This window comes from Lactuca virosa, chromosome 4 (genome assembly GCF_052849685.1).
Source record: "Lactuca virosa cultivar CGN04683 chromosome 4, Lactuca_virosa_CGN04683_v6, whole genome shotgun sequence".
In the NCBI taxonomy this organism is placed as follows: Eukaryota; Viridiplantae; Streptophyta; class Magnoliopsida; order Asterales; family Asteraceae; genus Lactuca; species Lactuca virosa.
The window spans coordinates 417,581,585-417,653,673 of record NC_136429.1 but is presented as its reverse complement, the minus strand read 5'-3'; the positions used below and the strand labels follow the sequence as shown (position 1 = coordinate 417,653,673).

The window sequence follows — 72,089 nt, the reverse complement described above, 5'->3', positions numbered from 1 at the left end:
CCCCCGTCGCCAAAGCTCCATACCGCCTAGCACCAGCAGAAATGCAAGAGCTGTCCAGCCAGTTGAATGAACTGTTGAGCAAAGGGTTCATTAGACCGAGCTTCTCACCTTGGGAAGCACCAGTCCTTTTTGTAAAGAAGAAGGACGGATCCTTTCGCATGTGCATCGACTATCGGGAGTTAAACAAACTTACCATCAAGAATCGATATCCCCTACCCCGAATCGACGACCTCTTCGACCAACTTCAGGGAGCAAGCTACTTTTCAAAAATCGACCTGAGGTCGGGTTATCATCAGCTGCGAGTTCAAGAAGAAGATATCCCCAAGACGGCATTCAGGACTCGCTATGGACACTACGAGTTTGTAGTGATGCCATTCGGATTAACAAACGCGCCTGCGGTGTTCATGGATCTGATGAACCGAGTGTGTCGACCCTTCCTAGACAAATTTGTGATCGTATTCATCGACGATATCCTGGTCTATTCACGAAGCAAATAAGAACACAGCCAACATTTGTGACTAGTATTGGAGACTCTAAGAACGGAGAAGCTTTATGCTAAATTTTCGAAGTGTGAATTTTGGCTCCGAGAAGTGGGATTTCTTGGCCACGTGGTTAGCAAGAAAGGAATACACGTGGATCCCTCAAAAATCAAAGCAATCGAAAACTGGTCAGCACCTACAACGCCGACAGAAATCCGACAATTTTTAGGGCTCGTCGGCTACTACCGAAGATTCATACAGAATTTCTCCAAGATTGCCAAACCACTCACCACCTTGACTCAAAAAGGTGTGATGTTTAAGTGGGGAGATAAACAGGAAGCCGCCTTCCAAACGTTAAAACAAGCCCTGTGCAGCGCACCAGTCTTGTCTCTTCCAGAAGGAACTGATGACTTGGTGGTATATTGCGATGCTTCAAGTCAAGGCCTCGGATGCGTGCTCATGCAGAGAGGGAAGGTCATCGCTTACGCGTCAAGGCAACTTAAGACACACGAAGTTAATTATACTACCCACGACCTTGAGCTGAGAGAAGTAGTGTTCGCCTTAAAGATCTGGAGGCACTACCTCTACGGCACAAAGTGCACCATCTTCACCGATCACAAAAGTCTTCAGCATATCCTCAATCAAAAAGAGCTCAACATGCGACAAAGAAGATGGGTAGAGCTGCTGAGCGACTATGAGTGCGAAATCCGCTACCAACCGGGCAAGGCCAATGTAGTGGCCGATGCCCTAAGCAGAAAAGAATATTCGGGCCGCCGAGTAAAATCCTTAACCATGACAATCCATTCACACCTGACCGCACAGATCAAGGGAGCACAACTAGAAGCCTTGAAACCAGAAAATGTGGCAGGTGAGGCATTAAGGGGAATGGATAAGAACTTAGAAGTCAAGGATGATGGAGCTCGTTATCTCATGAACCGAATCTGGACACCGAAGTTTGGTGGATTCCGCAACATTGTCATGAATGAAGCACACAAGACTCGATACTCCATCCATCCCGGATCAGATAAGATATATCTAGACCTCAAAAAGCTATATTGGTGGCCAAACATGAAGACCGAGATTGCTACTTATGTGAGCAAGTGCCTGACTTGCGCCAAGGTCAAAGTAGAATACCAGAAGCCATCAGGACTACTACAACAGCCGGATATACCCGAGTGGAAGTGGAAACGGATAACCATGGACTTCATAACCAAGCTGCCTAAGACATCGGGTGGGCTTGACACCATATGGGTAATCGTAGACAGATTGACCAAGTCTGCGCACTTCCTGCCGATAAAGGAAACCGACAAGATGGAGAAGTTAACCAGGGCGTACATCAAGGAGATTGTGCGACTGCATGGTGTACCAATATCCATTATCTCCGACCGAGATAGTAGATTCACCTCGCGATTTTGGCAGTCCCTACAGAAATCTCTAGGAACTAGGCTTGACATGAGTACGGCCTACCATCCACAAACCGACGGGCAGAGCGAGCGAACCATACAGACATTGGAAGACATGTTGAGAGCCTGTGTGATAGACTTTGGTAAGGCATGGGATACCCATTTACCGCTTATAGAGTTCTCCTACAATAACAGCTATCACACTAGTATTAAAGTCGCCCGATTCGAAGCTCTCTACGGCCGCAAGTGCAGATCCCCACTGTGTTGGGCTGAAGTGGGGGATACACAGCTAGCTAGAGGGAAAGTCTCTAATAGCACCCTCACTGGTCCTGAAATCATAAGGGAGACCACATAAAAGATTGTTCAAATTCGGGAAAGAATGAAAGCATCCCGAGATCGGCAAAAGAGTTACGCGGAATAGGAAGAGTGCTGGCAATAGGGCATAACGAAGCAATAGCTGATCCCACGGTGGTTACTGGTACGTTTCTCCTCAATCACGCTTATGCATGCATGCTCTTTGATTGTGGTGCGGAGAGGAGTTTCGTGAGTCATAAATTCAAACCCATACTAAAACAGAATCCTAAATCACTCAATAAGATATTTACAGTAGAAATGGCAAACGGTAGAACAGAAAGCACAAACGATATGTACATAGGCTGCACACTAACTCTAAACGAACATTCATTTCCAATCGATCTAATGCCGATCACTATAAAGAGCTTTGATGTCATCATTGGTATGGATTGGTTAAGCCTAAACCATGTCAATATACTTTGTCACGAAAGGGCCGTTCGCCTAAATCTGCCAAACGGCGAAACTCTTGTCATTTATGGTGACAAACCCGGTACCAATTTACAAATCATCTCTTGCGTCAAAGCCCAAAAATACCTGCGTAAGGAGTACCATGCCTTCTTAGCCCACGTAGTAGATAAATAAAAAGAAGCGAAAGACCTCAAGGATATTCCAGAAGTCTGCGATTTTCCCGATATCTTCCCTGAAGATCTTCCAGGAGTCCCACCAGAACGACAAGTCGAGTTCAGAATCGATTTAATCCCCGAAGCTACCCCAGTAGCTAAGTCGTCGTATCGTCTAGCGCCAGCTGAGATGCAAGAATTATCCAGCCAATTAAACGAACTATTCAGCAAAGGGTTCATCAGACCGAGCTTCTCACCTTGGGGAGCGCCAGTCCTGTTCGTAAAGAAGAAGGATGGATCTTTCCGCATGTACATCGATTACCCGGAACTCAACAAGCTCACTATCAAGAACCGATATCCCCTACCACGCATTGACGACTTGTTCGACCAACTCCAAGGAGCGAGTTATTTCTCGAAGATCGATTTGAGATCTGGGTACCATCAGCTACGAGTCTTGGAAGGATATGTTCCCAAAACAGCCTTTCGAACTCGTTATGGTCACTACGAGTTTGTAGTGATGCCCTTTGGATTAACAAATGCACCGGCAGTGTTCATGGACTTAATGAACCGAGTGTGTCGTTCATTCCTGGACAAATTTGTGATCGTGTCCATAGACGATATACTCATTTATTCAAAGAGTAAAGAGGAACATGGTCAACACCTCCGACAAATCTTGGAAACCCTAAGAAAAGAAAAACTATACGCAAAATTCTCAAATTGCGAATTTTGGATTCGGAAAGTAGATTTCCTAGGTCACGTGGTCAGCAAAGACGGGTGTGACAATCGTCAATTTCCGGTCAAGTTAAAGTCAAACAAAGTCAACAAGTCAAACCGGTCAACTCAGTTAACCCTTGTATGTTAGGGTTTACTCTATGTAATTACTAAACAACTCGCTATTTTAATGAGAAAACATCATTTGGAAAATTCGTGTGTTTAATTTTCCTTAGCCTTGATAATGCTAAACAATGAACCAAAGAGATAAAACACTATTGCACACTCATCGGGAGTGTGTAGGACATTAAAACATGACTTAACGGGGTTTACGGACCTTGCATTGCGAAGCCGGACACCCAAAAAGGTCACAAACGAAACCTCCCTCAATCGTTTTCACTCTATCTCTTTCTATTTGAAATCTCTCCCAAATCTCTCTCAAAAGTTCCCGTAACTTTTTGAAACCATTCGGGTCATCCCGACCCTTAACCGGGTCAAAAATCGCTTAAAACGGGGTTAGAACGGGAAAAATACCCTAAAAGACCCGAAACCACTTTTAAGGCCGAAGTCCCCCTATACGGGCCAAACCCTCCTTGGACCGGAGTCTCCTTGAGCAGCCACAGCCAGCGAGCCGCAGCCACCGACCGCAGCCAGCAGCCGCAGTCACCGAGCCGAAGCCCGGAGCCGCAGCCGTCAAGCCCGCAGCCACCTCGCCTTCGGTCTTCCTTTGGACAAAGCCGTCTGCGGTAGCAGCTCGGATCCGCAGCCTCTCTTCTCCTCGGACCGCAGTCATGCGACCAATGCCACTCCAGATTTAGGTTGCTGATGACCCAACCCTCGCCAGACTTCGGATTCTCCTCTTTTCTACCCGGTTTTCGACCCCGACTCAGTTTTAAGCCCGTCTTTAATTATTTTAACGGGGGATTTCCACCCAAAACTTTATTTTAACATATTAAGACCCATATGTCTTAATTAATCACGTTTTTAATGCAAATCTTATCCAAGATTTAGTGGTTGGAGTAATTAACGTGGAGTGTTGACCTTGCTTTACTTTATGACACAAGCAACCCCCCCCCCTCACCCAATCTATGGCCAGCCACTCCTCCCACCCTACCTTGGTCATGTCAAGGTACTTTCTCATCATTTTTCAGCCATTATCTCGTCCAAAGAGCTGAAAGACTCCCACTCTCTCTCTCTTCATTTCACCCACTTCACTCATTTCCACCAAAGATCAAACACAACTTTTCTCTCCAACTTTCTCTCTCAATTTCGGGATTTCAAGGCTGATCATCAAGTTTTCTTCCACTCTTGGTAAGTATAACTCATCCTCCTTGTGATTATTACACTTCATTCTACTCAAATCATGGTTTGCTCACACAAATTCCATCCCTTTGGTGTTAGATTCTCGAATTCTTCAAGGCTTCTTCAAGTGTTCTTGAGTTGAACACTTCCCTTCTCCAACACTCATCCATTGAAATCACACAAGGTGAGTTCATACCCCTACATTTTCATGTTTTCTTAAGTTTTAAGGGGGGGGGGGAATACAAGTTAAAACACAAAGAACACAATTAAAACGCTTCTAACAGCTTTCATCAGAAACGTTGGGATCCATTCACGGACTGTTTTGGTCAACATAAACATTTTAGTTTTCAAAACTGTTTTAGGTGAAAGTAGTTCCAGTTCTTAGCTTTAAAATGGTTACTTGCACACCTCCATACGATGTTTCTACAATTTATGGTGATTTTTACAAAATTGTCTATCATTTCAAGAACCAATCCGGGCCAGTCTGTGATTATGGACGTTTTCACACATGTTGGAGACCACTAAAAATCATGAGAAAATTTATGAGCAAACTAGACACGTTTTCCAAACTCCCAGAATTTACGGATTCTGATTTGGACCTGTTATGAATTTTCTATAAATTTTCTAAGAACAGTAATAGAAAATGTTAACAACAGAAAAATGCTATCAATTTCATTTCACCTTGTAACATGTCGAGCAAGGTGTATATCTTTATGTGAATATATGTTATTGCAAATAAATGACATTTTGTCTTAGTATGTAGACATGCATCAGTTAATAAATGGATTTTGATATATATATAGAATATAAAAGATAACAAATTGTTATAATCAAAGTACATCCATTACATACAAACATTTGAATAAACTATGTTAAGTATAGTTTGCGTACATTACCACTACTACCCTTGTTTTGATAAACCATAATAGGTATAGTTTATGATACTTTACATAACACACTCATACAAAAAGGGTACATTTATACAAAAGGGATTTTCATTACGTTACACGTAAATGCGCTAATGACTTTGTGAGATATTCGCTTCACATTTACCAATAAGTCTTGTATTGTAACCAGAGTCTCCTGGAGGGAGAGCGTGATAGTTGTATATAGATCTATATTGGGTTTGACAAACCCACACCTGAGCTACATGCAACAGCTAGACCGGCAGGTCTGAGGTGACAAATGTCATAACATTTCCGACGCCGGAAGAACGTCGTTTCAGGCCAACTAGGTCATACCATGGTTATAATAACTCACAGAAAGTATTAACGAACATAGAATTTACGGGGATTTCATTGAAATCAAACGAGTTTATGTCGATTTAAACTTGCATTGTTTTACTATAAATATGACAAATTAATTGTACATTCTGGTCTTTGGGTTTTAAGACTACATTTACACATTAAGGAAAATATTGGATTTTCTGGAACGGACACTACTTTTACAAGAAAAAGGTTTTCATAGTTGCATACAAAAACTTATGAACTCACCAACCTTTGTGTTGACACTTTTTCAAACCAACTTGTATTCTCAGGAAATCACTAAACAGGTAACCAAGTGCTTTTGAGGATGGGACGTTAAGGCGTCAAACATTTCACGTTTTGTCAACATATTGTAATTGGTTTGGAAACATGTAATTCATACAATGATGTAACTCTTTCAATTATATATATGTTGGTTGTGTTTACTTTGATCACTATTACAAAATGTTGTTATGATACTATACATGAAGTCCTTCACCCCCGGACGTTTCCGCCATCCTTGGTTTGGGGGTGTGACAACGGGATACACGTAGACCCTTCCAAAATCAAGGCAATAGAGAACTGGTCAGCGCCAAGAACCCCAACGGAGATCCGACAATTCTTGGGCCTGGCTGGCTATTACCGAAGATTTATACAGAACTTCTCGAAGATTGCTAAACCACTTACCACCTTGACCCAGAAGGGGGTAACTTTCAATTGGGAAGAGAGACAAGACGCTGCATTCCAAACACTGAAGCAAGCACTATGCAGCGCACCTATTTTGTCCTTGCCAGAAGGAACAGAAGACTTCGTGGTCTACTGTGATGCATCTAATCAAGGTCTTGGCTGTGTTCTAATGCAACGAGGAAAGGTCATCGCCTACGCCTCGAGACAACTCAAGACGCACGAGGTCAACTACACTACACACGACCTCGAACTGGGAGCAGTCGTTTTCGCCTTAAAGATTTGGAGGCACTATCTCTACGGCACGAAATGCACAATCTTTACCGATCACAAGAGCCTTCAACACATCCTCAATCAAAAGGAACTCAACATGAGGCAAAGACGATGGGTTGAACTATTGAATGACTACAAATGTGAAATTCGTTATCATCCAGGAAAAGCGAATGTGGTAGCTGATGCTCTTAGTCGAAAGGAATACTCGGGGCGCCGAGTGAAATCCTTAACCATGACGGTCCATTCACACCTGTCCATACAAATCAAGGAAGCTCAGAGGGAAGCCTTGAAAATAGAGAATGTGACGAGTGAAGCCTTAAGGGGAATGGATAAGAATCTTGAACTCAAGGGCGACGGAGTTCGCTACTTCATGGATCGGATCTGGACACCGAGGTTTGGTGGATTCAGAGACGTGGTCATGAATGAGGCTCATAAGACTCGATACTCCGTGCATCCAGGTTCGGACAAGATGTATCAGGACCTCAAGACACTGTATTGGTGGCCGAACATGAAAGCATAGATCGCTACCTATGTGGGCGAGTGTCTAACTTGCGCCAAAGTCAAGGTAGAATACCAAAAGCCATCAGGATTATTACAACAACCCGAAATACCCGAGTGGAAGTAGGAACGGATAACCATGGATTTCATAACCAAATTACCCAAGACAGCAGGTGGACTAGACACCATCTGGGTAATCGTCGATAGATTAACAAAATCCGCACACTTCCTACCCATAAAGGAAACCGACAAGATAGATAAGCTAGCTCGAACATACATCCGAGAGATTGTACGACTGCATGGTGTACCAATATCCATTATCTCTGACAGAGATAGTAGGTTCACCTCGCGATTCTGGCAGTCGCTGCAAAAGTCTCTAGGAACTAGGCTAGACATGAGTACCACTTACCATCTACAAACCGACGGTCAAAGTGAGAGGACCATACAAACCTTGGAAGATATGCTAAGAGCTTGTGTAATCGATTTTGGTAAAGCATGGGATACCCATTTACCACTAGTCGAATTCTCATACAACAATAGCTATCACTCCAGCATCAAAGTTGCTCCATTTGAAGCCCTCTATGGCCGGAAGTGCAGATCACCACTGTGTTGGGCTGAAGTGGGTGACACGCAACTAGCCAAGGGACAAGTACCCGACAGTGCTCTCACAGGCCCGGAAATCATAAGAGAAACAACTGATAAGATTGTTCAGATTCGGGAACGACTAAAGGCTTCAAGAGACAGACAAAAGAGTTATGCGGACAAAAGACGGAAGCCCTTGGAATTTCAGGTCGGGGACCAAGTGCTATTAAAGGTCTCGCCCTGGAAAGGGTTAATATGTTTCGAAAAACGTGGGAAACTAAACCCAAGGTATATTGGACCATTCGAGATCCTTGCAAGGATCGGTCCGGTAGCATACAAACTTCGACTACCGCAGGAACTCAATAACGTACATCCTACCTTTCATGTATCAAACTTGAAGAAATGTTTGTCCGATGAGACCCTCGTCGTCCCTCTAGACGAAATCGAAATCAACGAAAGTCTCCGCTTTATAGAGGAACCAATTGAGGTCATGGATAGGGAAATTAAACGAACAAAACAAAGTCGCATACCCATTGTGAAGGTCCGCTGGAATGCAAAACGGAGACCTGAATACACTTGGGAGCGCGAAGATCAAATAAAACAAAAGTATCCGCATCTCTTTCCCTAATCCACAAATACTTAGCTTACATTAAATTTCGGGACGAAATTCCCTCTAACAGGGGGATGATGTGACAACCCGATATTTCGAATCAATGTAACGACCTGAAAAGTCAAGAATTGTAATCTCTTTTGATATAATGAAATTAGCGTCAAAAATAAAATGTTCAAAAGTCTCTATTGGGTTGCCTAAAATGATAGTTATCATGTCAAGGTTTTCAGAAATATAAAGAACACTAGAATCCGAGTTATAACGAAGAAGTTATGACCAACCTAAGATTCACAACAAAACCGTCAATACGATTAAACGTTAAACGCAAAGTTTTAATAAAATACTTTTTAACCTTAAGTATCTAAACGAAAGTCGTAGATATCGTTAAACCGTGAACATACATAAAAAGAACGCCCAAATCTGACTTCGTATGAGGAAGTTATGATTTTTCGAAGTTTCGGATATAGCGGTAGACAGCTAAAAAACTCGAAATAGAGATCGAGGGATTTTTGACCGAAACAATCTAAATGAGAATCGAAGATCTCATCAATAGTAGAGCAACGATAAAAAGTCTGACGAAAACGGGCATCGGATGAAGGAGTTATGGATTTATGACGGAGTTTTCATGTCCCGGCCTGTTAAAAATTAATTAATTAAAAATAAAGTCAAAATTAGCAGACGAAATCTAAACGAGAGTTGTAGATCATGTTCTCACCTATGTGCGCATATATAGAACGTCGAAAACGGAGCTCGTACGCAGAAGTTACATATTTTACAAGTTCGAGACACAAAACCCGAGGCTGTCAGGCTAGCCACGACGTGGCATAGAAGGCCACGACGTGGGGACCTGATTGATGGGGTTTCAGGCTTGGCAGCAAACGTCTCATCCACGGAAGAGGATAGGATCGAGGCCACGACGTGGCAACCTTATGGCTACGACGTGGGGCCCAAAAACTGGGACTATAAATAGAGCTCAAGGGTTCCGGGTTTCTTTGCTCAATTCTCTTCTCTCTCGTGCCGAAGCTCTGCATTTTAACCCCCGAATCCATCCCAAAGCCCCGGTCTTCGCATCCAAGTTCCGAAGGAAGGTCTTACACTCTCGAGAATTCCCGAGAATCCCGAGAAAACCCGCTTTCTCCTGTCGAAGTTCTGCTCAGTTTTCATCTCATCATCTTCACTCTATCAAGTGAGTTCATACCCCTATAACTACATTTTCAAATGCTTTGTAAATACTTTTATACACTTTTAAGGGGGGGGGATACAAGTAAACACACGATTACCCTCGTGTGAATAACATAAATCTTTTGTTATACTTTTGTTATAATCAATCATATGTGATTTATAACTATCGTACGAAAACGTTCTCATACAACATATCACGAGAACACTTTGTCCTTGTTGGAATGAAACATGTTGTTATGTAAACATGAAAACACTTTATTTATATTTTGAGTATAAATATTCAATAATGTTATTTCGAATGTTATACTTTACATACAAAGTCGACACTACACTAGGGTTTATCATACAAACGAATCACACTTTTGGAAAAACTATAATAGGTATAGTTTACTAGATATTAATGAGATTTTACATACTATAAATACTATATCAAGGAAATACTTTCATATACAAGAACAAATGGACTCTTCATACGTAAATCTATTTGATACTAAGTTTTGTGTGACATTCAACTTCACGTACTTTCAAGTATGTAGTTAAAGTCCTGTATTATATACCATAATCTCTTGTAGGGAGAGCGTGATTCTTGTGTATAGATCTATACGGGATTGACAATCCCGCACCTAAACTGTTAGCTACAGTTAGACCGGCAAGTCTGGGGTGACAATCGTCATAACATTCCAACGCCTGAAGAACGTTGTTACGGGCAGTCTGGGTCAATAGCATGGTTATAAAACTCACATGGAGTATTAAAAACACGTTGATTTACGGGGTTATCAAATGCCTTAGTGATTTTATACATACATAAATCTACTATTCTAGGCATGAAAAACACTTTTGCATTTCAGTTTTGGAACTTTTAAACTACCACATATTTATGGAAAAACATTAGATTTCTAAAAACAAACATTCAATTCAGTCGGGTCTTGGTAGAAGACTACTTTTATACTAGTAGGAAATATGGGATTTTCTAGGAGTTTTTCAAACATCTACAAACAATTTCATTCAGATTTATACAAACATTAACATTAAATACTTATGAACTCACCAGCTTAAATGCTGATCTACTCTTTCAAATCTACTTGTATTTCTCAGGGATTCAGTAATACATGTAACTTCAGCTTTTGGAGAAGTGGCGCTAAGGCGTCAGTTTTAAACTCATTTTGACATCATATTGTAATTTGTTTTGAAACAAGTATCGTTTAACGATGTAACTTTTTAATTATATATATGATGGTTGGTTTACTTTCTTTACTATGTATTCAACTGTTACGATACTACATGAAGTCATTCGCCCTCGAACGATTCCGCCGTTCTAGTTTGGGGGTGTGACACCCAACATGTCCTATTCAGGCCATAACACTATTGACCAATCAGCTCTAACATATAATCCAATAAGCACATATAGCAGGCACATAAGGCATCTTCCTAGATCCTTTAGCCTTAATCTAGCATGCAGTTCTCACACATATACAGTAGGCATATTAGGCATCCTTCCTAGATCCTTAGCCCTAATCTAGCATGCAGTTCTCATAATCATATCGAATCATAACATAACATGTATGAGTATCTTAGGGAAACTTACTCAAGCTCGGCCGGTCGCGTACATCAAACATCTTGTTCTTTTTCACAGTTCCTTTTTCTCTTTTCAAACTTCTTTTCATTTTTAATTAAGTAACATGTAAAATCATTTATCAAGCATTTCTAACATTATATTAATTCATAAAATCGTTACGTCGTGTCTCAAAAACATATAATCGGATAATAATAATAATCAGAGTACAATCCCAGAAAACTCAATGCGGAAATCATACGTGAGTGTGTTGTGCCGTTACCGCGCCGGCTCCTTCCCCTTCGCTGAAGAGGTACCTGAAACAAAACTTAAAACTAAAGCACGAAGCTTAGTGAGTTCCCCCATCATACCACATACCATACAAACACATAACATACATACTGCAAGGAATATCTGGGTGCCCGACCTACCCATTCGGTCCTCTCGACCGATGACCTTGCCTAGCATATTTGGGTGCTGGCCTACCCTTCGGTCCTCTCAACCGGTGACCTTGCCTAGCATATCTGGGTGCTGGCTTACCCCTTCGGTCCTCTCGACTGGTCTATCACATACTATCACGTAATCATAATCTAGTATAGCTGGATACTAAACTACCCCGTCGGCCCTATCGGCCGGTAACTTGGGGACTATCTCCCCCTACTACTACCACCATCACGTAACATCATATCATGCTAGCACATAAAACCTAACAGGTAGCAGCAAACCTAGATGAATATCACAAAGACAATCATTTAACATACAACTCCTACTAGTGGGCCGGCATTGTGGCAGTAGACCCACCACTACGGGAAGGTAACTCACCTCGATGTCGTGTAGTATCTGCACGGTCCTCAACACGGGAATCGACTCGTCTCTACTTCCCAATCCCTACACAACAACCCTTTTCCGATTACTATTTCATACTCATAACCCTTACAAGGGTCAATCCAAATCCAAGTCAAAGTCAAGGTCAAACCCTGGTCAAAGTCAACATCCAGTTGACTTGACTTGCCGAGTTGGTCCACCAACTCGTCGAGTCCCTATCCTTTCCAAGTGATACCACCCCCGACTCTACTCGTCGAGTCTAGCAAGAACTCGACGAGTTCGTCTTCATCCATAGCATCGAGACCATCTTCAACCAACTCGCCGAGTTCCATTTGAACCCGTCGAGTTCATCTCCCTCATACGAACGTATTCAGTCTAGGACTCGCCGAGTTGTATGAACAACTCGTCGAGTCCGTCTTCAAGGGTTGGGAGATTGCCTTGGACTCGCTGAGTCTGCTCATACACTCGTCGAGTCCCATGAGTTCCAGGTCCAAAGCAAACCCCTATCCGGCTGAGTGTTCCTTCCACTCAACCAAAACCATTTCCAGGAGACACTTTGGGGGAAAAAGCGTCCCGACTCGCCGAGTCCCTCTTTTTCCAAAACTATAGTCGATTTCAGCGGGTCTTAATGCATCCCAATCATAGATCTGACCTCCTGGGGTCCCTTTTATACATAAAGCTACGACCTTGATGTCCATGCATGGGGTTTTTGGCTCAAAAGGCCATAAAATGGGGTTTGTATGGTGCATGGGCTTCCCATGGCCATAAAGTTGGCACCTTTATGCCATGGGAACCCTCAATGGTTCCAGATCTGAAGCACAAACCCACATATACAATCAAATATGAGCATAGCCTCTCAAAAGCTTAGAAAAGGTAGAAAAATAGCCCCAAAACAAGATCTAGGAGATAAATGGTCAAGGTTTAAGCTTTTTACCTTGAGTGAACTGAGAATGAGAAAAACCTCTGGATCTATGAGCTTCCCCTTCAGTCCCTAAGCTTTCTTCTTCTCTTCCAACTTCAAATGCACAAAAAGTCACCCACAAACTTCAAGAACACACAATAATGGTTTAGGGTTTCAATCTAGGGTTTCTCTGTATTAGGAGGGTGATGGAGGCTGGTTTGGGACGAGATAAAGTGTTTAAATAGGGTGCAAACCCTAAATATTAGGTTTTTGTCCAGACAGCTCCTACTCGTCGAGTCGGTCTTCCGACTCGTCGAGTAGGTCACTTAAACTCCCGATCCAACAGTCGAGTCTACTCGACGAGTTGGGCCTCCAACTCGCCGAGTCCCAGAGTAAATTGTAACATTTCAAGGAAATTAAATACATACCAGGAATCGGGTGCTACACTAAAAACCTGCATATAAGTTGTCTCTGGTAGATCGTGTTTGTAACTTTGCTTTTAGACTTAGAGGATAATGGTTTATGTTTAATTCTTTGACTTGCCATCAATACAGCCAAAGTGTATCTCAATTAACAAGAAGATTATAGTTTATAAAATTAAAGATACTCACATATGCGTGTATGAAAATGGTTATATATATGGTATAAATAACATATTATAATTGCATCAAAACAAAGTATTTTCTCCATTAGTATGTGTGAATATCATGCAAGATCTCAGGTTTTCAAAAAGAGAAAAAGGGTTTCCATTGTTTCTTGATCACTACTTTTGGGTGTTGCTACGAAAAAGGATATCTGGTTTGGGATCTTGATTCATCCAAGGAGAAAGCAATGGAATTAACTACAAAGAGAAGTAATTGATTCATTTCTAGCTAGTTTAATTTATGATTGCGAGAAATCATTAAATCTGTGATCCTGATGGATTTGGTGTTACGAATGCTTTCATTGCATGTTTGATATGAAAAATACACCATAATACATATGTAGCGTCCCAAGATTTGTGGATATGACATGAATATTTTGGTGTTGTCGGTGGCAATAATGATCCAAATGTCCTCTAGCAATCATCACTATTCAACGATGAACTGCTTGGAAAAGCACCAAAATCTTCATTTGTTTTGAAAGGAGAAGAACACAAGCATGAGTATTTTCTTGTGGATGGGATATACTAAAGTTGGATAGCTTTTGCAAAAACACTTCCGCATGCGATTACTAACAAGAAGAAACGGTTTTCTACAAAACTAGAAGTAGTTATCAAGGATGTGGAATGAGATTTTGGCGTATTAAAATGTCGTTGGGGGGCATAATAAGACTCCCTACATGGTCTAAAGATGTTCAAGGTGTAATGATATAATGTATGCTTGTCTTATATTACACAATGTGATACTAAAAGACGGCAACGTTGCTTTATATTTGGTACATGATACCCATCTCGTAGATATAGAAGAAATAAACCTGAATATGATTCAAGAATTTCGCGACTTCGGAACCTGCCACCGATTTCAATAAGATCTTCTAAATCACATTGAGCATGCCTATGTACCTATTCTAGACGACTAGCTAGTTGTTTTTTATTATCTTTTTTTAGGATTTTAATTCTAGTATTTAAAATTTTAATTATTGTGTTTAGGATTTTAATATCCATTTGTATTTGTGTGTTTTTTAATGAAATGTTTTTTGTTTTATTTATTTATTTTATAATTTACTAAAATATTTTTTAAATATTTTTTTAATACAAATTTAGAGGGTTTGGATGGTTAGAAAGATGGGCTACTTGTGTAATGAGTTGAACATGATATAAAAGAAGGGATGTAACACCTGGTTTGGAAATGCTTCATTATTCGGGGCTGTGGCCCGATCATCAGTTATCATAAGGTTTAGGGCCTTGGGGAAGAAAGGATTTGGCCCTTTTTGGGTGTGGGCACTATAGTTTAAGTGATCTGAGTGTACGATGGCGTTTCGGAGCCCAAGGGTATAATCATAATTTGTTAGTTCAGGTCTCTATGAATTTTGGGTTCTTGTGCGGGAATTTTTAAGGCAATGGTGAGTTGTTAGAAGCGTAGGGCTACTCGTCACCTTTCCGTGGATATAAAGTTCGTTGGAAACAGACTTGGGACAAAGGAGTTAGAGTTGAATGAAGTTTTGGAGTTTGGAGGGCCATCTAGTACGCGGGGCATACTAGATGTGTACGCGGGGCCTACCGAGCTAAATGGTCGCGGGTGAGCCTTGAGTACGCCGGGCGTACTAAGGGGTACTCGGGCGTACTCCCTTCAGCCATAAAACCCTAATTTTTGGTCATTGGCCCTATTTAAACCTCATTTCTTTCATGAGCCTCATCTTTTATCAACCTCTAAGCCTTCTAAACCCTAGAATCTGACCATTAGCCTTTATCTTGGATCTTTGAAGCCATTGTGAAGAATCTTGAAGTATTTTGTGCCCTTTGAAGAGCTTAGAGCTTGTTGAAGAATCACCACCTGGAAAGGAGCTTGTAGATCCAGAGGTTTTCCATCTGTTGCAATCTATTGAAGGTAAAAAAATTTGATCTTGTCATCTCCTTGGTTAGATCTTCTTTTGGGTTTGATTATGGTCATTTTAGCCCCTTTGGTTGGTCCTTGTGAGCTAAGGTTGTTTCAGAGGCTTGATCTTGTAGATTTGGACGTTTTAGGTGTCCCAAAGGCATAAAAATGTGATCTTTATGGTTTATTTGGAATCATGCATGTGCTAAGACCCTTCATTAAGCTCTTTTGAGCTCTAGAGTCCCATTAAGCCATGCATGCAAGTAAAGTTGCCAACTTTACGTGATAAGTCATCCATGGGAAGCAGGTCTGAGAATTTGAAGCAAGGACTTAAATGGCTAAGTGCTTAATGGAGAAGATTGGGGTTCAAGGGAGTACGATGGGCGTACCCATTTGGCACGTTGTGCGTACTGGCCCCAAAGGGTGTACGCAGGGTGTACCAGCTGAGTACATGGGGCGTACTCGGCCTGTTGGGTTTTTCTTGTTTTGTTAACTTGTTGTCCATGGAGTGTTGACCAGAAGTTTAACCAGGGTTGACAATTAATTATTTTGAGCCTTTTTAAGATATTGGGCCTTCTCGGGTTAGGCCCATGATGGGTTTCGGCCCAATTGGAATATCTGGGCCTTTTGGTGTCATTTTGGATTTGGGCCATCTTTTGGGCTTGGTTGCTTGGGGCACTGCTAGGCCAGCTGAGAACAAGTATGCTGGACTAGGAAGAGTTATAGGGCTTTAGGGTAAGACCCATGTAAGGGTTTGGGCCTAATTTAGAAAATTAGGCCATACGTGGGCTTGAATGATTATTTGGTTTGTGGGCCTTTTGATTGGGAGTTTGGGCCTTAGTCTTGGACCAAAGAAGGTGAGGGGTAAAGTGGTCTTTTACCCCATGAATGGATTATTGGATTTGATTTGGAACCCAAATGATAATTGAATGTTTTTCATGTATGTTAGCGCGGGGTATCTAGCGGATCTACAGTCAGAGATTTATTTGTGGGTTCAGCTGTCGAGGTGAGTTTTCCTTACTGTACTTGCAGGTCGAAGGCACCAATGCAGACCCTTGGATCGATATCATGTTATGCATATTTTGTGTTGTTATGATCTATTAGATTGGTATCCTGGTAGATAGGATGTTGCTATGTTGTTATGATCTGTTAGATCGCTATCTTGGTAGATGGGATGTTGCTATGCTTAGTGATCTATAGATTTGTGTGACTGGTTGTAGGCTGGTATATGATTATCTGTTATATGTGCACATGTTTGGTCGGTGGTTGAAGCTTCACTACTTTGTGCGTAAGCCAACATGCCGGGGCATCCCAACCCGATGGTTAAATGGGCCCGGGGGTATTCCATTCCGAGGATGACTGGACCCGTTGTATATTGGCATTCCAACCTGATGGTTGATTGGGCATGGGGTATTCCAACCCGATGGTTGATTGACCCGATATGATTGAATGATATGTGGTGAGATTGGACTACTTTGTGCATCAGTCAATAGGTCTGGGGTATTCCATCCTGAGGATGATTGGACCCATAGTATATTGGCATTCCATCCTGATGGTTGAGGGCCCGGGGTATTCCAACCCGATGGTTGATTGGACCCATAGTGTATTGGAATTCCAACTCGATGGTTGATTGGACCCATAGTATTCTGTTATTTGTATATGTTAGCTGTGTTTGTGTTGGTATTTTGGGGGAACTCACTAAGCTTTGTGCTTACAGTTTTGGTTTATGGTTTCAGGCACTTCAGAGAATCGTGGCATGGCGAAGGCGTGACCGTACACATCCTGATATTATGTCATTGATCTTAGGAGATGCTGATTTTTAAATAACGTATTAGAAACAATGTTTTTGTGTGTACATTTTTATTAGTAAATGGATGGTTTTGAAAAGTTTAAAATCGGTTGAAATTTTTGGGATGTTACAAGGGAGAGAAAAAATTGATATAATGTCTATATGGCAAAGGGTTCGGAGAGTTGGGTAATATCAGGAATCTAGAAGGTCAATTATGGAAATAAATTCCCTTTTTAGGGGCCAACTCGTCGAGTTTATTGCATAAACTCGACGTGTTTGATGCTTTTGGTGCGCATGTTTTTAAGGACCAACTCGTCGAGTTGGTGTAGGGAAACTCGACGAGTTGGACGCTGTTTGAGAAAAACCTAATTTTAGGGTTTTGCACCCTATTTAAAGATCTTAACTCCCTTTGATGGCCTCCTTACCAGGCTCCTTGTCCAAAAAAACCTAATCTCATGTATTATCCTTCAAGTTTGAGTGTGTGAGCTTGTGGTTTGGAGAGTTGGTTTTTGGTGTTATTTGGAAGGAGCTTGAAGAATGAAGGTGCTTAGTTTGGAAGGAAGGATTTGGATCCAGAAACTCTCCATTTATTGCGGTCCTTTTGAGGTATAAAGTCGAAACCCTGTGTTGTTATCTTCTAGATCTCTTTGTGGGATGTTTTAGCTTGATTTTTGAGTGTTTTGTTGGGTTGTCCACAGGTTAAGGGTTTCAGGGATTGTTATGTTAGATCTGACCCTTTTATGACCTCTCTTGGGATAAAGTTGCACGCTTTGCTAAGTCCTAAGTCCCATCCATGCACTAAGTCCTTTATAAAGCCATTTTGGGCTCTAAGGTTCCTTTCTTGCATGCATGGACGTAAAGTTGGAAAGTTTACGTGATAATCCAGCCTTAGGATGCTAGATATGTGTTTTGGGACTATGTTTTGAGAGTTTAAGGGCTTAATGGGTTAAGCCTCACTCTATTAAGTCAAGGATTCGGGTTTGGGTTCATTGTAGTGGTTTTTAAGGGTAAAGTTGGAAACTTTACCCTTCTAGTCATCATTTAGGAAGAGATATGAGATTGGAAGCTTCTAGATTTGATGGAAACGGCTTAATGCATTAACCTGTTTGATTCCTGGCCAACTCGGCGAGTTGATGCGAGTTTTCTCGATCTGTACATTTAAAGGAGAAACTTGACGTGTTGAAGGACAACTCGGCGAGTTAGGTCAACTCAGATCGTTGACTTTGACTTTTGACATATAATTAAGGGAATTATGGGCTTAGTATAAGACCTGTATGGGGTTGGGCCAAATTTGGAAAATTTTGCAATTAGTGGGCTTTGATGGATCTAGTAGTTTCTGGTATTTTGGGCTTGAGTTTTTAATGAACCATCGGGATACAAAGTGTTTAGACTAGAAAGAATGGTTGGGCTTTAAGGCAGGGCCATGTAAGGAGTTTGGGCCTAATTTGGAAAATTGGGCCATTGGTTGATTAGTGGGCCCTTGGGCCTTTCAGGTTGTAGTTTGGGTCATGGGCTTCGATAAGGCTAGGTTGGGGGTAAAATGGTCCTTTTACCCCAGGTATGGAGTTGTGGTATGGATTGGAGCCTAATTGTTAATTGGGTGTATTATTGTTATTGCTAGTTCAGGAAGTCGTCAGGGCAACAGCTAAGGATTCTTTCAGTGAGCTTCTGTAGTGCGAGGTGAGTCTCCTCACTATATCCATGGGTCGAAAGCACCAATGTCGGCCCATTATGTGTTATGTGGTATGATAGTTGTGTTGTGATATGTGGTATGCTAGTTGTCTCTGTGATATTTGCATGGAAGACCTCGGGGTGGGGGTGCCCGAGGTAGTTAGATATCAGACCATGGGAGTACCCATGACATTCCAGGAAAAGACCATGAGGGGAGGCCATGGCATTCCAGATAAAGACCATGCGGGGAGCCCATGGCAATTACATGTATGTTGCATGATATTTTGTGGTTGCATGTTATATGGTATATGAATGATATGTATGGCTCGCGATTATGTATGATATGTATGGATCATTGGATATGTATAGTATGTGGTATTTGGGGAACTGACTAAGCTTTGTGCTTACGGTTTTCAGTTTATGTTTCAGGTACTCCAGTTTTCAAATGAAAGAGATCGGGACGATCGCAGCGCATACACCCGTGTTTCCGCAATATGTGATCTTTTAGATTGGACTCTCATAGTTGTGTTAATTGAAATGCTTTTTAATGTTTAGAACAAAGTTACAATGGTGTTTTGATTATAATAAAAATGAAATTTTTACCTTGGATTTTTGGGCTGTTACAAGTTGGGAGAGAATGATACCCTCCACTCTTAAATAGATAATGCATGATTCAAATCATTATTAACTTTTTAAATCACCAGAAAAAGGGAAAATGAGTAATCTAACCAATATAAACGTCAATTTTGTAAAAAATAACAATTATTATTTCGTTTTTGTAAAATGACCACGTTTTCCGGAATAAAGCATTCCAGAGTCGAGTCCGAAATTATGGACTAGCCATGTCAGACTGAAATTCTGGAGTGTATTTTTTATGTAAATTTAATTTAATAGTTGGTCATTTGTAGTAAGTTCAATTAAGTGCTTAATTATGGTTAACCGGTTTCTAACATTTTCATGATTTTTGGAAAAAAAATAGTATTGCAAAAGAAAATAATCCTGGAATTGCATGAAGCAAATTAAATCTACAAAAACTAATAATTACAAAAAACTAGACATGCTAAAATTATAATATAATGTTCAAACGGACGCCTACTTTTTCTTCATACCCCATGAAATTTGTACAAATCGAATTCGATACGACTTTACCCAACTCTAGGTGCAAACCTTTATGCTAACTAATTGACCATCAGTCAAGCTTTCTAGGAACCAACATAAAAAAACTCCACAATCATCTTTATCGCCAGACTATTGTGGCACATTTGTTCCATTCACAAGCCTGAGTGTGAAACTCTCAAGGGGGATTAAACTAGTGGGTTTGGTACTCTAATAGTTGATAGTCACCAGGAGTTTGTGGATGTGGGCTCGAATAACTATAAACGAAGATGTATATTTTGAAAAATAGTTATATTCTGAAAACTAGCTTCCATGTCAATAGCTATCGTAAATATTAAGAACGAACGTTTGAAAATCCAAAACCCCAAAAAATTAGTGGGCATTCGTTATATTAATGGGATGTATAGTTGCACAAATGGTTAGAATTAACTAATCATTAGATACCATTTTTTCCTATAAGTTACTATTACTAATGTAATGTAATTGAAACACAAGTATAACATATCATACTCAGACCAAGATGGTAAATGGATCAATCAACCATGTGATGCCAATCCTGTAAATCAGTGTTGAAAGTTGCCGGTACAAATGTTCACCGAGCATCATCCGACCTTCACTCTATAAGTAAGGAAATCTAGAGCATGATGTTATGTAAATCAACACATGTACACAATAAAGTAAGTAACGTAACTAAATGTCTAGTGTGTAATGATAACATACATATAAAACTTACATTATATTCCAACCAAACCAAGTCAAAGTCCTTATATATACACATACAAAACTCCATCTCCGTTTATATGTGAGAAACCAAAATATAGTGAAGCATCCTGGTTTTGATATAGGTTGTTAATGTTATTGTCTATACAACTACATAAATAGTGTTGGGTGTGCACATGCAATGTATTTCCTTTTCATCATATCCACGGAGGCTTCAACCATAAGGAAACATGTGTCATTCGGTGCGTATGCCTAACAGCTAACGGTGGTGTTTGATATTCTAATCAAGGAAGCTCAATGATCTTCGACGGCACTGCTGATGTATGCATATGTATATTGTCTAACTGTATCGCAGACGTCCGATCAGGTCCATCTACATGTAATGACCTCTCATTTGGTGTGGTAGGGTGCTTCATGAGATTAATAGTTTCAACCTACAAAAAGATTAGATGAAATATAATTAAGTGTTTTTCCATATAATCGGTAACATCACATATGTAATTATTTATGTACCTCAAACCCATGTGTCCAAAAGTCATCATCTTGTAACGTACCATAGTCCTCTGTGATAAATTGGTCTACGGGGGTAACCCTGTCACCCTAAAATAATGTAATGGTTCCACGCTATTAAATAACCAATGATGCAATAATGGGTATACCATAAAGTTAAATAAAAATGTACGAGTGTTCAATAACAATGTACTTCCAACCCCAGTAAGGTACCATCATCCTGTCTGGTACCTTTATGATTAGGATCTACATGTATCCCTAATATAGCCTCAACATGAGACATATATATATCATGTGATTGGAACTACCTCTTATATTCTTAAAGCTTCTTTTGAACTCCATTATGATTTTGTCCTCATCTATTGTTGGTCCAATTTTGTGGTGGTGGTGGGTTGGATGGATATGGAACTTTGCTAATATTTCTCCGTGCTTACTTTATGGAGGCTCATACTTCGGTGACCTGCCAGGTGATAGTGCAAGAGACAATGCCATGTGATCATGTGGATTAGGTAAACCATCATGTTTCATCCATGTGAAGCTGTAAGACCACCACACATCATGACTCGCATCCGGTGTCAGCTACAATTTTTCTATAAGCTTATTATGATCCTAACATAATTTTAATCAATTATTAACATCATTATATACAGGGTTGGTAATGAGAAATTTATATAAATAATCATATCCGCTTAACGTCAACAAACACATCACAATGCGATTTTTGTAACTTCTTAAGATTGGACCATCTAATAACCCAAAGGATTACATTCGCTTGTCAGGTACCCAAAAAAATGTTGACCAGAAAAGTCTCTAAATCCATATATGACAGAATCACATATAAGATATTATCAAACAGAAAATGTTAAAAGGATAATCATGTATTTTACCTTAAAAGCGAATAAAACCCGCTTAGGATGTACGTCAATTTTTGAGGTTTTGGTTTTTCATCTTTAACATGATGAAGAAGCCTATGAAGCTTATTGAGTACCATCACTATCTCAGCGTACAAATGATCCCAAATTATCCTCCTCCACAGATATATGTGACAAAAAAATACATAATTACTTCCATAAAAATATTACTAATGATATTTATAAATTAACAACATGATGCATGTTGAAATCATCAAAGTTAGATATCAAACCCAATTACTCCTCCTTTACAAGTTGATGAGGCAACCAATCATTGAACCCTTTCTCTAATAGATATAATAGACACACATGGACCACATCATCGTTCAATAACTCATGGAGAGATGTTTCAAATACATTTATAACATGCTCCAACTCACTCGTCTTGACCAAAGGAAACGCATGTAATTAGAAGGCGTAATCAGAATTCAAGGCTACAATATATTCACCAAACTAGAAGTCGAAGAAAAGGCATAATTCCCTCTTTCCAAAGGTTCAACTCGTACTCATCAATCTCAAAAACCATTTCCTTTACATGGCTTCGAGGGTCTGTGACAACTTCTTTGCAAAATATGTAATGTAAAAGCAAAAGATCCCCTTCTAGCCCGACATGAAGATCTAACAACCTACCAAAACACGTATGTTGGAACATAGCCTCGCATGTAGTTGGTTCCTGATTTTAGCAAGAATATTCGCAACAATGACATGTTTGCAAGACACTGTAAGAGAATTATAAAAAAATGTGGTCATGCTGTGAAAAACAAAACTAAAATATGTTCAATATGACACCGAAGGTAATTCTGGACTGGTCATGGTGGTCAGAAACATACATTTCTAAACATTCCAGACTGATTCGTCGTATTCCGGACTTGTTCGTCGTGTTCCAGCTTCGTGTCGCGAAATAAAAAAATCATTTTGGAATTACCTAGTAACATGCTATTGTAAGCCTAACTACCATTTTAATCTTTCAACTCTTTACTAATACTAATAAACTACCTACCTATATAATATCAATTATCTATGTTTCAGATTTGTTTTTCACATTCTGGACTATGTATGCGTGTTTCAGACTATAGATCTTGCATTTACACTTACAAATTTTAATGAATAAAAGTAAAGGAGTGAAAAACTTAACTATAAAACCTCTAACTTATTGGAGTCAAATTGTAATATCTGATTTTCTGGTATTTCCATTTAAGCCCTTGGCTTAACTAAATTTTGCATTATTGGTCCCTTGTTGTTAAAAGTCTTGCATTATACGTTGGGCGTACGTGAGGTACGTGCAGCGTACTTGTGAGAGACCTGGAACGCGGAAGCCATGCTGGTACGCTGGACGTACATGTGATACGCGGTGCGTACTTGCTCAGCCTCTAAACCCTAAATTTTAGGGTTTCACCCCTATTTAAGGACATGAAGGTGTTGTTTGTTTTTTCAAAGAGAAAATTCATAAAGTCTGCGGACCACCGCTGCAATCCTCTGTAGCAGAGAGGTGGAACAAACGGTTGCAACCTATCATAAGAAGCATGCTTGTTTTTTAACATCTGCAGACTGCTGCAGTAAACTAAAATTTAAATAAACTAATTTTATAAACTGAAAATAGTTCTCAACACCGAAATTTTAATAATTCTAGTCTTAAAACATTGAAAGAATACTAAAAAAACATGTAAAAAATATAAAACTTTTTACAAAAAAAAAAACTTAAAAAAATATAAAAGAAGCTAACAGTTTTATTATAGAAAAAAAACTAATTTTAGAAAACATAAAAAAAAAAGAAAATAATAAAAAAAACTTAAGAAACTATTGCAAACGATATCTACAAAATTCGTAAAAAATTAAACACGTTAAAAAAGATGCAACAGAAACTGAAAAAATATTATTAACAGAAACGGTAAAAAAATTAAAAAAATCAAAGTTTTTTTTTTAAATCAAGTTAAAAAAATTTGTGGAAACTATAAAAAGAAATTGTATCAAATCCGTTAATAAAAGTTTTAAAAAATCAAAGTTAAAAAAAAATAACAGTTTAAAAAAAAATAAGTTATACCAAAATTCTAAAAAAATACTTGGAAAAAATGAAAGCTGAAGAGGTTTGAAGAGGCAAGTCAAGTGTTGCGTCATGCAGCACACGCGCAGAGGTTTTGTAGTCTGAAGCCTTCCAAAAAAACAAACTGCTGCGAGAAGGAAAGTGTTGCGCGTGTGCTGCGTCGCGCAGCAAAAAGTGGTTTGAAGAGGTTTTATTTTAAAAAAAACAAACAGCACCTAACTCACCCTTGGACCTCCCATAATCAGCATCCACTCCTTCCAAACCTTAATCTCGAGTATAAGCCTTGTGTGTGAAGATTTTGAAGCTTCTTAGTGATTTTGGTGCCTTCTTGTTTAAGAAGACGACTATTAAAGAAGGTGGTGTTGCTTGCAAGCTTGTAGATTTGGAAACTACCTCACCTTGTGCATCTTTTGAAGGTATAAAGTTTATACCTTGATGTGTTTCTTTCTAGATCTCTTAAATGGGTTTTATGAGCTTTTTGTCCCAAAGCTTGGGCCTTTGTGAGTATGGGTTACTCTAGAGTATTTTGACTATCCTTTTAGATGTATTAGAGTGCTTAGATTCATAAAAATGGTTGCTTGATGGTTCATTTCCAGCCATGCAAGAGTTTGGTGGTGTTGAGTGTGGATTAAGTTAGGATTTTAAAGTTTAAGCTCTTTTCAGCCATGCAAAGGCTTACAGTTATGGACTTTATGGATTAAGACGTTCTATGGAGGTCAAATCTATGGTTGGGTTGCATGTCTTAATGATTAAGACATTTTGGACTGATTTTTGGGATTAGACGATGTACGTCGCACGTACTTTTGGCTACACCCAATGTAGCCTGGCCTGACCCCGCCCCACCTGATCCTTCGAGTACACCGCACGTAGGGGAAGAGTACGCCTAGCATATACGTTCGACAATTGACTTTTGCTGACTTTTGACTTTTGGCCATGATTTAGGGTTTTAGACCATGGAATGGGCAAAATGGTCTTTTGCCTTTAAGGAGGATAGTTGTGGGATTTGGACATGTGAGTTGAGTTGTAGACCTTAATTATTAATTAGTGTTAATTATTGTGTTATTAGGCAGAGTTTAGTTCCGACAATTTGGGTGTGAAATTTAGTTGTCATCAGTATCAGACGAGTCTCCTCACTTATTCTTGCATATGTGGTAGAATAGTTGTAATTGTGATGACCAACTGGGTCAAACTATTATTATTGTGTTATGTTGTTTATGTGTGACTGAGACTACAAATAGTCTCCAGGGTTGCTAATAACCCACAAAGCGTGTTGTTTGCCCGCTGGGACTGCCGATAGTCTATAGGGTTGCTGATAACCCATAGATGTTTATTTATGTTGTGTTGTATGTGACATCTTGGGAAACTCACAAAGCTCCGTGCTTACAATTGTTGATTATATGTGTTTCAGGTAGTTCTGAGGATCGCGGGAAGACGAATGTCTGATTGTACACACTGGTTGGGAGATTTGTTACCGAACATTTTGTGATACTCTAATATTTTGTGATGATGATTTGTACTTGATACTTGTGCTTTTCCAATGATTTTGTTTATGAACAATATTTTGGGTAAATTAAAAATGAAAAATTTGATTTGAAATTTAAGGTGTTACACAAATGTTATTTCCTCTTTGCCCACTAAGTCCAAAATATGAAAATACTCCATGTATAGAATGCCTTATGTACTGCCCATTTTGTCCGAAGCCCAATATGGAATGGACAGACCGATAACTCCTATCCAAAATTGTCCATTCCAAAATAAGTGAGTATTTTTCAAATACAAATTAAAGAGATTATTTTTTCAAAATCCCTTACACATGTGATTCGAATAGTCCTCCCGAAAGTAAAATAGATTAGTAAGTGGATATCAAGATCCAAGTGAACATCAACTTTTAATTAAAATTACTAGAAAATGAACTTTTAAACACAAATATAATAGAAAAGTCCTCCCAAAAGTATTAGACTCATTAAAGTGCATATAACAAAATTCCCATCATCTTTTAATTTTTCTAAATAGATAAATGTAAAGTTTTACAAACACATAAACGCGTTCATATTACGCTATCCACTATCTTCTTAATTAATATACAGAGCGTACTCGACTCATCTGATCATCTAAGTTTCTTTGGAATCGTAGGCATATATAAACTTTTCCCAACGCATATTTGATTTTAACGATCCTTCAAACATACTGCAATGGCCTCTTCTTCAACTTCATCCATTCACAAGAGCTTTAAGTATGATGTGTTTTTGAGCTTTAGGGGTGAAGACACCCGTACGAACTTCGTTGATCATCTTTATCAGGCTCTTAAGCAAAAAAGCATTCATACATACAAGGACGACCAGAGAATCAAAAAAGGGAAAAACATTAATGAGGAGCTCATCGGATCCATTGAAGACTCAAAATTCTACATCATTGTTTTCTCCAAGAACTATGCCTCTTCATCTTGGTGCTTGGATGAACTTGTGAAGATAATGGAATGTCATAGAACCACTGAGCATACCGCTTACCCCTTGTTCTATGACGTGGAACCTTCAGAAGTCCGCAAACAAAACGGGGCAGTGGCAGAAGCCTTTGCAAAACATGAAAAGGAAGAGGCTGCAGGGAAATGGAGACAGGCTCTGAAAGAAGCAGCAAATCTGTCTGGATGGGAGTTGAAAAGGACTGCTGATGGGTAATTCTGTCATCATAAATGTGCAATATTCTTGTATTTTGAATCTTTCTGATCTAGAGCATAACCTGGATGTAAGAGGCTTGTACACGGCATCTTAAATTGTCAAATTTTTACTCAAGTTTTGCGTCTTCTTGAAAGAATAACCATGAAATATGATTTATACAACTATTATTTTTCATATAGGGTTGTATGTTATATATCTGAAAGTAACTGCTCCTGTGGGATTTTGAGTATGCTAATTGAATCTTCTTGAAAATACAGGCATGAAGCTATATTCATCAAAAAGATAGTTGGAGAGATTTCAAGAGAGTTACGATCCATCAGATTCAACATTGATGAAAATTTAGTTGGCATGGAGTCCCGGATCAAAGAAGTTGCATCATCTTTAGGAAAGGGGTTTGATGATGTTCGGATGATTGGAATCAAGGGGATTGGAGGTGGTGGGAAGACAACTTTGGCCAGAACTGTTTTTGATCAAATAGCTTTTCAGTTCGAAGGTAAAAGCTTCATTGAGAATGTCAGAGAAGTTTCAAATGCTTCTTTGTTTGGTTTAAAGTCATTGCAAAATCAAATCCTGTCAGATGTCTTAATTGACGAAGAGATCAATGTTAGTAGTGTTTATGATGGGAAACACATGGTGAAGAGGATGTTGCGTGATAAAAAGGTTCTTGTTGTATTAGATGATGTTGATCATGTAGACCAGCTTGAGGCGTTAGCCGGTGAGCCTAATTGGTTTAAGCCGGGAAGTAGAATCATCATCACTACAAGAGATGAACAGGTGCTGGTAGCACACCGAGTGAAGTTCATTCATGATGTCAATCTTTTATCGGATAAGGAAGCAAGTTTCCTCTTCAATAGGTATGCATTTGGGGGAGAGATCCCAACTGAAGGGTACAAAGAGCTATCAAGACAAGTTGTACACTATGCCGCTGGTCTTCCCTTAACTATCAAAGTTTTGGGTTCGTTTCTTTGTGGTAAAGATGAGCTTGAATGGATAGATGCCCTAAGAAGACTAAAAACAATTCCATTAGCAGAAACTCTGAAAAAATTGGAATTAAGCTATACCAGTCTAGAGGACGATTACAAGGAAATATTCCTAGATATTGCATGCATTCTGAAAGGTTGGAAGAAAAACAATGCAATTACAGCGCTTGAAAGTTGTGGATTTCATGCTAGAAATGGTTTAAGAGTTCTTAAGCAAAAATCTCTCATAACCATTTCTCGTAATCATGTGGGAATGCATGACCATCTTGAAGAAATGGGCAAGAATATTGTTCGTCGTTCACACCTCGATAAGCCTCACAAGCATAGCCGATTGTGGATTGATGATGAAATTGAAGATATATTGGCTAATGATTTGGTAAGGGTCAAGTTTATTTCTATGTTGGGAAAAGCCAACACATTTTCATTTGTTAAGACAAAAGTTTCATGGTCGCTTTTGTGGATTACAGGGAACTAAAGCAACAAAATGTATACAGTTCTACACCGCGACACTCACTCCACATATTTTTATAAAAAGTCTTGGAAAGATGAAAGAGCTTAGATTTCTTTCTGTGGTTCTTGGGGGTCGTTTATGTAATACGGAATCTAATTTAGTCAGCCCAGCGTTTCCAAAGGCTTTACGATATCTGGATTTGAAAGATTACCCCTTTAGTTCTTTACCAGAGGCATTTCAAGCAAATAATCTTGTTGCACTTAAGATGGCTTATAGTAAAATCGTACAACTTTGGGAAGGGGGAGAAGGAAAGGTAAAAGTATGGTTGATTGATTGTTTTGCATGGTTCATAATAATGTTATACACTCATTGTTTTGTTATTACACCAATATTCATCTTTTTTTTTATGTTAGGTTCTTAACAAGCTTAGATTCCTTGATCTCAGATGTTCAAGGTTAAGAACCTTTGACCTTGGGCTTACTCCAAATCTCGAGACCTTGAATCTTCGACGATGTACTGATTTGGTAGAACTTTGCATGCCCATTAGATATTTAAAGCTCATCTATGTCAACCTCACACGTTCAAGGTTGAGGACCCTTGACCTTGCTCTGGCTACGAATCTCAAGACTTTGATTCTTGCTAAATGCCGTAACTTGGTAGAACTTCACATGCCCCGTAGATGTCTAAATCTCATATCCCTACAACTCAGTAATTCAAAGTTGAGGACCTTTAACATTGGGCTGACTCCAAATCTCAAGTCTTTAGATCTTCAAAAATGTTCCTATTTAGAAGAATTTCACATGGCTGGTGAATGTCCAAAGCTCGCCACCCTCAACATAAGTCATTCAAAGTTGAGGACTCTTGACCTTGGGCTGACTCCAAATCTGGAGGCGCTATATCTTAAAGAATGTTCTAATCTGGTAGAACTTCACACTTCTATTGGATGTCTAAACAAACTTGTCCACTATGACTTAAATGGTTGTTTGGGGTTTAGATCTTTTTTGTTTAACATAAAGGATTATACTTGTTGTAGTCTGAATAAATCACATAAGGTTGGTCCAATAGCTGAGTTATATCTGATTGCGGAGTCCCTAAAAAAAGGCCCATTTCACACCAGCAATAATCTGGCCAAGTTCTGGTTTAGTTGTTTTTATGAAGAAGAGCGACACACGCTGACTAGGAATGTCGAGATACTTATTTATGTAGGTATGTGTGCTTGCACAATCCTTGAGACGTCTTCAGGTTGTGGGTTACAACGTATAAGGAAGCTTAAAGTGGATGGAAATCTTCTTAAGGCACCCAAGGACCTTGACCAGTTCGAATGTCTTGAGGAACTAGTTTTTAGGTCTACAAAGATTAATCGTCTCCCGGATAGTATTTGTATGTTGAAACATCTGAAATCTCTCAAACTTGTTTTCTGTATGTTTCTTGAGAAGTTACCCGAGGATCTTGGCCGATTAGAACGTTTAGAGAAGCTAGAATTGTCATATATAAAGATTAAACATCTTCCGGATAGCATTCGTATGTTGAAACATCTTAAATCTTTCAAACTTACTTCTTGTTCATGGCTTGAGAATTTACCGGAGGATCTTGGTCAATTAGGATGTTTAGAGGAGCTAGATTTTTCCTTTACAAAGATTAAACATCTTCCGGATAGCATTTGCATGTTGAAACGCCTGAAATATCTTAAACTTTATGATTGTTCGCTGCTTGAGAAGTTACCACAGGATCTTGGCCAATTAGAATTTTTAGAGAACTTAAACCTCCGCTATTGTATTCGAATTGGAAAGTTGCCTGAAGAACTTGGATGTTTAGGATGTTTGAGAGAGTTAGATATAGGAGGTACAAACATAAATCGTCTTCCGCAGAGCATTCTTTTGTTAAAAGGTCTGTGTATTTTTGCGTCGATAGGGCTTCTTCAGTCATCTGGTTTTACATTCGAGATACAAAGCAATGAAATGTTAAACTACATAATAGTGGGATGATTACGGAAAAGCCATTTCACAAAGAACTGTTGTAACAGGTACGCTCTCTGTTTTCTATAGATCATCTTACTTTGATTTGAATTTTATAATTGATATGAATTTTATTAATTCTTCAGCCAAAAATTATCAATTATATTATAGCATTATACTTTCAATTTTTTTTCCAAATAAGGTATTGTACTTTGAAAAATCTATTTAATTATAGAAATGTACTTTTTAAATATTTTCTTATCTTATAGTAATGATTGGTTTGTATTTGGATGACATTTCTCTAATTGGTTAGATTTTTCAAAGTACAATGTTGTAATAGAAAGAAATGAAAGTGCATTGCTATTTCATGTATTTGACCCTTCATTAACTAAGGTTAATTTTGTTCTCTAATTAGGCAATCTACTTATTTTCTCAATCCATTCATTTTGTTGTCAGGGTTATGGTATCTCAGCAATCTCTGCTCATACTTGCACATGAGTTGGGAATGCTATGGTTGCACTTGCAGGCCTTACTCTTGAAGTATAAATGAAGTTCATTTCATCATTGCCATGGATTCTATTAATATCTTGTTTCAGGATCTTGAGTGCCTCATTACTGAGGTCAGTGTATTTTTCTTCATTCTAACCAGAGTTAAATTGAAAATCCTGTCATAACTTGGTTCATCTTAATGTAGGATCTCGTGGTGAAGGGGGTATTTTAAGGAATAGTGAAGGTGAACGATCTATGGAACGTTATGCTCCAACTGCAAAGGATCTTGCATCAAGGGATGTTTCAAGATCAATGACCATGGAAATCAGAGAAGTTCGTGGTGTTGGTATGTTTCTTGATCAATAAAATCTTGCATCAAGATCTAAACCCTAATTTAGTTGTCAAGCATCATTTTCCCAATTATATGTGGTTAATCTTACTTCCTTTGACCAGGACAAAATGAAGAATCACATTTACCTTCACCTGAATGTCCTACCACCAGAGGTTCTCAAGGAGAGACTTCCTGGTATCTCTGAAACAGTTGCAATCTTTTCTTGTGTTGATGTTACAAAGAAGCCACTTCTAGTTTTACCAACTGTCCATTACAACATGGATGGAATCCCAACTAATTACCATGGAGAGGCAGCCTGGCCTCAGTTCATGGTGCAAATCGTCTAGATCTTGGAGCAAATTCTCTTCTTGACATTGGTGTTTTTGGTAGAGCTTGTGCTAATAGAGCTGCAGAAATCCATAAGCCAGGTGAAGTTGTTTTCCAAGTTTTGCGTGTATAATTAATAGAAAAAAAATGCATCATATGGCCTCAAGTTTCTCTGCTATATACAGGTAAAAAACAAAAAACATTGGAAAAGGATGCTGGAGAGAAGACCATTGCATGGTTAGACAAAATCAGGAATACAAATGGTTCACTTCACTCTCGTATCCGATTGAACATGCTGAATCGATCATGCAAAATAATGCTGCTGTCTTTCACACATGTACATGAGACATTAGAAGAAGGTGTGTGTCAGTGTGTGTGTGTGCATGTGTATAGAATATAGATATTTATATACATATGTTATTCCTGGTGACCATATTCGATGACTATGTGAGTGTTGTAGGTTGCGATCTGATGTACAAAGCATGGGAGAGTTATCATGATGTCAACTTGAAAGATAGAAGCTTGATATGGTAAATTTGATTGGACTTTTAAGATTCAGTATTTTTATAGTCTCTTTTGAAAGATGTATTTATGTGAAGACATATTTTAGGAACTAGGACTTGCTAGAGACAATAGAGTTGGAGAACCTGTTGATTAACAATAAGGTTGTATTTAATTACAAAGTTAAGAATCATTTCATATCATATGTGCGTGTTGATTGCTACCTTTCATTGTATTGTGAAAATGATTCTGGTAATAATTACATCTTATATGCTTTTGGTACGTCATATGCGATATGATTGGTGATTTATCATTATAAGTGTATAAAGTTGTACTATGTGACTAAAGTTGCATGTGAAAGTTGTATAAATAGGACTTGCCTGTAATATGAAACCAATTACACTCGATGACTTTTGTTTTTTAGAAGACAAATGCAAAGACTAAAAGTTTTTCAAGAAACAATTAAATGATGATTTTTAACAATTTTAGAACAATCTCGTCCCAAGTAAATTGAAAATTTTAGCCTGGAAGGTGAGCCATTGGAGACTATTTACCATGGTTAATCTCAATAAAGCAGGAATCAATTCCATCCCTACTTCTGTATCTATAGTCAGAAACAAAGGACGAAGCTCATGTATTCTTGAGTTGTGCAATAGTTAAGGAGGTACGGGTAATTTGGTTGAAGTATATGTGGCTATAGCATTCGTATTATTGTGGGTTATGTGGGAGTTTAGAAACCATAAAGTGCATTCAAATATCCCTAAATCGAACATGGCGTTGGCAAGTTAGGTACAGTTTATATCACACTTATGAATCAATTCAAGGATGAAAACTGATGGTTCAGGTGGGAAGGATGGTGTCAAAACCCGATAGTTGAATGTAACTCTTGTTTGCCTGATACTTATTTTGTTAAATTTTCCTTGTACCTCCTACCTAGCTTCTTGCAAGTAATTTCTTAATTATTATATGCTTGCTGTCCAAAAAAAAAGATAGATTATTAATAAATAGAGTAAAATAATGCTCTCAAAAGTAAAAGAATTACATAAATATAAGCATGTAGTCAGATAGTACAATATCTTTTTCAAAAGGGAAAATATACAGACAATAAAAATTGCCTTTATTCTTAATTTGTTCAAATAAAGCTACTTAGCTACCCTCTTCTTTTGACCAAATAAGTGCCTTACTTTAATTTCCACCCATTCCAGCTTTTCCAAACAAACACATTTCGTTACAAGTAATTTACACTTACGGGTCACTCATTCATCTCCTCCAAGTTTCTTTACAGTCAATTTCGCATAAACTTCAATTCCCCAACAAAGATTTGATTTTTATCAGAATCCTTCGATCATACCTTCAATGGCGTCTTCTTCAACTTCATTCGTTCACAAGAGCTTTAAGTATGATGTATTTTTGAGTTTTAGGGGTGAAGACACCCGTACGAACTTCGTTGATCATCTTTATCAAGCTCTTAAACAAAAAAGCATTCATACTTACAAGGACGACCAGAGAATCAAAAAAGGGAAAAACATTAGTGATGAGCTTATCAGATCCATTGAAGACTCAAAATTCTACATCATTGTTTTCTCCAAGAACTATGCCTCTTCATCTTGGTGTTTGGATGAACTTGTTAAGATAATGGAGTGTCACAGGAGTATCGAGCATACTGCTTATCCCCTCTTCTATGACGTGGAACCTTCGGAAGTCCGCAAACAAAGCGGGTCAGTGGCAGAAGCCTTCGCCAAACATGAAAAGAAAGAGGCTGCCAGGAAATGGAGGGAGGCTCTGAAAGAAGCAGCAGATCTGGCTGGATGGGAGTTGAAGAATACTGCTGCTGGGTAATTCCTTCATTAGATCTCTGCAATATTCTTGTATTTTGTTTCTTTCTGATCTATGTTTACCTTGGATGTAAAAGGCTCTTACATTGCATCGTAGATTATCAAATTTTAACTATAATTTCTGGGTCTTGTCCAAAGATTAAAAATGAAATATTATTATACGAACTATGTTATTTTTCATATAGGGCTGTATGTTATAGAAATGAAGTAACCAGTCATGTGGTACGTACTGTGAGTATAGTTATTTTACTCTTCTTGAAAATGCAGGCATGAAGCTCAATTCATCCAAAAGATTGTGGAAGAGCTTTCATTGGAGCTACATTCCACCCATTTAAGCATTGATAAGAACTTAGTAGGAATGGAGACCCGGATCAATGATGTTGTATCATATTTAGGAATTGGTTTTGATGATGTTCGCATGATTGGGATCCAGGGGATGGGAGGTGGTGGGAAGACAACCTTGGCCAGAGCTGTTTTTGATCGAATATGCTTTCAGTTCGAAGGTAAAAGCTTTGTCGAGAATGTGAGGGAATTTTCAAATGCTTCGTTATCCGGTTTGAAGTTGTTGCAAAATCAAGTCCTCTCTGACGTATTAAATGATAAAGACATCAATGTAAGTAGTGTTTATGATGGTAAACACATGATGAAGAGGATAATGCCCAATAGGAAGGTTCTTGTTGTTCTAGATGATGTGGATCATATAGACCAACTTGAGGCGTTAGCTGGTGAGCCTAATTGGTTTAAGCCGGGAAGTAGAATTATTGTTACAACAAGAGATGAGCAAGTGCTCATAGCACACAGAGTGAAGTTGATTCATGATGTCAATTTGTTATCCGATATGGAAGCAATTTGCCTCTTCAATAAGTATGCATTTGGTGGCAATATTCCTATTCAACAATATGAAAAGCTATCCAACCAAGTTGTAGGTTATGCTGCTGGTCTTCCTTTAACGGTCAGAGTTTTGGGATCATTTCTTTGTGGTAAAAATGAGCTTGAATGGGTAGATTACTTAAAAAGACTAAAAATGGTTCCTTTAGCAGAAACACTAAAAAGGCTGGAATTAAGTTATATTGGTCTAGAGCAGGATTACAAGGAAATATTCCTAGATATTGCATGCATCATGAAAGGCTGGCGGAAAGACAATGCAATAAAAGCACTTGAAAGTTGCGGATTACATGCTAGAAATGGTTTAAGAGTTCTTGAGCAGAGATCTCTCATAAGTATTTCTAATTATAATAGTCAAGGTTACAAGTGTGTGGGAATGCATGACCATATTCAAGAAATGGGCAGGAATATTGTTCGTCGCTCTCACCCGGATAAGCCTCACAAACATAGCCGATTGTGGATTGCCGATGAAATTGAAGAGATATTGTCTAATGATTTGGTAAGGATCAAGTTTTTTTTTTCTAAGTTAATTGGGGAAAACTAACACATGTTCATTTGTTACAACTTAGGTTTCATGTTGACTGTCTTATGATTACAGGGCACTAAAGCAACAAGATGTATACTACTCCATGCCGAGAAACTCAATCCGCATATTGTTCTAAAAGGTCTTGGAAAGATGAAAAAACTTAGACTTCTTGCCCTGTATCTTGGATATTGTTCCCGTACTTTAGAATTTAATAATATAGCCAACCCGGACTTTCCAAATGCTTTACAATATCTACGTGTGGATTATTACCCTTGTTGGTCTTTACCCAAAGCATTTCAAGCAAATAATCTTGTTTCACTTGAGATGGCTAACAGTCAAATCGTACAACTTTGGGAAGCGGGAGAAAACAAGGTAGAAATATGATTGACTGTTTGTTTCTTCATGATTCATTGTAATGTTCTACATCCATTCTATTGTTATTACACCAATATTCATCTTGTCTTTTAATTTTTCTTATGTTAGGTTCTTAACAAGCTTAGATTCCTTAACCTGAGTTGGTCAAAGTTGAGTACCCTTGACCTTAGGTTTAATCCAAATCTGGAGACGTTGAATCTTAGAGGATGCTCTGATTTGGTAGAACTTCACATGCATGTTGGGTGTTTTAAGCTCATATATGTCGACATCTCACATTCAAGGTTGAGGACTCTTGACCTTGGGCTAGCTCCGAATCTCGAGAAGTTGATTCTTGATCGATGCTGTGATTTGGAAGAACTTCACATGCCCAGTAGATGTCTAAATCTCAGATCCCTACAACTCACTAATTCAAAATTAAGGACCCTTGACATTGGGTTGACTCCGGTTCTCAAGAATTTAGATCTTGGATATTGTTATTATTTGGAAGAACTTCACATGACCGATGAAAGTCAAAAGCTCAAAAACCTAAACATTTTTCATTCAAAATTGAGGACCCTTGACATTGGGCGGACTCCGGTTCTCGAGAATTTAGATCTTAGAGATTGTTATTATTTGGAAGAACTTCACATGGCCGATGAATGTCAAAAGCTCAAAAACCTCAACATTTGTCATTCAAAATTGAGGACCCTTGACATTGGGCTGACTCCGGTTCTCGAGAATTTAGATCTTGGAGATTGTTATTATTTGGAAGAACTTCACATGGCCGATGAATGTCAAAAGCTCAAAAACCTCAACATTTGTCATTCAAAATTGAGGACCCTTGACATTGGGCTGATTCCGGTTCTCGAGAATTTAGATCTTGGAGATTGTTATTATTTGGAAGAACTTCACATGGCCGATGAATGTCAAAATCTCAAAAACCTCAACAGTTGTCATTCAAAGTTGAGGACTCTTAACCTTGGGCGGACTCCAAATCTTAGGACATTATATCTTCAAGAATGTTGTAATTTGGTGGAACTTCACATGCTTGATAGATGTCTATATCTCATGTCCCTACAACTTGCTAATTCAAAGTTGAGGACTCTTGACATTGGCCTTACTCCAAATCTCAAGACATTAGATCTTAGAAACTGTTATGATTTGGAAGAACTTCACATGTCCGTTGGATGTTTAAAGCTCACATCCGTCGACCTCACACATTCAAGGTTGAGGACTCTTGACCTTGGGTTGGCTCTGAATCTTGAGATATTGATTATTGATCAATGTCCTGATTTGGTAGAACTTCAAATGCCTAATAGATGTCTAAATCTCATATCCCTACAAATCACCAATTCAAAATTGAGGACCCTTGACATTGGGCTGACTCCCAATCTCAAGAATTTAGATCTTGAAAATTCTTATTATTTGGAAGAATTTCACATGGTCGATGACTGTCAAAAGTTGGCAAACCTCAACCTTAGTCATTCAAAGTTGAGGACCCTTAACCTTGGGCTGACTCCAAATCTCAAGAACTTATATCTTGCACAATGTTGTAATTTGGTAGAACTGATCACTCCTCTTGGATGTCTAAAAGAGATTTCCCACTTGTACGTAAGCGGTGGTTTGGGCTTTAGAGCTCTTATGTTTCAGGCAAAGGGTTATAGATCTTGTAGTCCTTTAGCTGAGTTACATCTGATTGAGGTGTCCCTAGAAAGCTGCCCACTTCATCCCGACAATAGCTTGTCACTTACTAGAAATTTTGAGATGCTTATTTATTTTTATAGAGAAGATCAGCTCTCACTGACTAGAAATTTTGAGATGCTTATTTCTCTAGTCAAGTGTGCTTGCACAAGCCTTGAGAAGATTTCAGGAAGCATTTGTGGGTTACGACGTTTAAGAAAGCTTAAAATGGAAGGAAGTTTTGTGGAGGTGCCCAAGGACCTTGATGGGTTGGAATGTCTCGAGGAGTTAATATTGTTGTCTACAAAGATAAACCATCTTCCAGACAGCATTTGCAAGTTGAAACATCTGAAATCTCTCGAACTCAACTCATGTTCTCTTCTTGAGAAGTTACGTGAGGATCTTGGCCGGTTAGAATGTTTAGAGAAGCTCACTTTGTATTTTACAACAATTAAAGATCTTCCGGATAGCATTTGTATGTTGAAACATCTGAAGTCTCTCGAACTTAACGCTTGTTTTCATCTTGAAAAGTTACCGGAGGATCTTGGCCGATTAGAATGTTTAGAGAAGCTCACTTTGTATTATGCAACCATTAAACATCTTCCGGATAGCATTTGTATGTTGAAACATCTGAAGTCTCTTGAACTTAATTCATGTTTTCTTCTTGAGAAGTTACCTGAGGATCTTGGCCAATTAGAATGTTTAGAGAAGTTCACTTTGTTATATGCAACCATTAAACATCTTCCAGATAGCATTTGTATGTTGAAACATCTAAAGTCTCTCGAACTTAACTCCTGTTTTTTTCTTGAGAAGTTACCCAAGGATCTTGGCCGATTAGAATATTTAGAGAAGTTAAAAGTAATGAAGTGTGAACGTTTACAAGAAATCCCAAATAGCATTGGTGAGATGAAATATCTAAAACATATCAATCTTGCCAATTGTATTCGAATTGAGAAGTTGCCAGAGGCACTTGGATGTATAGAGTGCTTAAAAGAGTTAGATATAGAAGGTACAAGCATAAGTCATATTCCACAGAGCATTCTCTTGTTGAAAGGTCTGCTTATTATTGGGTCCAGAGGGGTTCTTGAGTCACGTGGCTTTACATCCGAGATGCAAACCCCAGGAAATGGAACATCCTGCTACGTAGTGAGGGGATGATTTTAAGAAGCTTGGAAGGACAGGAAAAGCCAATACACAAAGAACTATTGTAACAGGTATACTCACGCTGTTTTCTATTCATCATCTTACTTTAATTTGATATTTAGTATTATTTCATCACTATTTTGTTTTCAGGGATATGGTAGAGCATGTTACTCAGCAATCTCTGCTCATACTTGCACAGGAGATGGGAAGGCTATGTTAGCACTTGCAGGCCTTTCTTAATTGAGGTATTACTTAAGCTTTATTTCATCATTCCCATGGATTTCTGTTGATTGTGACTAATTGTTTTTAGATCAATTCCAAAATCGTGCATTAGTTATATGTGATTAATATTACTTTCTTCAAATAGTACCAATGAAGGACCACATGTATCTTCACTTGAGTCACCTACCACCAGAGGTTTGGTATCTCTGAAACCGATGCCATCTTTGGTGGTGTTGATGTTACAAAGGAGGCAATTCCAGTTTTACCTACTGTACATCATAACATGGGTGGAATCCCAAATTCCCAACAAAATTATACCATAGGGAGGTATACCCTGATATGCAACTGTTAGGGCTAAATGCAGGAAATAGCAAAGTACTTTCATTTGTTTGTGTATTATAACATTCTACTTGAAAAATATACAGAATTATAATATTGTGTTTTAGGACATTATACTTCAAAATGTACCTAATTATGCTTTTTTTAATTCGATTAATCACCATCTTCCTGTTTATTTCTATATAGCAAGTCTCAACGCCACAATCATGGGTCGGGCTTTTAAAGTGGTTGTATACTGTATGTTTGTATCATACAATGCTTCTCAAACAGTTGTGTCTGTTGCAGGTATATATGCTCTTAAATATATACCTCACTTCATATTAATTTACTATATTAATCCAATGATTCATTATTATAGATCTTAACACAACAGGCATTGAGGAAGGGAAAAGGATCGATATATAAGTGATAAGTCTTGATTATGTCAAAGAATATAGAAGAGGAAGATGTGGAGTTGAAAAGGATAGGAAAGCATGGTGATTGGATTATCAGTTATCGCCACTTCGTTCCATCATTTAAACATTAAAACTCAAGCCTGTACAAAATTTTCCAAACAATAAATTTGCATATCGACACCCCACTGTACAAAACTTTCAGAAAACAAAACTGAACAATTTTGGCAACTCACTGTAGTTCATAAAGACAATCAATGTGCAAAGACAATGTCACAATAATCCTAATCAATCAATAAAAAGTAGCACAGAATTCATCTAATGCACATAAAAGTCTTGAATCAAAGGGTAATGATGCCTATTTCAACTGCCTGCGACTCTGCACAAAATGAATCATACACCCAGAATCAATCTTGAAGCCCAAAGTACAAGTCTTGAAAGAATGAAGAATGAATGACGAACCTGATTATCCTGAGACACAGAATCAAACTTGAGGAATCATACCTGAATTGCAAAAGAGGAAGTGGAAGGCGGTAGTCGAACGACGGTGCGGTGGTTGGAAGTTCGATGTTGTTTCCTGCTGTGGTGTGCGAGAGGTACGGGAGAGAAGATGGAAACAGGAAAACTGAAGAGAGGCGTGGAAGGCGATGCCTCACGGTGGCTCTGGTCGGACGACTGTGGTTGCGGTGGGTGTCGCCGACGGATGGGAGGTGCAGTGGCAAGTGGCAGGGGTAAATTTGGGGTTGGGGTTATTTGTTGGGACGATCTTTATCTTTCTACTGCTCAAGGAAAATGAATGGGTCGGGTGTGTAATTGGGTCTGGTGGGTTAGGGAATCCGAAAAGTGGGTCATGTTTTGGTCAGATAGAAATAGACGGGTGGGGCAAGAAAATGCTGATTTTCTTTCTATTTTGAAGGAATTTGTTTTTTTTTCTTCTTTTTATCTTTTTGTATTTTGTGGTTTTTGCATTTTTTAATAATTTATTACTTTTTTTTTAAAAAAAAAAATGTATGGTCTTTAATTTTTTGTAATGCATGGTCTTGAACCAAAATCAATAATAATCAATACCTACATGTTATTAAAATGTATTAACCAATTAGAATGGGGCTCGATTCTATCAAATCCAATAACTGAACCAAACTGTATAAGGCTATAAATCAGCCGAACGAACACGAACAATGGCTTGTTCATGTTCGTTCGTTTAAGTTAGCCGAACAAACGAATAAACACAAACAGATAAACGGACGAGTTTTCTTGTTCATGTTCGTTCGTTTAACAAATTACCTTGTTCATGTTTGTTTATTTATGTTCGTGAACATGCTAAACGAACATCAATAAACAAAGATAAACAAACATAATTGAACATATATAAACGAACGTTCACAAACATAAATGAACGAACGAGCCTATTGTTCATGTTCGTTCGTTTAACTAAATAAACAAGAATTTGTATTCATGTTCGTTCATTTATTATATAAACGAACATAAACAGTAGGCCTATTGATCAGTACACGAACAGTTCGTCGAACGTTCGGTTCGTTTACATCCTTAAAATTGCCCCATACACAAGCCTAGATATCTTAATGTTTATCTAAAAATTCATGTCCTGAATATCAAACCATATGTGATGTCGATTTTTTAAAACCACTTGTAACAAACAAGGTTTAGCCTTTAAAATTATTATTTAGCAGTCCTTATTTTTCATTTACAAAAGTATCCAAAGTTGATTGTTGTACCTTCTCCTTTTAGGTTTTTATAACCACTATGATCTCTCCATTTGACTTGGTATTTATTTATTTTTTAGTTTTTGATTCACATGCTTTATGCTAATTGATTGGGTTATTTTATGATGTTTATTTGTGGTATATTTTTTTTGTATAAGTTTGTACTTATCGGTTTTGATTATAACTTATATCGCCTCCATCAACTTCATTTGTTCAAAGATGGTAAATATGTTCCTATGTCCCTCCATAAATATTAGACTTCAATTCTATAATTGTTGGGTGATTACTTTTCTTGCTTATTTCTATCGTTACATCTAAGGGTGAGCAAAAACCGAACCGCAAACCGAAAAAAACGCATAAACCGAAACCAAAAAACCGAAACCGAAATGAACACCGACAGTGCGGTTTTTAGTTTTGCAAAAACAGAAAACATTTGGTGCAGTGCGGTGCGGTTTCTAGTCTTGCAAAAATCGCAAAAAACCGAACTGCACCGAATATATATATATATATATATATATATATATATATATATATATATATATATATATATATATATATATATATATATATATATATATATATATATATATATATATAGGTTCAGGTTCATTTGAGACCATGCTAATTTTGTGAGACCGTGAGACCAAATCTAAAAAAAAATTTAAAATGCAAAATAAAAGGAAATTTCTAAAAAAAAAATTTAATTTTTATTTTCGAAACTTTATTTACCTACACAAAAATAAAAAAAAATAAAATAAAATTACCGTTTTTTTTTTAAAATACGTGAAATATTCTAATAGAATATTACACTGTACATTTCTAATATGATTTTTTGAATGTTTAGAATATTCTACTAGATTTGCCAGATATGTAGAATATTCTAATATGATTTTTGGAAAATATATATTCCGAAAATAATATTGGGAAAAAAAATTTCGAAAATTTTCAATTATTTTGCATTTTAAAAATATTTTTGTTTTATCTACTAAATTAGTGGCTATGATTGCGTCTCACGGTCTCACAAAATTATGTTGTCTCACATGAACCTAACCACATATATATATATATATATATATATATATATATATATATATATATATATATATATATATATATATATATATTAAGTGTTGATATCTGTAAGAACGAAGAACTCATGATTATTAAAAGTTCTATAAATATAAATATCTATCTTATCAGAGGATGATTGTATTTTTTTAAGCATACATATAGTGATATTTACAAAAACAAATAATGTTTATTACATTTTTTAACATTTAAATATGAAGAGTATCGGTGATGATAGTATCATTTTTATGAATACATTAATTGATATTATCGCATGTACCTATGAAACAAATATCATATTTAATTTGTAGTATATACAAGCATTAGAAACATGTTGGATGAGTGATTATGTCATTTGATTTCAAACCAAGACGTAGTGGTATCGGTTCATCTTCAAGATATCATTTGGGCTTTAATTTTGTCAGCCGTATAAGAATATCGCACATCGCCTTTGAGATAAAACTTTCACCATTCTCACCTTTCATATAAGAGAGTCAATCCGGCGCTTCTCATCTCTATATAAAGTTTCTCAATAAATGATTAACATTTCTCATCCGAGCCAAAGTAACTCGTTGAGTTAATGAGTTTTAGTAAAAAGGCAAAACAAAAACCAAATAAAAAAACTGACAAAAAACCGCAAAAAAACCTAACTGCAAAAAACCGCAAAAACCGAACCGCATAAAAACCGAACGGTGCGGTTTTTAAACTTCAAAAAACCGAAGTTGCGGTTTTCGGTTCGGTTTTGGCCGAAAACCGCACCGAACCACACCATGTTCACCCCTAGTTACATCTATATCTATATTTCATAATATAGAGTGACTCTTATATGCATTTTCAAATAATTATGAGAATAATGTATAAAGCACTTGGATGTCCATTGGTTTACATGTTATCAAGGACTTCTCATTTAAGGGTTATTGCTATAAAAGCCCTCAATTTTACACAAAATAGTTGGTTATGCCTAAAGTACAAATTTATGTTCATTAATGCCTAACATTTGAGCAAATTTTACCACTTATGGCTTTTTATCCGGTTAACACCAGGTAGTCGGTCATCTACTCACTTGATCCTTCTTAACAAAAACTTGGTGGCTGCTCACCACCACCAACGCCAGGCGTCATCACCACCACCACCTTCAGGCTTGTCTCCGACAACATCCCCTCCCATCTCCAACGGTGTCTTCAACACCCTCTACGACTTCACCATTACAATCACCCAAAAATCGCGACTTTATTTTCTTGTGTAACCCTAGCTACATGCCTTCACGACCTCCGATGGTCATCATCTCCAACACCTTCTCTGCCTTCACCACCAACCTCCCATATGTAACCCTAGCATCCTCCATCAGATGAACCTATATCCGCCTCCAACAGACGAAATCCTAGCCGTCTCCATCGGAAGAACTCTGATTCGGGTTCCTGTTTCTTTCTCCCTCACGCAGGTATGTAACAATAATAGATTTCAATCGCACCCTTATCCCATTCTCTTTCTGATTCGAATCGCACCATACCCTCTTCAATTTAACTTGAAGGGGCTATGGCGATGACTGGAAGTCTTAGTGTGCATGAACAGGGTAAGGAGAAGACAATGGTAGCTGAAATGTCGATTATTGAAGGTTTGTGGAGGTTGGTGAAAAGTGGTTGTAATGGAGGTTAATGGTGGTGTTAAGGTGTTTGTGTGGTGGCTTATGGTATTGGTTTATCGATTTCAGGTATGTGTGATAATGGATAAGCAACAGCCGGAGAAGACGATAAAAAAAAAAAGAAGGGGTTTAGGGTTTGCTTTGATCCAAAGTCTCGTTTCCAAAATCTTGTTTGATTTCTGAATTGTGGTTGAATTCTTCTTGTTATAGTTCTGAATTGTGTTTGAGTTCTAAATTGTCTTTAGTTCTGAAAATCATTTCCTTGTTTGAGTTGTTCTGAAAATCTTCTTTGAGTTCTAAATCTTGCTTGAATGTATGTATGTTTGTGTTTCAGTATGTGTGTTTCAGTGGAGAAGATGATGGTAGTGTGATGATGGGTTTCTGTGATGGAGGGATAAGGGTGGCGTTGGGTGGTGGTGGATGATGGATGGTAGTGGTGGTGATGGTGGATGATGGACGATAGTGGTGGTGGTGGTTTGTGTGTGGCTGATGGTGGTGTTGGTGGCAAAAGGCGGTGGTGGTGGAAAAGTGTGGTGGTGGAGGTGATAAGTAAATATAAGAGCTTCTATGACAAAGGTGACTGGCCCAGAAGGTAAAATCTTGCTAAGGGGCAAAAGTGAACCAATTTTCCGATAGTAGAGGCATTTGTGGCAAAAAAAAAACGACTTTGGGCATTACCGGTTTTTTTGTGTAAAATTAGGGGTTTTTATGACAAAAACCCCTCATTTAAATATGCAAGTGAGTGGTTCATTTTTCAACGAGCTATAGACTGTAGATTTGTAGATACGAGCAAGGTTTTGAAAATCGGATCGGAGACCGAACCGATCGTCTTATTGGTTCGATGGTTCGAGTGGTCCAACCGGAAAAACCCGATAATGTCCTGATTATATTTAATTACATAAAAAATACAAAAAATGAAAAAAATAAATATTTTTTAAAATTTCCGGTATTGACCGGTTTTACCGGTTCAACCGGACCAGTTTTTACCGGTTAGACCGGTTTACATGGATACCGGTTTTTCAGCCTTTAAGAACCGGATCCGAGACCGGTTCCAGTTGAACCGGTCGAACCGGCCGGTCAGGTTTTCAAAACATAGGATACAAGACATCACAATTTTTATGTTATGTTTTTTTGTTATAATATTTTGTGGTTGAAGGTTCAAGTCTTGTTGTGAAGACATGTGTAGATTTACAAATAGGATTATGAAAACTTTTTGTAAGTTGTCGCAAGAAAGAGCTTCTATGCCCATCTGGAGTTAAATTAATACATAACTAATTTTTTAGATTAATTTGTGTCCTCTTCACCACCCCCAAAGGTTAAATACAAGATTGACATTTAGGTTGTTTATGTTTATCTTAATCCAAACAAATATTATGTTGATTAATTGAAGTTTAGCTGTAATGATTGATTTAAACCTTTACCGAGTAAACTTTTGGTATTGTAGCTCTTGGATATCATTTGAATTAAATGACCTATCATTTTGGAATCTATTTTGTGATTCTTTTGTTTAGAAGATGATAATTTATTTGTATACAAGTGTAAATAATGTTGGAGAATAGTTTAGTCGATTCTGGATATAAATTAAAGTATAACTATAATTTGTAACCAATATGGAAGTTAAGATTTTTAATATATAATGTTATATTACTAAATTAAAAGTACAACTTAAAAACCTATCTCTAAAATTAATATCTTCCAGCCCAAGTTTACTCAGTCCTAATGTTTTAATAGCCAAAAATATACATAATGATTTTGAAGCAGTAATAATAATAGATTAGGCTTTTCTAAAATTCTCTATAATTTTATATAAAAGATACAAGTATTGTAAGCATATAATGTTTAGTATGAGTTTCTGAAATAGTGACACATTAAATTTCACTCTGCCCTCTATAACATTCATTTCTAGGTATTTTTATTTCCAGCTTAAAATAACAAAGTATTGCAAAATCCGTCTTGGGCGTACGCCGAGCGTAAGTCACTTAAGTTGGACGCAGACTTCGTCGAGTATGCAGGGAGTACTCATGCAGACTCCAAACCCTAAATTTTAGGGTTGAGCCTCTATTTAAGGACCTTAAGTCCCTTGAGGCATCCACATATTCAGCTTCCATCCTCCCCAACTAGTCTCTCAAAACCTTAATCCATGATTAGCTTGTATGAGCCTCTTTTGTGAGTTTTTTGTTCATAGTAAAGGTGTAGAAGCTTTTCCTTGAGGATTGTTGTGGCTAGAGCTTGAAGATCCATGGTCTTCATCACCTTTTTAAGCTTCTGGAGGTATAAAACTCTTACCTTTATGGATCTATGGCTTAGATTTAGACTAGCTTTGTGATTTGCATGCTTTTGGTCCCATGGTTTGGTTCTTGTGAGTGAAAGCTACTCTAGAGCTCAAGTTTGTCACTTTATGTTCTTTTGAGGATCTTGTGTCATAAAAATGAAGTCTTTGTTGCTATTTCTCACTCATGAAATAGTTTGAGGTTATTAAAGATTGTTATAGACTTAGGGTTTGGTTTTAGGCTCTATTAAGCTATGCAAAAGCTTATAGTTGTCGCCTTTATCAGTTAAGACCTTCTCAATATTAAGATTTATGAGTTGGACGTATAGTCTTTAGGTATTAAGAGCTTAAAAGTGATTTTGGGCAACAGATGAGTACGCCAGGCGTAACCTCTGGGTACTTGATGTGCAAAAAAGTACCTACTAGTCTTAAATTTACAACCTAACAAACTTTTACTAACTATGCACTTATAGGAAGTGTAACTAGTCAGATTATAGTATAGCTTGGGTAAGTTGGGTGTCGAACACAGGGAACGAAATTCAATTATATAAAATAACTACTTCTAATTAAACTAAGAAATAAACTATGATTGGGGGTTTTTACTGATTTTGCAAGATCAGAAGAACTTACTATAAACTAAACAATTAAGCAAGCAAAGAAAACAAATTAACTTCAAGAATTAAAAGAATACTTATGCTTAGATCCGATTTCACCTTATTCTATGGTTGATTTCTAGTGGATGAATTATATTGGTTACCAATTTGTTAACTAGCTATTATGATCAAATATTTAGGCCTACCAATTTATGAATTACCAAGAAATGACCATGCACAAGTTAAACACCAAATTGATAATAAGCACAAATTGGACTATGAATGATAGTAGTTACTTTCCTGTGATCAAGTTAAGTAATCAAGCACAAATTAAGATTAATTATCGTCTCTAACGTAGTTAAAGTTACTAGCTTTGATTACTTAATCTAAGATGTGATTTATCCTAGCTCTAATTATTTAATGATCATAAATAATTAGGAGACAAATTCATGCAATTAATATGATCAGTTACACACAGAATCTGATTAATAAGCAATATAAACTAGAACTAAAACATGTTAGGGTTTGGATTATCAAACACAAGTAAAATCAATAGTAAGCATCCAATAATAAAAATCAACACATATAGATAGGGTTCATCTTCATCAAACAGAAGTAAAAGGTTTTTAGCCTCTCATTGTAGCACAAAAACACACAAAATCCATGTAAATTAAGCTAGACAAAAGTAATGATTAGCAAACCAAACGGATCTATGTAGAAATCTTCTAAATCTTCTTCAATCCTTGAGATCCAATTGATTCTCGATCTTCTTCTAAGTTTCAAGTGTTTTTGGTTGTAATTCTCCTTAGAAAACTAGTTACATGCCTCCACATTCGACCTAATGTTCGAGTTTTTATAATTTCCTTATATCGGCACACAACGTCGTGGTCATCGTGTTTATCTCGTATTCTCCACATCAGCTCATTGTTCGAGAATCTTCCCTTCACCACGTCATGTTGGAGGATCACCACGACATGGTCATCTGTCTTTAAGTCTTCTTTTGTTCTTCTTCTTGTCCTAGCTACTGTTTAGGGGTGGCAATTGATGACACGACAAGACAAAAATACACGACACGAAACGAAATTGAGACGAAACTGAAATTTGAATTCGTGTTCGTGTCGTGTTCGTGTCAAGTGTAAAAAGCACGACATCGTGTCGTGTCGTGTTCGTGTTCAAAATTTGACACGAAATTGACACGATTTAACATTTTTTGTCGTGTTTTTCGTGTTTGTCGTGTTTTTCGTGTTATGCATGAATAAATATTAATTAAATACATTAATTGTTATTTCATGTTATATTTGTCGTGTCGTGTCGTGTTTGTCGTTTTTTAATCGGTTCGTTTTCGTGTTAGTTAAAAAAACCCCGAGATCGTGTCGTGTCGTGTTCGTGTTACATAAAACCTTGTTGTGTCGTGTCGTGTCAGACAAAAACACGACACGATGGCCCGATTTTCCACCCCTACTCCTGTTTTCCATCTTCTAGCTCCTCGTTTGCTTCCTTTTCATCCCGAGCATGTCTTCGCTGCTACAAAACATATTTCAAACATAATAAGTACCTTTTGTTCCAAAATAAACATAATTGTAGCTAAAAGTATTAGAAATAAGCATTAAATATATACTTAAATATGCACATATCAAAATACCCCACACTTTGGCTTTTTCTTTCCCTCAACCAAAACGGATTTTATTATTATCATATCAAGACTTTAGCAACCAACATCGCATAAGACAATCCATTTTGAGCCTCTCCATTACTCCAAGACCGCAATGCATGTATTTGTCTCTATATTTTCCTAAGAACTTCCCCAATCATAAATACTCACAATCTTTCTAAACACTTCCCCACTTCTTTTAAACAACGCTCATTTTATTTATCCCTCTGAATATATCCTCAGAAATCTTTCTTTACCTCAAGGTAATTTTTGGTTAAACCCCCAAACATACATATGGAAAAACAACCTAGACAATAAAAAATTACAATAAATAATAACTTGGTAAATTTCATCTTATTCTTGAGTCTTCAATTTGGAACTTTTCTTCATGATATTTCTTGATCTTCATAGCTTTGTTGACTCTTATTCTCAAACTTTTGCAACGTTTTTTTTTCTATTCTTTTTATGTTCTCACTTTTTTCACTTAAATCTAAAAATCCTATAAAAACATATGCTTAAGCAAGGGAATATAACTTTAACCCTTATTGGTTAGAGGTATTAGTCTAAGGTCGTGTTTTTGTTCCATGATTTCACTAGGATAGGGAAGACACAAATACACTAGAACATATATTGGCTCAAATAAACATTGAAACTCGCATCGGATCGTCCCACACAACGCTAGCAACCTAGATCTCAACAAAACAATTTTTTACTAGATTCAATTTTAGATTATTATTTCAAATATTTATAATAATTTTTTAAAATTCTAGTCATTTTTTCAATTTTATATCAGTAAGCTTGTATTCATAAATTCAACCCCCTATCCCACACTTAATTGATGCAATGTCCCCATTGCATACTTAAACAATTAAAGAACATAAAAATAAAAAGGAAGAATTGGAATAGACTCCCCTGAGATAGTAGTGGTGAGATCGAATTCTGAAACTTGTGTGGTAAAGCTTGGACTTCTCGTATAATGGTTGGAAACAGTACCTTTGGGCTCTTCTCTGTTGAATGCAAATGTGTCAGATCGAAATAAACCAAAGAACCATCTTCAAAAAGTGTGTTGAACCTCTTCCATGATGTGGTATAGTAACGCCACGTCGTGGTGTCGTGTGAATAATCATAATGGTCGCGAATTATAAGATCACCACGGTGTGGTCTAGTGATGTCACATTGTGGTGTCGAGTCGGATGAATCTATGATAAAATCAAATGCAACGATGTGGTGATGATGGCCACGTCATGGTGTCTTCTCAGAGTGTCTTCAATAGCCAAAATAATGCATCGTTTCTGCTTAATGGCTTAGGACCATTCCCAACCTTTCCTTTCTATAAAATTCTATAAAATTCTTTTCTTCGTTAAGTGGAAACCCCGCACTTAATCAAAAATATGGTCTTCAATTATAATCTTCCAAAATCGCACGATTTCTTCATCCATTAAGCTCCTTCACTGCTTCACTTTTTTTTACTAATACTACAAAATAAAATCAAAAGACTAGAGAAACACATGATCATTTGGTTAAACTAAAAATAAAAACTAAAAACTAAAAAGAAATTAAAAGGAAAAGAAAATGCAAACTCTTAAAAATCGGGTTGCCTCCCGGAAAGCCCTTCTTTTTGAGGAATCATGAGTCGAACTCCTTCCCACTCTATGTTGTTGCGGTTGGGAGTGGGATCTCCCTTTTCTCCTTTTTGAAGGGTTTTGAGCATTCTAACATTCTTAAAGTGTACATGCAACCCTAGAAACCTTGGATCTATGTTTTACTAAGATACATGCAAATTTGATTTTTCCAAGGTTCTTAACCTATCTAGCATGGCATGGGAACTTGAATCATAAAAGCTAGTAAGAAACATACCTTTCTTGTTTCTTGGATTCCTTGAGAACCTCGTGAGCCTAGCACCTCGAGTGTGATGCCTCAAATGTCTCACACAACACCACAACACTTGGAATAACCTTGAGAGAAGTTTACTTATCACTCAAATCGGCTAGCCCTCTTGTTCTCTTCTTAGTAGCCGATTTTGCTTGCCTGGAGCTTCTTATATAGTGTGCCACAAGTAGGGGTACTCCATGTAAACCTTAATGTGCATGGCTTTTCATATTCCATGATCCATGGGTTTGTAACCTCCATGGACTATCTATGAAGCACCTTATGGGTTTTAGCCCAATTCATACAAACCATGGATCATTAGCCCACTATAAAAGAATAGATGATTTACACAATCAACCCCATATATTTAATTGGTCTCCTTTTGATCACTTAATTAATTCCAAATTAATTCTTTGATCACTACCAATTAAATAATATTATTAATATATTAGAACTTATAATATATTAATAAACCTTAAGTGTCCTTTCTCTCATTTAGTCTATCCAAGTATTGCAATGCCATGCAACCCAAATGGACCATGCCAACCGGGTCAAGTACATTCCAGAAATAGTTATGAACTTAGACACCTAATCCAACAGTCTCCCACTTGGATAAGTCTAATAACTATAACTGCAAGAATGACTTCAGGAACCGATCAGCAATCGTAGCTCTTTCAAGGTCTCGCAGAACTGAGATGATGATGATACACCATTTAAGATAAGTGATCATATAATCCTCTGTTCTAGATATCAGCCGGACAAATACATGGAACAATGTCTTACTTATTGTCCAGCAGTTTGTTTCCCGATTTCCGATTTGTTTGACATAAAAATTAATTGAACACATCAACTTAGTTCTGACCGGGCCCGATACATGGGTCAACACAAAATCATCGAGGGGCCCAGATATCGCTTCTAATCCAAGAAGGAACAGATAAACTTCGACTCATATGCTTGTTCTACTACTTGTTGAATCATACACAAAGGCACGTTTATAACATCGAGTTACCAATGCGTTTTCGTACAATCAATGTATAACCAACTCATAGTCAACAACTCATATCTCTAGGTTTGAAGACTTATATGATATTATCGTCTCATGATCACTCGAGATAAATTCCATGAAGTGATACAAGTGAGCGTGGGTTGAATCCAATACTCGGAACTTATGAGCACTCATGAGTGTTGTAGCAACTCTTGCTATGTCCAACATCTTATACATCTACAAGCCAACTCATGACAGTCTTGATTCATATCTACTTCCAACATACGACCGACTGTGGAGAATTTGAATAATATGAGATACCATAACATAATTATTCTGGAAGTCAAAACATGCAAAATGAAACGATAGTAAACGATTGACAAAAGATAGCAACACTTTACTCATAAATAAACAACAACTTTTATTCATCATCAAATGTCAATTACACTTTACACATTTCAAAAACTATCTAATTACTAAAACTAATATCACCCTTCATCCCTATGCGCCTCACATGCTGGAGATGCTTAACCCTACCCAGTCCCTTTGTTAGGGGATCTGTTGGGTTCTCATCTGATGATACCCTCTTTGCCACGAGGAGTCCTTCTTCTATTTGATGTCTGATGAAATGGTGTTTTCTGTCGATGTGTCTGGATCTCCTGTGATCCCTTGGTTCCTTGGCTAAGGCAATTGCACTTTCACTATCATAGAAAATCTCTATAGGCTCCTTTATAGCTGGTACAACTCCAAGGTCTCCAATGAAGTTCTTTAGCCATATATCCTCCTTTGCTGCCTCGCTTGCCCCTCTATACTCTTATTCGCAAGTTGAATCAGCCACTGTCTCCCGCTTGGAACTTTTCCAAGTAATTGCTCCTCCGTTTAAGGTAAAGACCCAGCCTGACTGAGAGCGGAAATTATGACATCCCCATTTTCTCGGCCAGAAAAGACCGATTTTGTTTATGCTTTATAAAAATCAGAGTACTTCTTTTAATAAAAATGTTGCGGAATTTGTTCCCAGAAAAACATGATAAATACGTTATCAAAGTATTTCCAAAGAAATGTATTTTTATTCATTTTAAAACATTTGGGATGTCATTGTCAATACAGAAACATAAGCATAAACAGAACTTACATTTTATTTACACTAGTGATCTAGATCTCTTTTAAATCTCTCAGTGTAAAGTAGCTTCGTATCGACACATGTGATACAAATAAGCTTGAGTGGGTCAGGTTGGGAAACCTGGTGAGTACATAGGGTTTTCAACCCACAATAATATAATTATTATGATTAAACAATTAAACAATCAGCCCAATTACCCATCCCCATTATCTTCTCTATTCTACCCTAAGAATCAGCTATTCCTCGTTTATTTATTCCTAAGGATTATCCTAAGGAATCGACACAAAATTCATTGTTGACAGGGTTCTCTCAACAGGCACTAAATCCATAGCTGCCAGGTGCTAACTCCATAGTCACCGGGGTTTGCTCAACGGGTGCTAACTCCATAGTCACCGGGGTTTGATCAACGGGCGCTAACTCCATAGTCACCGGGGTTTGTTCCACAGGTGCTTCTGCCGGTAGAGTCCTTTAGGCGCATCTGCCATGGCTAATTCGTTTATTGACAAGATCGTTTCCGAGAATCCACTCGCAATACAGGTCAATGGGTTTTTAGAGTACACCGGTGAACACATCGTTCACAACACCTACAGGTTGCGAGCCTGCTAGTGTTCCACTGGACTGTCTAGAATAGTCCGTGGTTGTCATCCATACTCTGCTAGATGACGGGGCCATCATTTGGGAAAGGCTTCTCACATCGTCCACCTCTCACCCTCACCTCGTGGTCTATAACACCTCTCAACTCATCATCCAACTCATATTCCATCTATTTCATCTACCCATGTCATACCCAACATATTTGTATATATAAAATACGTATACAGTTTAAATCATTTAAAACATGTATAAAAACGTTCATCCAGCATAGACAACAAGTATTCAGATAATATGCACACATAGCACGTAGTTTATATAAAATACTTCATATCTACGTGTAAGATGAAAGTAACTATGCACTCACCTGAGTAGGTGGTGACTCGGCACTCGGACAGCACTTCGTTACTCTTAAAATAATTTTCCTCGACAAAACCTAGTATCAATACCACTAGGGTTTAGTCTAACGTTAACCGAGACTAATTAATAGTCTAGCTATTATTACTATTATATAAGCGTTAAACAATAATTATATAACCCATAATAATAGCCCAAATAATCCTTATAAGGTCCTAATAACATTACTATATCGAAACATAAGCTATGCTAAAGATAGGGTAGGCGTAGCTCACTTACAGCGGGTTTTCTCGAAAACAGGGCTTCGCTGGAGCAGCGTTTCCAAGCTGAAAGACCCTTTTTCTCGGGACTCCGGGAGCCTCGGGGCTTCCTTCGGGTGCTAGGGAGGTTCCCTAGGCTTTTTGGGGGGTTTGGGGCTTTAGAGAGAGAGTTTAGAGAGAGAAAGAAGGGGGTTGAGGGGTGGGGAAATGAGGGAACCCGACACCTCTATTTATAGGGGTGCTGACTGATGGACTCGCCGAGTAGGATGACCTACTCGCCGAGTTGGGGAATGTGGCAGCCTTCTGGTGGTGCCACGTGTCCAATTCTGGTGGTGCCACGTCACCCCCTATCGCGCATCAGCCTTCAAACTTAGAAAAAATCATAACTCTTGCATACGAGCTCCGTTTTCGACGTTCTTTTTTTCAACGCGTAGGTAAAATCAAGATCTACAACTTTCATTTAGACTCCGTCGGCTAATTCTCGACCGATCTCAAATTTAACAGTAGGAGGAGTTTAGACTGCTAAATGACCGCGAAGAATTCGTAACTCCTTCATACGGACTCCGTTTTCGTCTGTCTTTTTATCGTTGAGTTCCTATTAATGAGATCTTCAACTCTCATTTAGGTCGCATAAGCCAAAAACCGCTCGAACTAAAATTCGAGTTTCGGGCTGTACACTGCTAAGCCGAAACTTCGAAAAATCATAACTTCCTCATACGAAGTCAGATTTGGGCGTTCTTTTTATGGATGTTCTTGGTTTAACATATACTACAACTTTGGTTTAGATCACTAAGGCTAAAAAGTCCTCCATCGTAAATTCACTATTTACGTCTCCCGGTGCGGTGCCGGTTTTGCCGTAAAACTTCGGCGAGCCATAACTTCTTCGTTATAACTCGGATTTCGGCGTTCTTTATATGTATGGAAACCTTGAGACATATTATACAACTTGGTTAAGATTACTTATTCTAAATAATCTTTTGTCGAAAAGTCGTTTTCGACCCCTATTATCTCTAAATTGACTAGCCCGGATCTACGGGCGTTACAATTATCTCCCCCTTAGGATGATTACGTCCCGGAATCATCAACGAAACAGGGCTCACATGATGACTCCATACGTTATCTCATCATCCTAGGTAATAATCGTAACTTCTTTGTTTCTTCGAACGAGTATCTAACTCTAAGACTTCCTGACTGCAAGCGGTGCTCGATCTTGCACTTGCTCCCTATCTCACGTTAGACTCCAAATTTTGACCTTCAAGTCACAATCTCGATCCTCACTGGATACGAACTTAAGATAAGTTTTCTTTTATTACTACAATGGAACGATGTGTCATATTCTAATGACATATCATCGTATGTTGCTACGCTTAGACTCAGGTCTCTTAGAGTCTTCCAGAACAGACTATACTTTCCTTCATGTTCTAATCTCATCTTAAAAGGTAGCATTTCGAGCTACAAGCAACCGTCGTGATACCTCTACTAATCGCTTTGATTAATTCTTCCGGCTTAAGTCAGGTGCTACATCGAACTTGGTTCTCGGAACCACGTAACATACTCGTCGTAGTCGGACTCAATTCGATATGACCACTAGGGTCGGAATAACAATCATCTTCTTAGTCATTACCGAAACGATGGTAACGACATATTTGAATAAAACGGTATCAATTACTAGCTTTTTGGTAACCTTGTGACTTTCCCTGATCCAAGTGTGAGTCCTGTGCTTCCGGTAGTATATGCATCTACTACCTTTCACACCTACTCATACTCGTCCCAAGTATTGTCTCGCAGTTCCCAAGTCCTAAAATCACAAAACAATTTAACACATACGAGTGTGTCCAAATAATCATAAAAAAATTTCCCTAGACTCTACTAGGACTTCTTCCATGCACATCTTCAATCATCAATTCTATTTCAACTCGGTTGGTGGTGGAAATGCCATACGATGGCACAACTGCGGGAATTACACCAATCATTCCATCATCCCGTCAATCGAAGGTGTACTTCGGACGTACCGTACTCCTTTAAACGTACTGCCTGACATATTCTAAAGGCAAGATTCCACTCTTACGATATCTTCCGGTAGGTATCATTCACTATCGTAAGCCTTCTCATTTCCTTCATTTACTCAATTCACTACGAGTCTTCACCATGACATTCTATACACCAAAGCAGGCGTTCGGTGTATCGAGACGAGAATATAGATAGAGGAGGGTTTAGACGTGTAATCCTCCTTATTACTCCGAAAAGTTACATGCCATTTCTAATATCGTAATTAAACGTTTAGAAATCTGAACACATAAAATTTCCAGATCCGGTCGGCAACAGACCATAGATCCAATCATATAATGCATATCATAAACCATTTAGCACATAAAAGCATGTTAGGCATTATCCCTAAATAAGCTAGTGCTTGTGACTATTCATGTGTATTTATTAGACACACTCCTCACAATCATCGCTTAGCATTCTAAGTTTAAGTCTAGAAATAAATCCGTATTCCTAGTTCGCTTAAACTAATGCTCTGATACCAACTGTGACATCCCCATTTTCTCGGCCAGAAAAGACCGATTTTGTTTATGCTTTATAAAAATCAGAGTACTTCTTTTAATAAAAATGTTGCGGAATTTGTTCCCAGAAAAACATGATAAATACGTTATCAAAGTATTTCCAAAGAAATGTATTTTTATTCATTTTAAAACATTTGGGATGTCATTGTCAATACAGAAACATAAGCATAAACAAAACTTACATTTTATTTACACTAGTGATCTAGATCTCTTTTAAATCTCTCAGTGTAAAGTAGCTTCGTATCGACACATGTGATACAAATAAGCTTGAGTGGGTCAGGTTGGGAAACCTGGTGAGTACATAGGGTTTTCAACCCACAATAATATAATTATTATGATTAAACAATTAAACAATCAGCCCAATTACCCATCCCCATTATCTTCTCTATTCTACCCTAAGAATCAGCTATTCCTCGTTTATTTATTCCTAAGGATTATCCTAAGGAATCGACACAAAATTCATTATTGACATGGTTCTCTCAACAGGCACTAAATCCATAGCTGCCAGGTGCTAACTCCATAGTCACCGGGGTTTGCTCAACAGGTGCTAACTCCATAGTCACCGGGGTTTGATCAATGGGCGCTAACTCCATAGTCACCGGGGTTTGTTCCACAGGCGCTTCTGCCGGTAGAGTCCTTTAGGCGCATCTGCCATGGCTAATTCGTTTATTGACAATATCCTTTCCGAGAATCCACTCGCAATACAGGTCAATGGGTTTTTAGAGTACACCGGTGAACACATCGTTCACAACACCTACAGGTTGCGAGCCTGCTAGTGTTCCACTGGACTGTCTAGAATAGTCCGTGGTTGTCATCCATACTCTGCTAGATGACGGGGCCATCATTTGGGAAAGGCTTCTCACATCGTCCACCTCTCACCCTCACCTCGTGGTCTATAACACCTCTCAACTCATCATCCAACTCATATTCCATCTATTTCATCTACCCATGTCATACCCAACATATTCGTATATATAAAATACGTATACAGTTTAAATCATTTAAAACATGTATAAAAACGTTCATCCACCATAGACAGCAAGTATTCAGATAATATGCACACATAGCATGTAGTTTATATAAAATACTTCATATCTATGTGTAAGATTAAAGTAACTATGCACTCACCTGAGTAGGTGGTGACTCGGCACTCGGACAGCACTTCGTTACTCTTAAAATAATTTTCCTCGACAAAACCTAGTATCAATACCACTAGGGTTTAGTCTAACGTTAACCGAGACTAATTAATAGTCTAGCTATTATTACTATTATATAAGTGTTAAACAATACTTATATAACCCATAATAATAGCCCAAATAATCCTTATATGGTCCAAATAACATTATTATATCGAAACATAAGCTATGCTAAAGATAGGGTAGGCGTAGCTCACTTACATCGGGTTTTCTCGAAAACCGGGCTTCGCTGGAGCAGCGTTTCCGAGCCGAAAGACCCTTTTTCTCGGGACTCCGGGAGCCTCGGGGCTTCCTTCGGGTGCTAGGGAGGTTCCCTAGGCTTTTTGGGGGGTTTGGGGCTTTAGAGAGAGAGTTTAGAGAGAGAAAGAAGGGGGTTGAGGGGTGGGGAAATGAGGGAACCCGACACCTCTATTTATAGGGGTGCTGACTGATGGACTCGCCGAGTAGGATGACCTACTCGCCGAGTTGGGGCATGTGGCAGCCTTCTGGTGGTGCCACGTGTCCAATTCTGGTGGTGCCACGTCACCCCCTATCGCGCATCAGCCTTCAAACTTAGAAAAATCATAACTGTCGCACACCAGCTCCATTTTCGACGTTCTTTTTTTCAACGTGTAGGTAAAATCAAGATCTACAACTTTCATTTAGACTCCGTCGGCTAATTCTCGACCGATCTCATATTTAACAGTAGGAGGAGTTTAGACTGCTAAATGACCGCGAAGAATTCGTAACTCCTTCATACGGACTCCGTTTTCGTCTGTCTTTTTATCGTTGAGTTTCTATTAATGAGATCTTCAACTCTCATTTAGGTCGCGTAAGCCAAAAACCGCTCGAACTAAAATTCGAGTTTCGGGCTGTACACTGCTAAGCCGAAACTTCGAAAAATCATAACTTCCTCATACGAAGTCAGATTTGGGCGTTCTTTTTATGGATGTTATTGGTTTAACATATACTACAACTTTGGTTTAGATCACTAAGGCTAAAAAGTTCTCCATCGTAAATTCATTATTTACGTCTCCCGGTGCTGTGCCGGTTTTGCCGTAAAACTTCGGCGGGCAATAACTTCTTCGTTATAACTCGGATTTCGGCGTTCTTTATATGTATGGAAACCTTGAGACATATTATACAACTTGGTTAAGATTACTTATTCTAAATAATCTTTTGTCGAAAAGTCGTTTTCGACCCCTATTATCTCTAAATTGACTAGCCCGGATCTACGGGCGTTACAAAAATTATCCCTATTAGTTTGGAAGCTAGCATCACTATACCCTACTACTCTCAAGTCATCACTCCCACCGAGGGTAAGGAACCAGTCCTTAGTCCTCCGCAGGTACTTGAGAATGTTCTTTACCGTAGTCCAGTGAGCCTTGCCAGGGTTCCCCTGATATCTGCTGACCATGCTCAACGCAAAGGCCACATCAGGACGAGTATAAGTCATAGCATACATGATCGAGCCTACAGCGGAAACATACAGTACTCGACTCATCTCTGCTATCTCAGCCTCTGTACTCGGGCTCTGAGTCTTACTCAATTTGGCGTTACTCTGGATCAGTAACTCTCCTTTCCTGGAATTTTGCATGCAGAACTTATTCAGCACCTTATCCAAGTAGGTACTCTGAATAAGTCCATTTAGTCTTTTACTCCTGTCTCTCAAAATCTTTATCCCTAGGATATAGGCAGCTTCTCCAAGGTCCTTCATAGCGAAACACTTCCCAAGCCAGGACTTCACTTCTTGCAGAGTTGGGATGTCATTTCCTATGAGTAGTATGTCATCCACATACAATACCAAAAAGCTAACTATACTCCCACTAGCCTTGACATATACACAAGATTCATCTTCGCTCCTCGAAAAACCAAACTCTTTGACTTTCTCATCGAAACAAAGATTCCATCTGCGAGGTGTTTGTTTCAATCCATAAATGGATTTCTCAAGCTGACACACTCTATTAGGGTACTCTGTACTGACAAAACCCTCTGGCTGACTCATGTAAACATCCTCAACCAACTTTCCATTAAGGAAAGCGGTTTTGACATCCATTTGCCATATTTCTTAATCATGAAATGCAGCAATGGCTAACATAACCCTAATAGACTTAATCTTTGCTACTGGTGAAAAGGTCTCATCATAATCAACTCCCGGAGTTTGATAAAAGCCCTTTGCAACCAGTCGCGCCTTATAAGTGTGTACATTACCAACCATGTCGGTCTTCTTCTTGAAGATCCATTTGCACCCGACCGTCTTACGACCTGGTACATTGTCAACCAAGTTCCAAACTTGATTGTGATACATGGACTGTATCTCGCTGTCCATAGCCTCTTTACATTTAGCAGCCTCAGGGCCTGCCATGGCTTCCGTGTAGCTGTTAGGTTCAGCCAGACTTACCAGTGTGCTATCACTGATAAGTGTATCACCTTCTGCAGTAATATGGAAACCATAGTAAAGCTCAGGTGCATTCCTAACTCTCGTGGAACGCCTTAGAGGTACATACTCATCTGTCGGATCAACAAGAGTTTCCTCCTCAGGTTGATTGCTAGGGTTTGAGGTTCCTTCACCACTTGACTCTTGAATTTCTTCAAGGTCAATTTGCCTCCCACTGTTTCCTTGGCTTATGAACTCTCTCTTGTGAAAGACTCCTCTTCTTGCTACAAAGACCACATTATCACTAGGTCTGTAGAAGAGATAACCAAAGGATTTATGTGGGTAGCCAATGAAAATACACCTCTCACTTCGAGGTTCGATTTTATCGTGAGTCTCACACCTCACGAAAGCCTCGCAACCCCAGATCTTGATGTGGTCTAGATTGGGAACTTTTCCAGTCCACATCTCATGAGGTGTTTTGGCAACCTTTTTGGTAGGGACTAGATTAAGAATATGGGCGACAGTCTCTAAGGCATGCCCCCAAAATGAGATTGGTAGCGAAGGTCGACTCATCATGGAACGAACCATATCCAACAAGGTTCGATTACGCCTCTCAGCCACACCATTAAGCTGTGGTGTCCTGGGAGGTGTCAATTGTGAGACAATCCCACATTCCTTAAGATAGTCAAGGAACTCTATACTAATATACTCACGACCTCGATCGGATCGAAGCATCTTAATGTTCCTGCCCAACTGATTCTCCACTTCCTGTTTAAACTCTTTGAACTTTTCAAAGGTTTATGACTTATGCTTGATTAAGTAGATATATCCATATCTACTAAAATCATCAGTAAAAGTCACATAGAAGCAGTTAGCATCCCTTATGGCGGTTCTAAAGGGTCCACACACATCATTATGTATGAGATCCAACAAACCCTCACCCCTAGCACAAGAATCAGTGAAGGGTGACTTTGTCATTTTTCCAAGCAAACAAGATTCACAACTATCATCCGAATTTAGGTCAAATGACTCCAAGACTCCATCCTTTTGGAGTTGGCCTATGCGTTTCTTGCTTACATGTCCAAGACGACAATGCCATAATGATTCTTTATCCAAGCTAGTGGAAGAATCGATACACAACACATTATTTCCTAGGTTTTCTACAACCGACACAGTTTCATACACACCATCACAAGGTAATGCTTTAAAATAAAGAACATTATTAAAGAAAGCATTAATACCACCACATTCATTATCAAATGAAAAGGTAAACCCTTGTTTGTACAAACCATGAAAGCAAATAATATTTCTCGCCATTTCAGACGAGTAACAACATTTATTCAAATCTAATGTAAACCCACTACTTAGCAACAAAGAGTAAAATCCAATCTTGGTGACAAGTGAAGCTTTCCTATTCCCCATGATTAACTTTATCTTCCCATGCTCCACATTCTCACTTCTTCTTAGTCCCTGCAAATCAGAACATATGTGAATACCACAACCTGTTGTTGGGTTTTGAGCATTCTAACACTCCCAAGGTTGTGAATACCACAACCTTGGATCTATGTTTTCTCTATTATACATGCAAATATGAACTTTCCAAGGTATTCATCCTAACTAGCATAATAACATTGATTCATATGAATATATCAAGTTAGAATTACATACCTCTTTGATGTAGAATGTCTTCATGAAGCTTGAGTGCCTAGTGCCCCAAGTGTGACACCTCAAATGGTTCACACAACACCAAATACACTTGGAATAACTTGAGAGAATATACACACTTCATGAAAATCGGCTAGCCCTTTCACACATACTCTAGTGCCGATTTTGTCAACAATAAGATGCTTATATAGTTAGTGACAATTAGGGTGAACCCTAATTGTCATGGCTTTCCATTTCATTGGATCCATGGGTTCAAATATACCATGGAGCATCCATGGAGCATCTTATGGGTTTTAGCCCAACTTGACAATCCATGAAGCATTAGCCCACTATACAAGTATGGATGATTTACACAATCAACCCATATATTTAATTAGTCTTCTTTTGATCACTTAATTAATACTAGATTAATTCTTGATCAATACTAATTAAATAATCTTATTAATATATTAGAACTTATAATATATCAACAAACCTTAAGTGTTATTTCTCTCATTATAGTCTATCCAAATGCATGATGCCATGCAACCCAAATGGACCATGCCGAGTCGGGTCAAGTCTTACCAATTATAGTTATGGACTTAGACATTAATCCAATAGTCTCCCACTTGGATAAGTCTAAAACTATTATTGCAAGTATGACTTTAAGAACCGACTGGCAATCATATCTCTCAAAAGCTTCTGTCGAACTCTGACCTTGCCGATGATCTCTGACCTTTGTCAATGACTTGTACATTAGATAAGGGATCATATATTCCTCCATTATAGATATCATATGGACTGAGACATGGATTATAATCATTCTCTCTGTCCATTTGTTGTTTCCCGATTTCCGATTTATGACGACTGACTAATTGAACAAATCAAATCAGTCCAGGCCCGGCCGAGCACTTACATTTCTCATCACCAAATCATCGAGGGGCCCACAGATATCGCTTTTATCCCGAAGGTAAAAGGAATGGATAAACTTCGACTCATATGGCTTGTTCTACTACTTGTTGAATCATACACAAAGGCATGTTTTATAACATCGAGTTACCAATGCGTTTTCGTGCAATCAATGTATAACCAACTCACAGTAACAACTCATATCTCTAGGTTTGAAGAATATAAGATATTATCGTCTCATGATCACTCGTGATAAAATCCATGAAGTGATTCAAATTAGCGTGGGTTGAATTCAATACTCAGAACTTATGAGCACTCATGAATGTTGTAGCACCTCTTGGCTATGTCCCATACCTTGGACATCTACAAACCCAATTCATGATAGTCTTGCCTTAATACCTACTTCCAACGTATTATCGACTGTGGATGGTTTGAATAACTTAATCATTCAGGAAGAATGACCTAGTTATTCTGGAAGTCAAAACATGCAAAATAAAACACAAGAATAATTGAATCTAATATGGTCTCAGAACTTATGAATATAAATAAAACACCTTTTATTTATCACCATATGATTACACATTATTCATTGTATACTGTTTCAAATTATCAACTTTATACTTGAATTAAAACACTAGTTGTCCCATGCTCCAAGCATGTACACTATGTTTTCTAAACACTAGTCATGCCACACACCAAGTATGCATACTATGTTTGTCTATGATCTTTACTTTGTGAAATAGATCAATTGAACATAACTCCAATGATTCTCATTTCACAGTCCCAAATCCTTACTGCAAATGCAAGAATGCCGAATTCCTGCCACTTACCAAAATCTGTTAGATTTTAAACTTATATGCACTGATCCTCTTGTAATGATTATGCTCAAAGTCACAAAGATTTGTCAACAAACATTACAGAGTATTCCAATGGAGATCAAATCCATGGAGACATCCTTCTTGCATTAAGTTTTTCTAATCTTACACACATTGAATAATTGCTAACTTTGAAACATTTCCATATTCCATTTTGACTATCACTTCTGAACAAGAGTTGCCTCATTACAGATTATGTCAATATGGTCCTTCCAGAATTAACACTATACTTCCAACTGTCCTTCAGCAACCAATCTTTGGTAAACCTTAGAGTGTCCTCAACAATTGCTTAATCCTTTTAGTCATATCCAGTTCTAGACCTTTTCCCTTCTTAATGCCCCAGGCATTTGGAAAATTTTAGAAAGGATGAATATTATAGCACATGCAATCGATCCTATATCCGAAGCATATGGGACACGATTCATGATGTCTCACATAAAGACATGATACTAGACTAGTCCTTTTGCTACAATATTTCTATTTGCCAAGTTCTCATAATTTCAGATTATGAAAAGGGATGTCGTAATCATAATCGAATTTTAGAACGCAAATAATAGACCCATATGTAGAATTTCCTTATGTTGAACCATTCCAATATGAAATTCATATATATATCCTTGACTAAATACGATTAAAACCTTAATCTAAGCTTTTAGATTTGAGATGAAGTATAATTTCCTCTCCCTTAATTATAGCAAAACAACTTTTTCCCAATTGAAACCTTTTGTTTTCTATAATTAACATTGCTAACTTGCAACCTTTATCATAATTATCATGCTCCCACTAACATGATGATTATTAGCATAACACTTATGCTCCCACTAGCATTGACATGTACTCAGATATCAGCTGAACTTCTAGAAAAACAATACTTTATTGACTTTCTTACCAAAGTTCAGATTTCTGATACTAGATTGCTTTGATAAAACTTTATCAATATTATACACCTTATCTTAGATAGCTCACAGGTGTGTCTAAACAATTTTAAGAACTATGAAAAGGGATGCCGTAATAATAGTCTCGATTGTTTAGACATTTGCCACTTCTCACAAGTCCATGTTAGTGTGCCGGTTAACCACACACGCTCCACTAACGACTTTAAGAATGCAAATATCACAATTGCTATCTAGCTAAAATCTACTTAGTGAAACTGTTTCCTCACCATCATTTTCATGAATCGGAGAGAAACCTTATGACACTTAGATTTAATGGTGTATGTGTTCTTATCCATGTGAATTGTCAAAACCATAGTCACAAGACAAGGATAATGACAAATCCAAACTCATATGGACTGAACTCAATCTTAATTTCTTGCCATCTGGCAGCTCAAGGGCCTGCCATTGCTTCCAAGTTGTTGGGCAACCAATTGAAAACACTAACAACTCATATGCAAAGCCAACTTTAATTGGAATGGGCACAGAGTATGTCAACACGATAGGTTATAAACCTCAAGTCGTGTGCTAGTGAAGAACTTCAGGTTTTATTCTTGATTAGGTCTTGAGACTTTCAAGACCTTTAAGACTCCCACTGTCCTCTTGACATATAAGACTTTCTTGTCAGATATTCAAGAGATAGTGTGGATTCTAATCAAGACAAACACTTCACATAATTGGCCTTAGTTGGTCTTTGTTTTATCCAAAACATCACAACTTACCAATTTCAAATGTACAAGAGTAGAAAACTTTTACTCTTACATTTGCCAAGTGTTTTAAATCTTCTTTAAGACATGTCACTCAAGTTACAATCTTAGAGTATAACTCTAAGAATTATTTTTGGAACGAAGTATGAATCATCTTCTTGATTTAACCACTTCAACAATTCATAACTCCTCTTCTTAACTATCAGAATGCACTTAGAGGATGAATTGTGATAAGGTCTCAAAATCATTAAGATGGTCTTAAAACATGATACTAAAGTACTCTCCCATCTTTTCAGATTTGAGAAACTTTTATCTTTCTGCCTAAGTTGATTCTTCTTATTCGCTCTGCCATACATTGGAACCTTTTCCAATGTCTCAGAATTACACTTAAGCTTGTAAGTATAACCATATTTACTGAGCTATAGTAAATTATGACGAATAGTCTTATCGATCTTTTGTGGTGGACTTAACCATTGCACAAGAATGTGTACTCCATCCCTTAGTCCTTTACTTGACTCCCACATCCATGTGAACAAGTAGTTAGTCTTAATTTTTCTAATGCTTGAAAGTTCTCATTCATCATGCTATACAACTTGCATGATTCCAAGTTTCTATCCAACTGAAACTTGGGCGACGAGAATCTTTCCTTATTTGGTAAATTTAGACATTACCACAAATGAGAGAATCAAATTCACTTTCCAATATTGCTATCAGTGGAATCTTATAAGCAACAATTTTCCACAAACGCCATTGTAAGGATACACAAAATAACTAAAATCAAAAGATTTACCTTTTATTTTAAAATTTTGCGGAAAAACTTATCCTTACAATCCATATGAAAACTTGTTGTTATCTATTCCTAAGAAATATATATCATAACTCTTAAGTAACAGCCCAAAAATTCTGATCACTGAACCATGCGAGTGAAATCCATCTTCGCGATCAGAATCTACATATACTTCTTTTAAGTTTCTACACTTTTCCTTTGATTCTTAACCACCAACATGTGACCCAGTCACATCATGTAATAAGAATCTCCAAGTAGGAACTTAATAGAGTTAGATAATGGACTTTACCTGAAGTAGAGTCAAACTTATTGACTTTAACATCCTTAGGTAAATTTGGCAGCTTTGCAACCAATGCCCCTTCCTTTGGCAATAGATACCTATGGACCCTTGATAATGGGACTATCACAGACTTAGCCTCTCTCTTTACCATTTGGTCAACTGAGTTGACTATGGCCGATCCCTTTCCATTGGGAAGAGAGAGCTTTACTGGATATCCAATGTCATCATTGTCAATGTCCATAAAGTTTTAGGAAGTTGATCTTAGCAAATAGATAAGATCATTAAGGGTCTTATCATAGTCTGTTTCATAGGAGTCCCAAAGGAACTCACTATGTGACTTAGAAAGTAGTTGAGCCACCAACTTTCTCAAGACTTTGACACCCAACTCTCCCGGCTTGTCAATATGTGACTACATCTCCAAGATGTGATCACACATAGACCTTTGCTTGCCAATAGGGCTTGAGTGACCTTAAACTTTTCAAGAACTTGTGGGTTAGGGAGAATAATTGGAGGAGGTGAAAGAAGTATGATTTCCATGGGACATCATCTTCATTTAGGAAAGCTTGTTTCAAGAGATTTGGGAAGATCATAAATGTCTAAACCAGACATCTTTTGGGAGATATTCAAGATAGTTGATTTGAAGTCCCTAATATAACACCCAATATGAAATATTAAGGCTAGGACCCAACATAATACTTTTATAAATTGGAAGAGGGATGTCGTAATCCAAGCTATAAAATATTTGAAGGTAGGTGAATGACGATTCACCAATTTCCACCAAGATAAACGAAATGTATTATTAGGTTTTAATTGGTTTTGAAACTCCTAGATTCTTTTGAGATTCATTGAACTTTTCAATGGCATGTTTCAATCTCGAGTGTTCCCTTCAGGTTTTGTGACTGGGATGCCGAGGATCACAAAACAAGGTGTGAATAACCATGCAAATATACTTGGTACCCTTAATATTTACCCCTCAATCGATGTGCTGGTTAACCACACGCGCTCCACCGATACTATGATAAACATTAAGTTACCCTTTGCCTACCTTGTTGAATCCAGGTTAGTGTGCCGGTTAACCACACACGCTCCACTAACGACTTAAGCAAAGTGCAAAGTGTAATTTCATGGGTTAGCACCAAATTCACATTTTCCTAAGTAACTAAGATTGGGAATTTATAAGAGTTTAGTTACTTAGTATTTATCATTAATACTTTTAATGAAGGGAGAATTATAGTCCTTGTCCTACCCGTTCGGCTAACGACCCTCCACCAGTCAAGGAAGCGGTGGGTGAGAGTGGACACCCATTAAACTGCCATTTTATAGGCAGTAACCTTATACCCCCCTTATAGACCGGCTTCGTGAATGAGTCCTACTAACGGTAAGACTGACTTGCTCTTATACATACATATATATATATATATATATATATATATATATATATATTATTAACTTATAATATTATAAAGTATAAGGGTTGAATTTTAACTTTTAAAATTCTAAGGGCTTAACTTGGAATTAAAGTATTCACAAGAGAAAACTTTTTCAAATTCCAAAACTTGAGGGCAAGTTTTGAAAATATTCAAAACTAATTAATTCCATAACTTATGTGTTTAAAGTAGTTTTAATTAAAAAACTCTTCAAGTTACATAACTTGAGGACAAGTTATGGAAGACTTTAAACTATTAAAGAATGTAACTCTTCTTCTTTGTAACTTATGGAACTAATTAAGGTTACACATTTTAATGATTTAATGAAGTGACTCTTGAACCTCCATAACTTGAGGACAAGTTATGAAGTCATAAAACCATTTAATGAGGACAAAACTCTTCATTTTGTAACCATTGCCAACTTTTATGAGTTTTAAGAAACTTTAATGTGACTTTTCATGTAACTTGAGGACAAGTTACACAAACACATTTTAGAATCAGTTCTTAGATTAAAATGGATCAAAGACACATAATCAATCAACCTTTTCTATTAATCTAAGCAACTCATATGAACAAGATAATTGGAATCAAACTTTTTCATGTAATTAGCATAACAGTTAAACTAATACAAAACATGAATCTATTGACAATTATCTTTGAAATTGGATTAGTATGAACATTACCACATCAAAATAAGTTTATAAGTCCAAAAACAGCTTAGGGTAATGTTCCTAGTTCAATTCCAGCCTTAAAAGTCGAAAATATGATGTATGGGGGTCCTACTCGTCGAGTGTATGAACCTACTCGACGAGTAGGATGAGTTTCTTCATGGACTCGGCGAGTTCATCAGTGAACTCGGCGAGTCCAGTGCCCAGACAGTCCGAAAATCGAGTTTTTCAGCATTTTTCAGCACTTTGCATCAAGTATAATTGAAAACAAGCCTTGACTCTGATACCACTGTTGGGTTTTGAGCATTCTAACACTCCTAAGTGTACATGCAACCCTAAATACCTTGGATCAATGTTTTCTCTATTATACATGCAAATATGAACTTTCCAAGGTATTAATCCTAACTAGCATAATAACATTGATTCATATGAATATATCAAGTTAGAATTACATACCTCTTTGATGTAGAATGTCTTTATGAAGCTTGAGTGCCTAGTGCCCTAAGTGTGACACCTCAAATGGTTCACACAACACCAAATACACTTGGAATAACTTGAGAGAATATACACACTTCATGTAAATCGGCTAGCCCTTTCACACATACTCTAGTGCCGATTTTGTCAACAATAAGATGCTTATATAGTTAGTGACAATTAGGGTGAACCCTAATTGTCATGAATTTCCATTTCCTTGGATCCATGGGTTCAAATATACCATGGAGCATCCATGGAGCATCTTATGGGTTTTAGCCCAACTTGACAATCCATGAAGCATTAGCCCACTATACAAGTATGGATGATTTACACAATCAACCCATATATTTAATTAGTCTTCTCTTGATCACTTAATTAATCCTAGATTAATTCTTGATCAATACTAATTAAATAATCTTATTAATATATTAGAACTTATAATATATTAACAAACCTTAAGTGTTATTTCTCTCATTATAGTCTATCCAAATGCATGATGCCATGCAACCCAAATGGACCATGCCGGGTCGGGTCAAGTCTTACCAATTATAGCCATCAAGGGACTTTCCCTTGGTACCCTTCGAAGGGATCTTCCTCTTCTTTCCTTTACCTTGCCCGATTGCCAAGGCAGGGGCCGCGGTAGGAGCAGGAGTGGTAACAACCGATTTACTCTTAAGACCACTTTCGGCGGTCTTCAAAAGTCCTTGATGTTTACTGAGTGTAACTTCCTACTTGTTCATGTGGTATGTCATTCGGAATTGATCATAACATGAAGGTAAGGAGTGCAAAATGATGTCAATTGCCAACTCCTCGGGGAAGTTCACATTCAGTTTCTACAAACGGTCCACATACCTTTGCATTTTCTGCATGTGGCCCGTGATGGGTTCACAATCCTTCATCCGGGTTGTTATCATGGAGGAGATGATTTCATACCGCTCTTGACGAGCACTCTAATGGTAGCGGTCCATCAAGTCCTGGTGCATCTCAAAAGGGTGATAGTCCTCATATGACTTTTGGAGCTCGGTTGTCATTGTGGCCAACATGATACATGCCACTTTAGTGGCATCTCTCTCATATGCCTGGTATTCAGCGATCTCCTCAGGAGTAGCAGACGACTCATCAAGTTCCTTAAGCTCCTTATCGAGGACATATTCCTTGTCCTCATACCGAGTGACCATCCTGATGTTCCAGATCCAATCCATAAAGTTGGAACCATCAAAGATGACTCTCCCATAAAGGTTCATGAGAGAGAAGTAGTCGGTAGGGTTTGAGCCAGAAGCAATATTGTTGGAAGACATCTGAAAAAGAAGAAAGACAAGTTTAGATTAGATATAAAGATAGTCCTTAATAAGACACCCAAATGTAATATTAAGGCTAGGACCCAACACAATATAACTTAGAAGAGGGATGCCGTAATCCAAGCTATAAAATATTTGAAGGTAGATGAATGACGATTCACCAATTTCCACCATGAAAAACGAAATAAATTATTAGGTTTTAATTGGTTTTGAAACTCCTAGATTCTTTGAGATTCATTGAACTTTTCAATGGCATGTTTCAATCTCGAGTGTGCCCTTCAAGTTTTGTGTCTGAGATGCCGATGATCACAAAACAAGGTGTGAAGTAACCATGCAAATTACTTGGTACTCTTAATGTTTATCACTCAACCGATGTGCCGGTTAACCACACGCGCTCCACCGATCTATGATAAACCTTAAGCCACCCTTTGCCTACCTTGTTAAGTCCAGGTTAGTGTGCCGGTTAACCACACACGCTCCACTAACGACATAATCAAAGTGCAAAGTGTAATTTCATGGGTTAGCACCTTATTCACATTTTTCTAAAGTAACTAAGATTGGAAATTGATAAAAACATTTAGTTACTTTATAACCATCATACTTTTAATGAGAATTAAAGTCATTGTCCTACCCGTTCGGCTAACGACCCTCCACCAGTCAAGGAAGCGGTGGGTGAGAGTGGACACCCATTAAGCTGCCATTTTATAGGCAACAACCTTATACCCCCCTTATAGACCGGCTTCGTGAATGAGGCCTACTAACGGTACAACGACTTGTTCTTATATATATATATATATATATATATATATATATATATATATATATATTATTAACTTATAATATTATAAAGTATAAGGGTTGAATTTTAACTTTTAGAATTCTAGGGGTTGGAACTAAAGTTTCTTTAAAGTGACTTTACATGTTCCAAAACTTGAGGGCAAGTTTTGTAACTTTCAAAACTTTTCATCTTTCATAACTTATGAGTTAATGGTTTATTAAAATGAGAGACTTTTCATTTTATGTAACCTATGTGTTTCTTTAATGGACTTTAAAAGAGTGACTTTTGGTAATCCATAACTTGAGGACAAATTATGGATTCCATTAAAACACATCAAGATCAAGAATTAAACTACCAAGCAAGTTGAAAATAATTCCTATGATCTTCTAAACTCATAAGTTCATGAACATTCATATCAACAATTTCAAGAATCATAAATAAACAATACAAAACTTGAAATTTTGATAATAGCCATTGAAAATGGATTAGCATAACCATTACACCATCTAAAACAAGTTTTATAAGACCAAAACAGTTTAGGGTAATGTTTCTAGTCCATTTCCAGCAGCAAAAATCGAAAAACTGCAATCTGGAAGACAAACTCGTCGAGTTCTCTAAGGAACTCGTCGAGTTCATGTATTAACTCATGAACTCGGTGAGTTTTTGGCCAGAACTCGTCGAGTTTTCTAGTCTGGGCATTTTTTGGTTTTGAAAAACAAGTTTGCATCAAGTATCAAGTAAACAAGCCTAGGCTCTGATACCACTGAAGGGTTTTGAGCATTCTAACAGTCCTAAAGTGTACATGCAACCCTAGAAACCTTGGACCTATGTTTTACTAAGGTACATGCAAATTTGATTTCCAAGGTTCTTAACCTATCTAGCATGGCATGGGAACTTGAATCATAAAAGCTAGTAAGAAAACATACCTTTCTTGTTGCTTGGATTCATTGAGAACCTTGTGAGCCTAGCACCTCAAGTGTGATGCCTCAAATGTCTCACACAACACCACAACACTTGGAATAACCTTGAGAGAAGTTTACTTATCAATCAAATCGGCTAGCCCTCTTGTTCTCTTCTTAGTAGCTGATTTTTCTTGCCTTGGAGCTTCTTATATAGTGTGCCACAAGTAGGGTTACTCCATGTAAACCCTAATGTGGATGGCTTTTCATATTCCATGATCCATGGGTTTGTAACCTCCATGGACTTTCCATGGAGCACCTTATGGGTTTTAGCCCAATTCATACAAACCATGGATCATTAGCCCACTATACAAGAATAGATGATTTACACAATCAACCCCATATATTTAATTGGTCTCCTTTTGATCACTTAATTAATTCCAAATTAATTCTTTGATCACTACCAATTAAATAATATTATTATTATATTAGAACTTATAATATATTAATAAACCATAAGTGTCCTTTCTCTCATTTAGTCTATCCAAGTATTGCAATGCCATGCAACCCAAATGAACCATGCCAACCGGGTCAAGTACATTCAAGAAATAGTTATGAACTTAGACACCTAATCCAACACTTTT

General features: G+C 37.8%; 3 protein-coding genes and 1 long non-coding RNA gene across 6 annotated transcripts; 3 read left to right on the top strand and 1 right to left on the bottom strand.

The window, feature by feature from the left end:
* The first annotated feature begins 26,551 nt into the window (after positions 1–26,551).
* Positions 26,552–32,425, top strand: LOC145108961 (TMV resistance protein N-like). 2 transcript variants are annotated; one of them, XM_079046056.1, is made up of 10 exons: positions 26,552–27,105; positions 27,367–28,465; positions 28,557–28,853; positions 28,954–30,563; positions 30,952–31,115; positions 31,190–31,330; positions 31,438–31,743; positions 31,828–32,001; positions 32,103–32,172; positions 32,253–32,425. In XM_079046056.1, exons 1-4 carry the CDS (start codon positions 26,627–26,629, stop codon positions 30,523–30,525), a joined length of 3,447 nt encoding a protein of 1,148 aa, XP_078902182.1. In that variant the 5' UTR covers positions 26,552–26,626; the 3' UTR covers positions 30,526–30,563; positions 30,952–31,115; positions 31,190–31,330; positions 31,438–31,743; positions 31,828–32,001; positions 32,103–32,172; positions 32,253–32,425. The 2 variants fall into 2 exon arrangements, with proteins under 2 accessions (XP_078902182.1, XP_078902180.1); XM_079046054.1 differs by having other exon boundaries at positions 32,103–32,425.
* LOC145106553 (succinate dehydrogenase [ubiquinone] flavoprotein subunit 1, mitochondrial-like) lies at positions 30,767–32,176 on the top strand. The gene is made up of 6 exons (XM_079043508.1): positions 30,767–30,803; positions 31,190–31,330; positions 31,438–31,510; positions 31,631–31,743; positions 31,828–32,001; positions 32,103–32,176. The coding sequence occupies exons 1-6, from the start codon at positions 30,767–30,769 to the stop codon at positions 32,174–32,176; spliced, it is 612 nt and encodes a 203-aa protein (XP_078899634.1).
* A 977-nt stretch (positions 32,426–33,402) lies between the features above and the next one.
* Positions 33,403–39,606, top strand: LOC145108956 (uncharacterized). 2 transcript variants are annotated; one of them, XM_079046048.1, is made up of 7 exons: positions 33,403–33,978; positions 34,246–35,362; positions 35,462–35,761; positions 35,873–38,637; positions 38,717–38,811; positions 39,314–39,412; positions 39,486–39,606. In XM_079046048.1, the coding sequence occupies exons 1-4, from the start codon at positions 33,500–33,502 to the stop codon at positions 38,579–38,581; spliced, it is 4,605 nt and encodes a 1,534-aa protein (XP_078902174.1). In that variant the 5' UTR covers positions 33,403–33,499; the 3' UTR covers positions 38,582–38,637; positions 38,717–38,811; positions 39,314–39,412; positions 39,486–39,606. The 2 variants fall into 2 exon arrangements, with proteins under 2 accessions (XP_078902174.1, XP_078902175.1); XM_079046049.1 differs by having other exon boundaries at positions 39,501–39,593.
* Position 39,607: 1 nt separating this feature from the next.
* Positions 39,608–40,327, bottom strand: LOC145108962 (uncharacterized). The gene is made up of 2 exons (XR_013708681.1): positions 40,024–40,327; positions 39,608–39,898 (listed from the first exon to the last, which is right to left on the bottom strand). It is a non-coding gene; the product is annotated as an uncharacterized LOC145108962 (long non-coding RNA).
* Between the last annotated feature and the right edge of the window lie 31,762 nt (positions 40,328–72,089).

What these genes read in the sequence shown, in the direction of transcription:
- LOC145108961 (XM_079046056.1), top strand. Translation starts at nt 26,627, where the DNA reads ATGGCCTCTTCTTCAACTTCATCCATTCACAAGAGCTTTAAGTATGAT. An exon ending in TTGAAAAGGACTGCTGATGG is followed by an intron (nt 27,106 to 27,366) that starts GTAATTCTGTCA and finishes TTGAAAATACAG; the next exon opens with GCATGAAGCTATATTCATCA. An exon ending in GGGAAGGGGGAGAAGGAAAG is followed by an intron (nt 28,854 to 28,953) that starts GTAAAAGTATGG and finishes TTTTTATGTTAG; the next exon opens with GTTCTTAACAAGCTTAGATT.
- LOC145108956 (XM_079046048.1), top strand. Translation starts at nt 33,500, where the DNA reads ATGGCGTCTTCTTCAACTTCATTCGTTCACAAGAGCTTTAAGTATGAT. An exon ending in TTGAAGAATACTGCTGCTGG is followed by an intron (nt 33,979 to 34,245) that starts GTAATTCCTTCA and finishes TTGAAAATGCAG; the next exon opens with GCATGAAGCTCAATTCATCC. An exon ending in AGATATTGTCTAATGATTTG is followed by an intron (nt 35,363 to 35,461) that starts GTAAGGATCAAG and finishes TTATGATTACAG; the next exon opens with GGCACTAAAGCAACAAGATG.
- LOC145106553 (XM_079043508.1), top strand. Translation starts at nt 30,767, where the DNA reads ATGATTGGTTTGTATTTGGATGACATTTCTCTAATTG. An exon ending in TCTCAAGGAGAGACTTCCTG is followed by an intron (nt 31,511 to 31,630) that starts GTATCTCTGAAA and finishes ATGGAGAGGCAG; the next exon opens with CCTGGCCTCAGTTCATGGTG. An exon ending in TGCAGAAATCCATAAGCCAG is followed by an intron (nt 31,744 to 31,827) that starts GTGAAGTTGTTT and finishes TGCTATATACAG; the next exon opens with GTAAAAAACAAAAAACATTG.